Genomic DNA, 70,522 nt, shown 5'->3' with positions numbered 1-70,522 from the left:
GATCTAGACCTTTTCAAATTTTGTAACTGAAAAATATGACACATTTACTCCATTAAATGGTAGTATTCTAATACTCCTAAAATTTTAGCCTATAAATAGAGGCCACTATCAATCAAGTTTGATACACTTTTTGCTATCTCAAAAAACTATCTTCCTCTCACTTCTATTGGGCATTAGTTAGGTGTTGAGAAGAGCTTTTAACTTCTCTAAATTGTGTAGATTTAGTAGAAATAACAGCATAGGCTGGGCTGTTGTATCCCAGAGGCGACGTGCCATCAACCTTCTACACCGGGCATAATCCCGAGAGGGGCGCGAATCGTCTTAAGAGAGCGATCTAGTCCGCGCCTCACCTAGCCAAAATTACTTTACTTCTCTTTCTTTGACTTTTGTTTTACAGGTTGATCGGGCATATCAATTTCTAAAGGAACAACAATAGGATTACGAGCCCTACTAGAGATGGACTCCTTCTTGGATTATGTCTGCTGGCACCGAAAGGTTCGGGAGCCTCGGTCCATTAAACCCATCCAGCTGGAAGGCGACGGTCATGCGCGAACTGTCATCCCTTCTGCCCGAGCTGACCTATCCGAACTGTCAGGTCACCATATCCAAACTGACACGTGGCTCCGATGAATTGATCCGCTACAATAGATGTTACTGTCTATTTGGCTGGATATCAGGAAAGGTAAATGTAACTGACGAATCCACTCTGTGCTACCGACCACACGAGCTTTTCCCAGAACAAACTGGCCCCACGTCCCCGGATGGAAGAATGAAAAATTCATCGCTCTCCTCTTGTTCTTCTTTTGTGTTTTGAGGGGCTGGGCTACGAATTGTGATTTATAGTGTGATTAAGCATTTATGAGGTCCTAACGTAACTTTCAACAATATTTCTCAGTTTCTGCATGAGCACTTAATGGCGATAACAAAAAAAAAAAAAACAAAAGCCTAATGGTGATATAATGGTTGACATGGCATCAATTATGGCGTCCAACCACATGTCATCGTTCTTGGTATTGTCCAATCCCGTGCTGTCGATCTCACCTTATCCCAAGCAGTTAGGTTTCAGTAAAAGAATACATCACGATTTCACAAGGTTATCTTTATCCTCCCCTGTGCTTGTGGTCCTCGTTGGGGTTGGGCTCCATACGAGCAGTAATAGTCCTCTCGGTAGAATAGTAACGTACTCTGTACTCTGTAGACCTATTAAACCAAACCTGTCTTTTAAGAGGTAAAACCCTACAGTATTGTAAACTTTGCTGTATATATTAATACAGTATACATTTGTTAGCTTCATCTTAATTTTCAATACCCAGATTTGTTATAGATGAAACGTTAGGGACTGATTTAATGCACAGGCCAAACATTAGGGAACATAATTATAGTTCTCCCAATTTGTGACAAAAAGGGATTCTTTTTGATAGGGATTTAGGGATTGAACACTTCAAAATCTATTAAGAGCCTCTCCCTTGTTTTCCTTCACGTTATTCCGCCTGTGTCTTGAATACTAACACCAACCTGGCATCCATATGCTGATATTCCACCTTACATGGGGAAAAAGACCACAATTCTCTACCGGTGTTGAAATTATAATGGTCCTTTGTTTAATGCACAATCGAAAGCTTGAACTATAGTCACTTCTTGGGGGACGTGTTAAGGTGGGATTTTGTCTCTCTATTTGGTTCACTCAAAGCTCTCTCCTTCCTAAATTTATACTTCCTATATCCCACTTTGATAGACTAGTTTTTTTTTTTTTTCACAAAGATTAACAAAATTACTTAATTTTATTGGAAGAATAAATTTGGAATACTACTTTCTTAACATACCCTTATATTAATTGGAAGTTAGTCATAGCCTTACATTAATGATTCATAGAAAGTTGATTACATTAAATTCATGGAAAGTTAAAATGAAGGAAGAATCAATTGTCACTTTATGTAAAAAAAATTACTGTAACGATTTGATATATGTGAGGTAAAAAAGTGACAGGAAAATGTGTTCACGGAAAACTAGGGATGGCAACCGGGGGGTTGGGGCGGGGGACCCCTCCCCTATCCCCCGCCCCACTGCCTACAAATTCCCCCCGCCCCCACCCCATCCTCCGTCCCCCGCTTCCCCCGCCCCATCCCTGCCCCACCCCGCCCCGCTTCCTCCGCGGGTGCTCCCGCGGGGCTAATAAAAAATTGTTATATAATTTTATTATAGTTAAATTTTAGCAAATAATTAAATACTAAAATATCAACACATTATCAAATTATTATTCATTGTAATTTTACAATTGAAACATATAAAAACAATCAAACAAAAATTATTTGAATATAATCCAACATGATGAAATAAATATAACTAAAGTAGTCAAGTTTTCACTTTTGACACAAATACAATCACTAATTCATTATTGTGCTTGTGCTTTATTTTTTAAGAAAAAATTGTTATTATATTAAGTGTAATTAGGGATTTAGTATAAATGTATTAGTAAATTTAGTATAACCAATTAATAATTTGTATTAGTACACATATATAATTATTAGTATAATTAATAATATCAATTATATTATATATATACTAATAGATATTATATAATACATATAACTAATAATATCATTATTATAAGTTTGTAACTAATTATATTATATATTATATATATAATTATATGCATATATATTTTATATATTCATTTTTTTAAAGTGCCGCCCCATTTCTAAGCAGGGGGAAAAAAATTCCCCCCGCCCCCGCCCCCGCCCCAACCCCCTCCTCGTTAGCCCCTCGCGGGGCAGGTGGTTAATGGAAAACGTAGCAATTTTTCTACGAAAAATCGCTGTCCAAATACCGCATTTTCAGTTAAAACGTTTTCAGCGCCTAGTGCTCCATTTTATTCTCAAAAGAAGGCCAAGAAAGAGTCAGTCATCACTTTAAACTTTCATTCAAAATGTTTCAACCGCTTTGTGTTCCATTTCATTTTCAATCATCCACCGATAGTGCATTCAAGATTTTATCACTATAATAGTCTTCAAATTTTACATTGGACTCTATATATATGACAGATAATTAGGCTTAAACAAAGGCAATTAAAATGGATAGCCTCACCAATTTCAACTTAGGAGTATAATCATCTTCTTGTGGCGTAGCATTTAAGTCAATAGATGGCCTCACCGATTTCAACTTGGGCAAAAAAAAATTTTGCATTCCAAAAATGACTTGCTTACGTTCTTGATTCATAAAAACAAAATCATACTCTTTTGTTAGAGTTTCATCAGAAATTTTGGAAAAATATGAATGGTTTTTCAATTTTTCACTCATGGTTTGTAGAAATGATGACTTTTTATTCCCCTACTGATATAAAACAAGGTTGAAAGTATAACAAAGTATGCCTTTTCATATTACCAATATTTTTGAAAAAGTTAATTGCATTAAATGATGTAGGTTATCTATTCAATAAAAACCTATATTAAATAAGGGTATTTTAGAAAAATTAAAAATTAACCAATATCTTCAATGAGAAAGTGAACTGTAATTTGGGACAAAAGGAAAAAGGAAAATGAACTTATCAAAGTGGGATGGAAGGAGTACATTTCCATGACATTTGTATACTTTTTAAAGGCTTTATTAGGCCTTTAATGTAGAATAAAAGGTACCAATAAGAGAAATTATGTACCGATAACAGACAAAAATCTAAGCGGGAATGTTATAAAATAATTAAATATTATGGGTGTCTATCACATTTATCTGATCTCCTAAATGTTAACAAGTCTTTCACGTTTTTTCGAGATGATAAAGCTATCACGACTTTTGAGGTGATAAAGATGGTACAATTTTTAATAAAGCTATTACGACTTTCGATAAAATTGTATGATTTTCGATAAAGTTGCACGCCTATCAATAAAACTACACTAAAACTATCACATCTTACAAGAAAATTATATCACTATTTTAAAGAAGTAGAGTGCTGTACTTTCCCCTGTAAATAAGGGTTACCCTTTTGTATCAAAGTGATAAAAAAATGAAATTTGATTTGAGTGAATGAAAGAATAGTTCTTTTCTTACTTTTCTCTTCTTCTTAAAACTTTTCAATTTCTTGTTTTCTTAGTCTAATACCTACCACATAATAACTCAAATCCTATGTAGCATTAGTTTTATAACATACGGAGATTTTCTTTTAATTTTGAAACCCTTTCACAATTACTAGCACCGATCAGAAGTGTAGGACAATAAATGAGATTCGAAGTCATTTAAATCATTAAAAAAGGGTTCATTTTCATTTCACGTAACGTAATTAATTAGACGTGTCATATAACTAATATTTACGAGAGAAACTCATCCCAAAAAAAATTACAAAAGAGAAAAATATCAAAGTAGAAATTATGTACTAATAAGATCCTAAAAAGCCTAAAACGACAATGGCACCGGTAATACCGAAACTTTTTTCCCAAACCGAATTCTAATCCAGTTTTTGCATTTTTTGTTTGTTTTTGTTAATTTATTTTTTATTTTTGGCCGCTAAAATCGATAATAGTATTCGGTGGTCATCTCCCAATAAAATTCCTTTACATTGAATTGACTGACACTACTATCATGTCGCTCCAAATCCTAAAGGTCTCTCAACTCTCAAGGGAATCTATCTTATCTACTGAAGCAAACAGAAGCAATGACCTCACCAGTGCTAGTCTCTTTGGATTGGACAAGGGGCAGAATGACCGTCCCTGAATAATCAACGGTCAGATTTTGGCCAAAAAAAAAAATGGTTTAGATCACAAGTTGTACATTGATTTTCACAACGCGTGTAGGGCTTGCAAATTTTTGTATTAAAGTTACACATTATACAAACAAAATTACGCGCGATGTAAAATGACCAAAATCGCCTGGAAATCGTTCCTGCCCGCTGTCCCTTTGGATCTGTCCATGGTAGGCACAATTTGACCGTGCCTGACGTAAGAGCACAATGTGGGCGAGACACGTGTGAGAAACATTAATTATAACCACCTGCGGAAAATAGTGGTGGTGGTGGTTAGACGCGCATGAATAAATAAGGAGGAGGAAACGGTTTGGACCAAAGCATAAGCAGAATAAAAAGTTGAAAGTAGCACGTAGATTCTAATGGGACAAACACGAGGAAATCTATTATGATATTGTCAGCATTGAATGAATAATAATTATATAAAATTTAAATTTAAACTCCAACTTTTGCATATGTATCATGAATCTAATAGTAAAAGTATATACACTATTAATGTATATAAGAGTTACTCAATCTATTATACTAGAAATTTATTAGGCCATGTTTTCTAAAAGATTTCTAATAATCTATATCCATATGTATTGCAGAAGGGGTTTTTAGCAGAAACCCTCTCAATGGCTTCCAACCTTCTCATTCTTTTTTCTAGATTTTTGTATTTATTTTAATAAATAAAAAGTAGTGGGTTATAACCAACCCATCACTAATCAAATTTAAAATTTAAAACATTCCCACTATCTACTTCATAAACCGTTTATAGTTTGTTATTTATACTTTAAATCTTTTTTACTCCTTAATTAAAGACAAATGCTCATTCGTATGCTATTTTAATAGAATGTTACATTTTTATAATTAAGAAATATTTATCACCAAACTAATCCTATAACCACCCCTACAAATGAGCTTTGCAAATTACAATCACATTTCAAAAAAATCACAAATGTGCAACTAAATGTAAAGTTAAGGGGGTAAAGTGCAGCTAAATGTAAAGTTAAGGGGTTTACTATATTTAACCCTAAAAAAAATCCCAAGAACGGAACAAGTAGTGGGTTATAGATTTTTGTATTTATTTTAATACATAAAAAGTAAGGGATTTTTAGCAAAGACCGTTTCCAAACTTCTCATTCTTTTTTCTAAATTTTTGTATTTATTTTAATACATAAAAAGTTGTGGGTTATAACCAACCCTATCACTAATCAAATTTAAAATTTAAAACATTCCCACTATCTACTTCATAAACCGTTTATAGTGTGTTATTTATACTTTAAATCCTTTTTACTCCATAATTAAAGATAAATGCTCATTCACATGCTATTTTAATACAATTTTAATTCGAAAGTATACAACATTATCAAGAAACGGCAGAACCAATTAGGACTAGATTTTGACCCCAAAAAAAAATTAGGCCTAGATGCCACTGGCACGTTGCCGTAACTTGCAATGCCAATTAGGACTATTTAGCACCTTTTTTTTTTGCAAGGAATTAGGGCACTGTAAAATTTATTTAGGCAAACTTTATCTCATCGGTGATTTGAGTATCAAGTTATTGAATATACTACAAATCCTATAATCATGCTCACATTTCCCCCACGTTTCTTGATCATCTAATAAGGAAACTATAAAAACTAACGAGAAAGAAAAACATTGAAAAAGGAAAATGCATGGTTGATGTAACAGACGGCTTTTCTAACTTAAAATGGTTGACGTATGGTTGCAAACACAATGATTGGAAATATTAGCATCTTAAAATGCATATGAAGAAAAGAAAAAGAATATGTAACAAATTCAGCAATTTTTTAAGTGCATTTTTGTCCAAATTTAATTATGTTATTCATAGTTATAGTTCAACTTTAGGAGGAGTGTACATACATATTTCTTCCATATTACCTATCACTTCAGGAAGCAAGAAGACGCTTCAGCGCAAATTATGAAGACACCAATCCCTCCTTCAAAACACTACAACCAAGTAAAACTTTTTCATTTTAGTTAAAGATTAAATTGTTGCCTGGCGTTTATATCTTCTGCACCCAAGGCTGCAATATTTAGTTTTCAAAACTTTCAAACGTATATTCTTATGTAACATATATTTTCAACGATAGTTAAGAATATGTCCTTGAAGTCTGAGCATAAACATTAATGAATAGTTTCTGTCCGGATAAAAAATTAATGAAATATATCTTTACATCTATATGTATTGCACGAGAGGTAGGGAAGGGTAACATTTGATACTTGCTGTGCTTTTAGTATTTCTCTAGATATTCTTCATTGGAGCTTTGTTCAAATTTTTTAATATATGTTAAGGGTTTAGATAAGGTACATAAATACAATATAGATTAGATACTAAAATAGTACTTTTTAAATTTTTTACCTTTTCCATGTAACTAATATAACTAATTCATTTCCAACGCACGGGATAAAAGAAATATATTAGTTAACCTTCATAATTTAGTTTTTAACCTTTCAAATTTAATTTTTTCAAAAATATATACCCCGACAATAATATACGAAAATAAACTACTAGCCACTTGCATGTTAGTGGTTTTAGCCATGTATTTCAAATTACTACATGTACCAAAATATATTTAAATAGGGATTACTGTATTAATTGTGGGTGTTAACAACAATTCTATTGGTACTTAATTTTCATTTGATTAGAATACAATTGTATATTTGACCATTGATGCTATTTCTTCTTTAACTATTGTATTTCTTTGGTTAACAATTCTCATACAATGTATCACATCATTATATTTAAAACAAATACAAAACTATTGATTGTTAGTTTAATATATATTTTAATGCATTTCTAGATCAAAGAAATAAAAATTCTACCTCTCATCAAGTTCGACAGCCATCGATATCACCAGTGATCCATCGTGATCATGGTAAATATAAAAATTTCTTATGTCGTCAAACTCATCTTGCAATTACACTTTTTGCTGCATTATCTTGCTAAATCAACTGTTTACATGACATAATATTAGATGGAATACATAATGATTCAGCAATTATTGAAGTTCCCCGCACACCAACGTCGACATGTGAGGGGCACAACAATGGTAAGATCTAGGTTTCTCGCTTATTTTTAACATATAATTATCCATTACTATTGCATGCGAGGGTTTTTTATCAGAAAACTTTCACACATCTCCAAAATCCCAATCCCTTTTTCCTAGAATTTTACATTTATTTTAATTCACACACATTGGTTCCAAATTTTGGTACAATCAAACCATTTCAAATTCTTTTGTTTGTTACTGGTATGCAAATTAAATTTCCATGATTTCCAATTCCTCCCCATGTCTAGTTGACCCTTATTCACAGTTTCAAATTTATGTCAAACTTATCCAAATCACATTTGCAAAATTTTAGATTGATAACACAAAATTTATAATAATTAACTAATAACATAAATTATTTACAATTTTAGTGTAGACCTCTTTAGAGAGCTCCCAACTCCCTATCTTTTTTCTTATTTTTATTTGTTTTTAATTAAATAAATAAATTTCAATCTTTGAATTAGATACTTACCATGTATGCCATTATAAGTTAGTTACATTTTTGAAATATTAACAACATTCAAAATACTAGCACAATTTGAAATTACATACTTATCATATAGGCATTTATGAATGAGTAACATTTCTAAAAATATTAACAAAACTTAACATACTAACACAATATCACGCTTGTAAATGTTTATTACTAATAAGGAAATAATATTTGAAATCCTTCAAATTGGTAATACAAAATGAAAACAACTTATCAAACATAAAAGGTAAAACATACCATCAAATTCATAAAAGAACTAACATTTACTCCAGTCATTCTTTTAGGTAATTCCAACATAAATATGTATTGTTACCTTTGGTAATTCTAACTTAAATATGTAACTACTGTTTAAACATTAAATTAAAATGTCCAATTCATAAACATACAACATTTATATTGTCTAAAGTTAAAAAATCAAAAGAACAAATTTATGTATGAAAAGATAACACTCTAAGTTTTTGGTAGGGCACTACCCAAAAACATACTATTAATTTGGCAAGAACAAAATAAAAATAGCTTAGGAAATATCAAAATTAAAAAATAATATCAATTTTAAAAAGGAAATAAACAAATGACAGTAGTTTTTACATTTCATGTTCTTTATTTGGAACAGTTAAGGGTGGGAAAAACACCCGCTAATCTAAATATCCACCATATCCGATTGATCCAACCCGAAAATTAGGATACCCGATTCATATTATTTGATCGGGTCAAAAGAGGGTCGAGTACTAGCTTAGATATGGGGCGGGTTAGGGTCACATAATTACAAACTCACGAATGCCCGACTCACCCGCATATATATTTTTTTATTTTTTATTTATATATACTATAAAATAATATTTTTAGAGCTAAATGAGTAATTTTATTCAACAAATTGCATTACAAATATGAAAGACTATAGTTTGTTTATAAGATTTATTTGTAGACGTCATGATCTTATATTTTTTAGAAAATACTTTAATTAATATGGAATATATATTTAAAAAAAGGTGCTGCTTATTTCAAATTTTTATTGATTTTGAATTCTTTGAATTTTTTCCATTTTCTTGTATTCTCTTCACATATTTATTACTTGGTAGGAGACTTTATTTGAGAAAAAATCTATATTAAATCTTATCTGAATATGTAAAATATAAAATTAAATTACTATAAATTATTTTTTTAAAAAAATTAAATGATAAGTTGGGCAGGATGGGTACCCGTTGAGTTGATCCTATCTCAATGGGGTACCCATTGATATGCGAGGTGGGCAAGGGTCAAAAAATGGTTAACTTGTAAGGTATGGGTCGGGTCAGCAAAATGGTGCACAGGACAGGTACCCGACCAGTGCCTACCCCCTGAGACAGTGCCTATCAATAATGTTAAAAAAAAAAGAAAGTTAACATAGGCATTTAAAATCTTCCCTTGGATTTTGCTATGATCTATTTTGAAAAATGTACGTACTAGAATAAAGTCAAAAATACAACTACATAAGGCAAAATATATAATTTTTTATTGGCTTGGGCACCTATTAGGATATATTTCAGGTGTCATAAAAATGTATGATTAATTAGAAAAAGTAAATAAATGCAAAAGATGGTAGGTAAGATTAAATAAGGAAAGTATATAAATATAAGGATGATTAATAATTATTATTATGTGTATCTATATAGTAGATTAGATGAATATTAGATATAATAATGAGTGCCCATTGGGCGTCCATTAGAGAAACCCAATTTCTATTCTTTTCATGTACTATTTTAGATATTTCATAATTGATATTCAATGCTAATGATAAGGTTTTGTTTATAGTAAATAATTCAAATCGGTTTTAAGTAGCTACTTTCATTAGTGTTTATATTTTTTCCTTATTTATCTCATTATTACTATTATACAAGTACATAGTGTTGCTTTGTTATTTTTGTTGACTTGAGTCTTTCTTAAGGTTCATTTGGGGGTTATATTGACTTGTCAAAAAGTACTTAGTTGAGATTTTGTAAAGCATGTGTTGTGTGGTTGATACAGAAAAAGGTATTGGTGTGTGGGTATTTTGAGTATTTTGGTGTGCTTATTTTTATGGATAGTGGTTGGATTTTTTTTTAAATATTTTACAGAGGGTTTACTATATGTATTTTTAATCATTCAAAGACAACCTTAAGTTAATTAACCATCATATTGAATGAAACTTTCATTTGTATAAAATGTAAATTATAATAATGGAACACGAGCAGTACAACTATGCAAAATCAGTCACTATTTGTTGTAATTCAATTCAATTCGATTTATTTTCAATATTTTATATTTTATATTTGGGTTTGACTTAAATATTTTTCATTAGTTATTAATACACAGGCATAGGATTGCTTTTGTATGTATTTTTTATGGATCGAATTATTTTATGCACAATATTATCAAATATTGACATGTAATAGATAAATAAAATTTGACTTGAAATTATCCATATAAGTATACCTACATAAATTTTTTTTATAATCCATAGTACTTTTTCTATTTTGAGAAATAGGAACATGCAACTATAGTTAAAAATTAACTCGATGTTGAAAATAATTAACACGTTCTATTGAACCTTTTTTTATATCTTTTTTTTAATCTAATTCATTTTAATAAATTTGGAGACAAAAATAGTACTTCTAAAAAATTCTTTTGATTTTAACTTTCGTGTCAAAAAATAAAATTTTGATATTATTATGGGTTAAAATGTAAACTCGTGCATAGCACGAGCCAAAATACTAGTTATAAAGGGTTTGAGCAAGGATATAATGCTTTTAAATCATACAAAAATAGTCACTTTCATTATTTGCAAATATACTGTGTATATCTTATCTTTTCATGCAAAATTAGTATCTTTTCAAATTGATTACTTCCAACTTTACCAAAGTAATTAGTGTAAAAAAAATACTTACACATTTTAAGCATTAATATTTACATATCTATGCTACGTACCATTCATTGGTTCCAAACTTCTAAAAGCTTTTCTAAACAAACCCAATTTTGTATAGAGTTTACAATTATTTTTTGAGTAAATCTTATATACACTAACAGTGTATACACTATCACCGTTGGATCCATAACATGTGTGCAAAAGTTGAATTTCAAATTCAAATTTTATATAGTTGTCATTCATCTAAAGCTAACAAAAATTTATAGGTACAGACATGGGAAGACAAGAAGACTGAGTGAAGGCCCTCTGTCCAAGGAATTTTTCGTATTAAACAAGAACAACGCTTCTATCTTCTTTCGGGACTTCTGAAGAAGACCTAACTTTTGTGGATTTACATTTCTAAATCAGCATAAAACTGGAAAAAAATTGGACTTGAACAAAGATATGGGCATAAACCTGGCAAAGGCTAGCTTTGGATGGTTATACTAGGTATCCTAACATCTAGTGCTTCAAGAATCTACATCTAGTGCCTCAACAAGCTTTCAGGTACACTTAAATGTAGTGCAACTCTTAAATTCTTTTTTTTCAATGCTAAATTTAAGCACCTAATTACTATTGATAGTTAAATTTGTTTGTAATAGATTAAAAAATAAAACAGTAGACGTGACACTGTGATATTCTCATCCCAAACCTCTGTTGCCAGAGTTTATGTTCACAAAGATTAAATAGCTCTATGAAAATATGATGCTGTTGAGAAAGGGAAGCATATATACCTCTCAACCTTAAGCTTTCCCGGGAGAGAATCAGTCTCGATTTCAATTTTCCAATCCTTATAGTCTTCTTGTTGCTTCTCCCGTGCAAACTCAGCACCTTTTAAGATGGCTTCAGCTTCAGCCTCATCAATTTTCATCTCCGACAACTCATGCGTTAGAACATCCACCAAGTTCCCCATGTTGTCTCTTATCACCACTCCCAAATAGCTAGACAAACCAGCCTTCCCAGCATCAACGTTTACTTTAAGATGCCTAAAATTAAAACCAAATTAGAACCAAAGAAACAACAATAAAAGAATGTGATTTTTTAGCTCTATCAAAACACATAGTTACCCGATTAAAATTGGGCTTCTTCCAGCAGGCATCCTGTATAGGGTTAATCCCATAGGCATTTCCATCTACAATCTTCAAATTTCTTCTGGTAATCTCATTAAGAAGGCCCCATTGCCTTTCAACATTAGTCCTTGCTAATATGGGTGCCCACTCACCACATTTGACTTCTTTCTTAGGCAAAAGCTTTGGATTTTGCTTGTATTGATACTCTTCTACAAGAGTATGATACCTTAGCTTAGTATCCTCAACATCAACAAACACATCCTGCATTTAAACAAGCAGTTTCAATATAGATGGAAAAGTGAAAAATCCAAAAATGGATAGAAATTTTCAAGAGAAAATCCTGATCATATAAAGTCCTTTAACTCGGATGTTGAAGCAAAGATCTAAAGGATGTTAGTTACCTTGCTGAGAAAATGTATACATATAACAAGATCTCAAGGATTCCTTAAATGTAGTGCAACTCTTAAATTCTTTTTTTCGGTGCTAAATTTAAGCACCTAATTACTATTGATAGTTAAATTTGTTTGTAATAGATTAAAAAACAAAACAGTAGACGTGACACTGTGATATTCTCATCCCAAACCTCTGTTGCCGCAGTTTATGTTCACAAAGATTAAATAGCTCTATGAAAATATGATGCTGTTGAGATAGGGAAGCATAGATACCTCTCAACCTTAAGCTTTCCCGGGAGAGAATCAGTCTCGATTTCAATTTTCCAATCCTTATAGTCTTCTTGTTGCTTCTCCCGTGCAAACTCAGCACCTTTTAAGATGGCTTCAGCTTTAGCCTCATCAATTTTCATCTCCGACAACTCATGCATTAGAACATCCACCAAGTTCCCCATGTTGTCTCTTATCACCACTCCCAAATAGCTAGACAAGCAAGCCTTCCCAGCATCAACGTTTACTTTATGATGCCTAAAATTAAAACCAAATTAGAACCAAAGAAACAACAATAAAAGAATGTGATTTTTTAGCTCTATCAAAACACATAGTTACCCGATTAAAATTGGGATTCTTCCAGCAGGCATCCTCTATAGGGTTAATCCCATAGGCATTTCCATCTACAATCTTCAAATTTCTTCTGGTAATCTCATTAAGAAGGCCCCATCGCCTTTCAACATTAGTCCTTGCTAATATGAGTGCCCACTCACCACATTTGACTTCTTTCTTAGGCAAAAGCTTTGGATTTTGCTTGTATTGATACTCTTCTACAAGAGTATGATACCTTAGCTTAGTATCCTCAACATCAACAAACACATCCTGCATTTAAACAAGTAGTTTCAATATAGATGGAAAAGTGAAAAATTCAAAAATGGATAGAAATTTTCAAGAGAAAATCCTGATCATATAAAGTCCTTTAACTCGGATGTTGAAACAAAGATCTAAAGGATGTTAGTTACCTTGCTGAGAAAATGTATACATATAACATGATCTCAAGGATTCCTTAAATGTAGTGCAACTCTTAAATTCTTTTTTTCGGTGCTAAATTTAAGCACCTAATTACTATTGATAGTTAAATTTGTTTGTAATAGATTAAAAAACAAAATAGTAGACGTGACACTGTGATATTCTCATCCCAAACCTATGTTGCCGGAGTTTATGTTCACAAAGATTAAATAGCTCTATGAAAATATGATGCTGTTGAGAAAGGGAAGCATATATACCTCTCAACCTTAAGCTTTCCCGGGAGAGAATCAGTCTCGATTTCAATTTTTCAATCCTTATAGTCTTCTTGTTGCTTCTCCCGTGCAAACTCAGCACCTTTTAAGATGGCTTCAGCTTCAGCCTCATCAATTTTCATCTCCGACAACTCATGCGTTAGAACATCCACCAAGTTCCCCATGTTGTCTCTTATCACCACTCCCAAATAGCTAGACAAGCCAGCCTTCCCAGCATCAACGTTTACTTTAAGATGCCTAAAATTAAAACCAAATTAGAACCAAAGAAACAATAATAAAAAAATGTGATTTTTTAGCTCTATCAAAATACATAGTTACCCGATTAAAATTGGGCTTCTTCCAGCAGGCATCCTCTATAGGGTTAATCCCATAGGCATTTCCATCTACAATTTTCAAAATTCTTTTGGTAATCTCATTAAGAAGGCCCCATCACCTTTCAACATTAATTCTTGCTAATATGAGTGCCCACTCACCACATTTGACTTCTTTCTTAGGCAAAAGCTTTGGATTTTGCCTGTATTGATACTCTTCTACAAGAGTATGATACCTTAGCTTAGTATCCTCAACATCAACAAACACATCCTGCATTTAAACAAGTAGTTTCAATATAGATGGAAAAGTGAAAAATCCAAAAATGGATAGAAATTTTCAAGAGAAAATCCTGATCATATAAAGTCCTTTAACTCGGATGTTGAAGCAAAGATCTAAAGGATGTTAGTTACCTTGCTGAGAAAATGCATACATATAACAAGATCTCAAGGATTCCAAATGCAAAACACTATTGTCTACTATGTTAAGCTGTACAATCCATTCAAGAAAAAAAATAAAAAAGCAAATACACAAATCTAATTGCAAGCTTAGATGATCAAATAGGAGGACTGGCACTAGCATGCCTTACATTATATCATATAGCTACAGGTGGTGGAGTTATACATGGGTCAAGTGGCCAGCACCAAATTTACTGGTCCTCTTCTGGATAGTATACTCACTGAAGGATGACATCCGATAGTCAGTGTAGAGCATCTTAGTGGATGGAACTGAACTTGATGTTCAAGTTCCCTTGCTAAGATATACGGCAAGGGATTATATATATACAGTAAGAAAAAATATATATACAGTAAGATCTCAAGGATTCCAATGCAACATTATTTTCTACTTTGTTTAGATGTACAAACCATTCAAGGGAAGAAAAACAAATACACAAGTGTAATTGCAAACTTAGATGATCAAATAGGACTGGAACTAGACATATCATACCCTGAATGAACTACTACAAGTAACAATGTAATGCGAGATAAATAAATACACTCTTGTAAAACGCCACTTCATAATGAAAATTTCAACAATAGCAGAATTTTGAACACCATTTCATTAAGTGGCTGGAGCAAATAACAACAGAGCATTCGTAGAAATATCCCACATTAGTCTACATTATAAAACGACCTGCTGGTTCCTCTTTCATACAATAAATCCAAAATTCAGCATGTCAGCCTTCTCAGCACATTAAATCCTCTACTTCCGAATAAAGATATTTTTTTTAAAAAAAAATTCATGCTGAAAGTTCATGTTTACCTTGAACAGATTAAGCCCTCTTTATTTAGCTTTGACTGCTTCCACCGGTGCATAACTGATATTACAATGGGGTGGAAAGACTACAAAATCCACTAAAGCTACTACCTCTCGCGCTTGAGAGATATTAAACTTCATATTTTACAGACAGCAGCTTCATATGAATGCGAGGGTTTCTATGAGTGAATGTGAGTTTTCAGTCTTGTATGTGTATATAAGTCATGGAAAGAAAACTCCTCTCACGTGTAGAGTCTTTTTTTCTCTCTCTTGGGAAGAGAGCCCTTTTCCCTTTGGTGGGAACGCCTAGCTTTTTGAACTTTTTGAAATTCAAGAAACAACGAAGCAGACCACAAACTTTGAACCTGCACTAAATTCCAATGATGTCTGAAAATGAGAATCACTAAGCCTTGCATCCAGTGCTCATAAAGCGCTCATAAAGAAGGGGTCTTTAAGAGCCGTGCTACGCACGGTGTTGACATTATTGAAAAAAATGAAAATAAAATGGTGAATAAAAAAGGTTAAGAAATTGTACCAACACAATTAAAATGTAATATCTGTCTACCAATAATTTGAAATATGATAGAATGTGTATATCATTCAAGAACTACCTTTTTTAGAAAGATAAATCTTGAAAAAATAATAGAAATTCATATTAAAAACTGAATAATATATGAATAAAAATGAATGTAATTGAATGTTGTTAAAATGAAATACTTACAAATATTATGCATTTGATTTGATAATCATGCATGAAGGTGCGAACACTCAACTTTTAGTACAAAAGTCAAAATTAGTAATTTAATTAATTCTGTTGAATTTTGTGGAGTGCGAACTACAATTGAAAATGCACGATCTTTGCATGAATTGATTTGTTGGTTGAACAACCTATCACCATTTTCCTGAAAATTAAGTATGTACGAAATTCAAAATTAGTTTATTTTTTTACATAGTTTATAAATAGCATTATAAAAAACAAATATATGTCAAGAAATTCTACCTTCCTTTGTAATTCTCTGATATAAAAAGCATCACAACCAAATAAGAATCGTGCATGTCTATCTTGTAGATTAAGATGCATGTTACCACCGAAATCTCTGATTTGTATGTTAACATTATACCTATTTGACAAATAAAATGTAATATACAATACAGAAAAATATGTTGAAATTAAAAGTACATAAAATTAATTACCTAACAACAATGTCGACAATGTCATTACAATTCAGACCAAAGTGACAAAGAATCAGATAATGACAATCTTTTTGTGATAAGAAACATTAACTATTTTGGCCTAAAGGTACGGAAACTGTCATCATGACAATATCAAATACTATACATAGTTATCGAACTCCAAGAATCCAAACTAAGTGGCAAACAATCTGAAAATGTAAATTTTCTATCGTAAAAAATTTCTCATATCAAATTCCATCATTTTTGTATCTGGAGGAATTTGGTTCCATCAAAAGTCAAATACCAATACTTGTGTCATAGGGAAAAAGATGACATAAAAACAGTGATAGACATCTATTGCTTTGACTATAAAATAAATTATTATACTTACTGTTGCGTAATAAGTTGTTATTGAATCATGAGAAAATGAGTCTAAAACGATGACCTATTACCTAACATTTCACTTCTATTTAAAGGCGAAAGACAATAACAGCAATAAGCAATAAAAAAATATTACATTATTGGAAATAATATTTAAAAAAACAATGGAAATGCAAATGTTTAAAGAATAAACAATATAGAAATTTCTAATTTGATGCGAATGACGTTTTAATCGGTGTAGTTGGGATTTTGTCCATCGAATTTGATGTGAGATTTCTCTTTCGTCAACGCAAAGTTGCTTAAACTTTTTGAACTAGTGTATGAAATCGTTACGGTGTACGTTTTTTTTTCTAAACAAATGTTTCCTTCTTTGTAATCTTGCGAGTTTGAAATTTTGGCTATCGTTGAAATGCTTGTTGGCGGGCATGTTCCTTATTAAAATTAGGTTAAGGGCTAAGATGGATACCATAAAAAAGTTGAAGGAGATAATAAGTTCTTAGGGAAAACGCAAGAAAATTTTCTTAATTGGAGTGAGCACGCAAGAAAGTTGAATGAGGATGGTATGTTTTTGAGGACTTTTAATTGGAGTGAAATTCTTAAATTGGAGGACTTTTAATTGGAGTGGGAAAGTGGGAGAAATGTAGGGAAAACGTGAGCATGATTATAGGATTTTTAGGAGCGGTTATTGGATTAGTTAAGAGATAAACATTTCTTAAATTGGAGAACTCTTAATTGGAATGTAAAACGCGGGAAAAACGTGAGCATGATTATAGGATTTGTAGTATACTCAATAACTTGATAGTATACTCAAATCACTTATGAGGTAAAGTTTGCCTAAATAAGTTTGACCGTGTCCTAATTCGTTGCCCAAAAAAAAAAGCACTAAATAGTCCTAATTGACATTGCAAGTTACGGCAACGTGCCAATGGCATCTAATCCTAATTTTTTTTTGGGATCAAAATCTAGTCCTAATTGGTTCTGCTTTTTCTTGATCATGTTGTATGCTTCTGAATTCTACTTAACGTGTAATAATTGATAATAGCTTATTCTATTCTTTCATGGTATTAGACAGGCGAAAATCACACCAGAAGTGTGATAAATTTACTATAAATTTCTAATATTATCTTCCCTAATTTTTGTATACTTTTTAAAAAATTTAAACTTTTGTCAACAATAGGCTAGTCACGCAAATAAAAAAAAAAGTGTCTGGTCACACATCTCATTCTTTGCCCTAAAGAACTCAATTTAGTAAATTTCTTAGAATAATGGTGAAAAAAATCACAACAATGGAGGAACTTGGGTTTGTTTCTTTTTTCTTTTTTTTTTTTGGATCTGAAACAGCCCTATTCATTTTTAAAAAATAAATAAATTGGCCATCTTACGTTCATTAAGAAAGGGAAAATTTTTTGGCCACTGCACATGGATGTCCGGCCATCCTGAAGGATAAAAAAACAATTGTTCCGTTTTTGCGATTTTTTTTAAGGTTAAATTTAGTAAGCTCCTTAACTTTACATTTAGTTACACTTTACCCCCTCAACTTTATATTTAGCTGCATATTTGCGATTTTTTTGAAATGTGATTGTATTTTACAAAGCTCATTTGTAGGGGTGGTTATAGGATTAGTTTAGTGATAAATATTTCTTAATTACAAAAATGTAAAATTGTATTAAAATAGCATATGAATGAGCATTTGTCTTTAATTGAAGAGTAAAAAGGATTTAAAATATAAATATCAAACTATTGACGGTTTATGAAGTATATAGTGGAAAAGTTTTAAATTTTAAATTTGAGTTGTGATAGGGTTGGTTATAACCCATTACTTTTTATATATTAAAATAAATACAAAAATTTAGAAAAAAGAATGAGAAATTTAAAAGCCATTGAGATGCTCTTCCCTAAAAACCCACTCTGCAATACATATAGATATAGACTAGACATATCATACCTTGAATGGACCACTACAAGTAATAATGCCAGATAAATAAATACACTCTTGTAAAACGCCACTTCATAATGAAAATTTCAACAATAGCAGAATTTTGAACACCATTTCATTAAGTGATTGGAGCAAATAACAACAGAGCATTCGTAGAAATATCCTACATTAGTCTACATTATAAAATGACCTGCTGGTTCCTCTTTCAAACAATAAATCCAAAATTCAGCATGTCAGCCTTCTCAGCACATTAAATCCTCTACTTCCGAATAAAGATATTTTTTTTTTTAAAATTCATGCTGAAAAGTTCATGTTTACCTTGAGCAGATTAAGCCCTCTTTGTTTAGCTTTGACTGCTTCCACCGGTGAATAATCGATATTACAATGGGGTGGAAAGACAACAAAATCCACTAAAGCTACTGCCTCTCGCACTTGAGAGATATTAAACTTCATATTTTACAGACAGCAGCTTCATATGAATGCAAGGGTTTCTATGAGTGAATGTGAGTTTTCAGTCTTGTATGTGTATATAAGTCATGGAAAGAAAACTCCTCTCACGTGTAGAGTCTATTTTTCTCTCTCTTGGGAAGAGAGCCCTTTTCCCTTTGGTGGGAACTCCTAGCTTTTTGAACTTTTTGAAATTCAAGAAACAACGAAGCAAACCACAAACTTTGAACCTACACTAAATTCCAATGATGTCTGAAAATGAGAATCACTAAGCCTTGCATCCAGTGCTCATACAGATCAGCGCTTATAAAGGAGGGGTCTTTAAGAAAGAATAGCAAGTGATGTGATGGGTGAGAAGAAAAAAAAGGGGGAACGGAAGAAACAAAGAAAAGAGATGACAAGAACCACTGCATGCACAGCATTTAATGCTGCTGTCGGAACCACTAACACAGCATAAGGGGAAGACAGACTAGCTAAGGTAGTATTCTGTCCTTACTTGTGTCTCTTCGTTTTGTATGCTTAAAGTCCTATTGACCTATTTGTACTCACTCTTACCTGGAAAAATTTACCTTTTAATTCTTCCTCCATAGAGCTAGGACGATCAGTGTCTATCTGGTCTTAGGGGTGAGTAATACCACTAGTATAGCTCAAGTGACATATGGCAGAAGATTTGGTGGAAGTCCTGCAAAAGTTTGCGCTCTCTAAGAAGGAGGTGGGTAGTACTTTACTGGACCTGGGGGATTTAGATGAAGGTATAGTGGAATGCCAAGGGAGTTTTATAGGGAAAATAAGAGGGGAAAAGGTAGCTAATTTTACATGAGTAAAAAATTTTGCCACTGTGGCTTGGAGCTACCCTAAAGGGCTTAAGGTTGCTGAACTGGGACCAAATCAGTTCCAATTCCCTATGCCGGACCCTAAGGATAAGGAACAGATCCTTATGGGTGGCCCATGGATAATAGACAACCAGATCTTAGTTCTTAGAAACTGGGAGGTGGGTATTGAAGAGAATGATGAAGCGTTCAGTATAGCTCCAATCAGGGTGCAAGTTTGGAACCTTCCTATACACTGCTTGTCTAAGGCTGTAGGAAAGAAGGTTGGAACTATCTTTCATGAGGTTAGGGACGTGGTGATTCCACAAACAAGAGGTAAGGAAGGGAAGCACATGAAACTGTTAGTGATGATGGACATAAACCAGCCTCTTTTGAAAGGAACCACAGTGCAGATGAACGGAGTCAATAAATGGTTGTCGTTTAAATATGAGAGGTGTCCTGATTTTTGTTATAGCTGTGGCATCATTGGGCATAGTGAAAAGAATTGTAAGGCTCCAGTAGTTGTGCAGAAAGAGCAGTACCAGAACCAATATGGTCCGTGGCTTTAGTGGATTTTGTAGTCTTTCCACCTCATTGTAATATTGATTATTCACCGGTAGAAGCAGTCAAAGCTAAACAAAGAGGGCTTAATCTGTTCAAGGTAAACATGAACTTTTCAGCATGATTTTTTTTATAAATATCTTTATTCGGAAGTAGAGGATTTAATGTGCTGAGAAGGCTGAAATGCTGAATTTTGGATTTATTGTTTGAAAGAGGAACCAGCAGGTCGTTTTATAATGTAGACTAATGTAAGATATTTCTACAAATGTTCTGTTGTTATTTGCTCCAGTCACTTAATGAAATGGTGTTCAAAATTCTGCTATTGTTGAAATATTCATTATGAAGTGGCGTTTTACAAGAGTGTATTTATTTATCTGGCATTATTACTTGTAGTAGTCCATTCAGGGTATGATATGTCTAGTTCCAGTCCTATTTGATAATCTAAGCTTGCAATTACACTTGTGTATTTGTTTTTTTTCCCTTGAATGGTTTGTACATCTAAACAAAGTAGAAAATAATGTTGCATTGGAATCCTTGAGATCTTGTTGTACATATATTTTTTCTTGTTGTATATCTTAGCAAGAGAACTTGAACATCAAGTTCAGTTCCATCCACTAAGATGCTCTACACTGACTATCGGATATCATCCTTCAGTGAGTATATTATCTAGAAGAGGACCAGTAAATTTGGTGCTGGCCACTTGAATAATGTATAACTCCACCACCTGTAGCTATATGATATAATGTGAGGCATGCTAGTGCCAGTCCTCCTATTTGATCATCTAAGCTTGCAATTAGATTTGTGTATTTGTTTTTTATTTTTTTGCTTGAATGGATTGTACAGCTTAATATAGTAGACAATAGTGTTTTGCATTTGGAATTCTTGAGATCTTGTTATATGTATATATTTTCTCAGCAAGGTAACTAGCATCCTTCACATCTTTGCTTCAACATCCGAGCTAAAGGACTTTATATGATCAGGATTTTCTCTTGGAAATTTCTATCTATTTTTGGGTTTTTTACTTTTTCATCTATATTGAAACTACTTGTTTAAATGTAGGATGTGTTTGTTGATATTGAGGATACTAAGCTAAGGTATCATACTCTTGTAGAAGAGTATCAATACAAGCAAAATCCAAATTGGTTCTGCAATTACACTTTTTGCAGCATTATCTTGCTAAATCAACTGTTTACATGACATAATATTAGATGGAATACATAATAATTTAGCAATTATTGAAGTTCCCCTCCCACCAACGTCGCCATGTGATGGGCACAACGATGGTAAGATCTAGGTTTCTCGCTTATTTTTAACACATAATTATCCATTACTATTGCATTTTCAACTCTATTAATGTAACTTATACACCTTATTTCTATATTTAATGTTCATGATATAATGTTTATGAATTATTAAAATTATGCAGACTCATCTGAAGAATTTGTTCCTGCTACGCAAGACGTTGTGCCTGCTAACATAGTTACAGCAGAACAAATTGGTAATGTTCTCATACCTTTCTTATGTAATTATATTTAATATTTTTTTAAATATGATCTTAAGTACACAAATTAAGGGTGCTCATGGATCAAATAATCAATTCATTTCTAATTTAGCTAACCATACCCTTCCTCAATTTGAATGGTTACTTAGTGACCGGTTAATCTTTAACATAGGGTCAGATTTACAAGGTAATATATCCTTCTTTCAAGAAAAAGAAAAAGAAAAATATTTAGATTGACAAATCCAAAAAAACAATAGTTTTAAATTGAATAATTTTATTTAATTTTACAACTCTACAAAATTATTAATACGAAATAGACTTGCAAATCAAAAAATACAAAATTTATCAAATCAATAATATCATTTAATCTTACAAATCTAAAAAACCATTAATATAAAATAGACTTGCAAAACATAAATTAAAATATTTTTCTAATTAATAATATTGTTTAATTTTACAACTCTAAAATATCTTGAATACAAAATAGACTTGCAAATCAAACAATACAACATTTTCGAATCAATAATATTATTTAATCTTACAACTCTAAAAAATCACGACTACAAAAGAATAATAACACATCAAAATACCGAATATTTAAAAGATTTGTTCTTATTTTGTCCATTTGTTGCCACCTATCAATTTTTTTTAATAACGATGGTAGGTTGCTCCATTAATTTTGAATTTCACACATACTTAATTCTCAGGACAATGGTGATAGGTTATTCAACCAAGGAATCAATTTATACAAAGATCGTGCATTTTCATTTGTAGTACGCACTCCACAAAATTCAACATAATTAATTAAATCACCAATTTTGGTTTTCGTACTAAAAGTTGATTGGTATGAAGAGTGTTCGCACCTTCATGCAAGATTATCAAATTGAATGCATAATATTTGTAAGTATTTCATTTTAACAACATTTAATTACATTCATTTTTATTCATATATCATTCATTTTCTAATATAAATTTCTATTATTTTTTCAGGATCTATCTTTTGAAAAAAGACAATTTTTAAATGATATACACATTCCATCATATATCAAACTAATGTTAGACAGATATTACATTTTAATTGTGTTGGTACAATTTTTTAACCTTTTTTAATTCACCCTTTTATTTTCATTTTTTCAATAATGTCAGCACTGTGCGTAGCACGGGTATTCACACTAGTATGATATGTATTCTTGAATTATTTTACTCTTTAATCAATTCAATTAATGTTATCTAATAGTTATTAGTTTGTTTAGTTCAAATGTTTAAATCACTATATTTTAGTTAGAACAATATTTGTTAAACTAACTTATCAAAAAGCCTCTCTAAGTAAATATTTTATTTTAACATTTCCTTTAGACATAAAAATCCTTATTAAACTAACTTATCAATAAACTTTTCTAATTAAAATTTACCATATTTACTATTTTTAACATGTCCCTTAGTCGCAAATGACAAATAGCATATATATATTTACTTTAACATGTGTCATTTCTCAAGGATTTTGAATTATTTTATTTTTTATTAATTTCAATTAATGTCATCTAATGATTATAGTTTGTTTAATTTACATGTTTAAATCCCAATATTTTAAGCAGGAAATATTTTTGTTAAATTACATTATCAAAAAACTTGTCATTATTTTAACATTTCTTTTAGGCAAAAAAGGCTTGGTTTAACCAACTTATCAATAATTCTCTCTAAGTAAAATTTTTTACTTCAATGATTTCCTTAGCTTCAGATGACAATTAGCAGGTATTGTCATTTGTAAATTTTTTGTATATAGGATATTATAAATTTAAATAAATGGTTTGACAAATTGATAAATATCAATGCAGGACTATCGTAAAAACGTAAAAACGATACATTTTTCCCTCAATCCTGTTGTTCAAATTGCGAATTTTATTTAATGTCTTATCTTTACTATATGTAATAGATGGAGGGTTTTTTATCAGAAAACTTTCACACATCTCCAAAATCCCAATCCCTTTTTCCTAGAATTTTACATTTATTTTAATTCACACATATTGGCTCCAAATTTTGGTACAATCAAACCATTTCAAATTCTTTTGTTTGTTACTGGTATGCAAATTAAATTTCCATGATTTCCAATTCCTCCCCATGTCTAGTTGACCCTTATTCACAGTTTCAAATTTATGTCAAACTTATCCAAATCACATTTGCAAAATTTTAGATTGATAACACAAAATTTATAATAATTAACTAATAACATAAATTATTTACAATTTTAGTGTAGACCTCTTTAGAGAGCTCCCAACTCCCTATCTTTTTTCTTATTTTTATTTGTTTTTAATTAAATAAATAAATTTCAATCTTTGAATTAGATACTTACCATGTATGCCATTATAAGTTAGTTACATTTTTGAAATATTAACAACATTCAAAATACTAGCACAATTTGAAATTACATACTTATCATATAGGCATTTATGAATGAGTAACATTTCTAAAAATATTAACAAAACTTAACATACTAACACAATATCACGCTTGTAAATGTTTATTACTAATAAGGAAATAATATTTGAAATCCTTCAAATTGGTAATACAAAATGAAAACAACTTATCAAACATAAAAGGTAAAACATACCATCAAATTCATAAAAGAACTAACATTTACTCCAGTCATTCTTTTAGGTAATTCCAACATAAATATGTATTGTTACCTTTGGTAATTCTAACTTAAATATGTAACTACTGTTTAAACATTAAATTAAAATGTCCAATTCATAAACATACAACATTTATATTGTCTAAAGTTAAAAAATCAAAAGAACAAATTTATGTATGAAAAGATAACACTCTAAGTTTTTGGTAGGGCACTACCCAAAAACATACTATTAATTTGGCAAGAACAAAATAAAAAATAGCTTAGGAAATAGCAAAATTAAAAAATAATATCAATTTTAAAAAGGAAATAAACAAATGACAGTAGTTTTTACATTTCATGTTCTTTATTTGGAACAGTTAAGGGTGGGAAAAAACACCCGCTAATCTAAATATCCGCCGTATCCGATTGATCCGACCCGAAAATTAGGATACCCGATTCATATTATTTGATTGGGTCAAAAGAGGGTCGAGTACTAGTTTAGATACGGCGCGGATTAGGGTCACATAATTAAAAATTCACGAATGCCCGACCCACCCGCATATATATTTTTTTATTTTTTATTTATATATACTATAAAATAATATTTTTAGAGCTAAATGAGTAATTTTATTCAACAAATTGCATTACAAATATGAAAGAATATAGTTTGTTTATAAGATTTATTTGTAGAGGTCATGATCTTATATTTTTTAGAAAATACTTTAATTAATATGGAATATACATTTAAAAAAAGGTGCTGCTTATTTCAAATTTTTATTGATTTTGAATTCTTTGAATTTTTTCCATTTTCTTGTATTCTCTTCACATATTTATTACTTGGTAGGAGACTTTTTTTGAGAAAAAATCTATATTAAATCTTATCTGAATATGTAAAATATAAAATTAAATTACTATAAATTATTTTTTAAAAAATTAAATGATAAGTTGGGCAGGATGGGTACCCGTTGAGCTGATCCTATCTCAACGGGGTACCCACTGATATGCAAGGTGGGCAAGGGTCAAAAAATGGTTAACTCGTAAAGTATGGGTCGGGTCAGCCAAATGGTGCACAGGACAGGTACCCGACCAGTGCCTACCCCTAGAGACAGTGCCTATCAATAATGTTAATAAAAAAAGTTAACATAGGCATTTAAAATCTTCCCTTGGAATTATCCATATAAGTAAACCTACATAATTTTTTTTATATAATCCATAGTACTTTTTCTATTTTGAGAAATAGGAACATGCAACTAGGGGTGGGCAAAAAATCCGGTTCGATCGGAAACCCGACAAACCCGATCCGATCAGATCCGAAAAATAGGATATCCGATCCAAGTTTTTTTAGCGGGGCAGATGCAGATCGGGTACTCGTAAAAACGGATACGGATACGGGTACAAATCAATAAAATTAAAGCCCACGAATACCCGACCCGCAGGGTATATCATATAAATATTAAAAAAATAAGAGTTCATTATATAATTTTATAATTTTTAATCCTAAGTGCAAGTAAAGTGGTTTACAACCTCATATTTTAATCCCATATGATCCGTCTCTCCTCATTTTGTCTAAAAAAAGCAAATATTCTTGGTGAAACGTGAACCAAATGAATAAAACAAAGAAAAATTTGTGAAACTCTATCATAAAAATTGTTCATCCCTTTCATTCTTTTTCATTTTTATTATACTTTCATCGATCTTTCCTACAAATTTTTCATCAATTCAATCAAAAATTTGTGTTTGGAGCTCCAATTTTCTGTTAGTTAGATAATTAAAACATTTGTGTCTTTCATTTATTTATTTATTTTATTACAATTGTGTCTCTTAAATTTGTCTCCTTTTATTTTAGTGCAAGAAATTTATTTTTCTTTTTCATCACCTTTAATGCAACAAGGTCTATTCCAATGATGTAAGAAAGTTGGGGAAAATTTTTCAAGATTATTTTGGTTATACTTTCTTCAAAAACTATTAACTCTGTTCAATTCTTTTCCGGACTTGATTCCACAATCGACTCATTTTGGATGCAATCTTATACCATAACATTCTTAAGGAAGTTGGAAAGTTGTCATATGCTTATTATGCTTATGTTTGTTATGTTGTAGAAGGATGAAATGCGTGAGAATGGTGATGTATTCAAAATTATCATAAAACTTCGTTTATCTATTAGATATTATAATTCAAATATGTACTAAATTTATGAAATTGGTTTGATTATTAGATGAAATGTATGAGAATGGTGATGTATGAATTTTGATTATAATATCTCTACCAATATTAATTGGAAAGTATACTTTTTTTTTATTGGAAAACATGTTGATATTAAGTGAAAAATATATTTTTATTAAAAAATAAAATTTTTTTTTAGGGGCGGGTACCCTATGACCCGCACCCGCCCCTTTTTTTCGGGTACCCGAAAATATTAAGAGCGGGTTAAGGTCGCAAAATGGCTGATCCGAATTTTTAGGGTCGGGTCAACCAAATCTTGTTAGGGGTGGGTACCCGACCCGTGCCCACCCCTACATGCAACTATAGTTAAAAATTAACTCGATGTTGAAAATGATTAACACGTTCTATTGAACCTTTTTTATATCTTTTTTTTAATCTAATTCATTTTAATAAATTTGGAGACAAAAATAGTACTTCTAAAAAATTCTTTTGATTTTAACTTTCGTGTCAAAAAATAAAATTTTGATATTATTATTGGTTAAAATATAAACTCACGCGTAGCACGAGCCAAAATAATAGTTATAAAGGGTTTGAGCAAGGATATAATGCTTTTAAATCATACAAAAACAGTCACTTTCATTATTTGCAAATATACTGTGTATATCTTATCTTTTCATGGAAAATTAGTATCTTTTCAAATTGATTACTTCCAACTTTACCAAAGCAATTAGTGTAAAAAAAATACTTACACATTTTAAGCATTAATATTTACATATCTATGCTACGTACCATTCACTAGTTCTAAACTTCTAGAAGCTTTTCTAAACAAACCCAATTTTGTATAGAGTTTACAATTATTTTTTGTGTAAATCTTATATACACTAACAGTGTATACACTATCACCGTTAGATCCATGACATGTGTGCAAAAGTTGAATTTCAAATTCAAATTTTGTATAGTTGTCATTCATCCAATGCTGACAAAAATTTATAGGTATAGACATGGGAAGACAAGAAGACTGAGTGAAGGGCCACTGCCCAAGGAATTTTTCGTATTAAACAACAACAATGCTTCCATCTTCTTTCGGGACTTCTGAAGAAGACCTAACTTTTGTGCATTTACATTTCTAAAGCTGCATAAAACTGGAAAAAAATTGGACTTGAACAAAGATATGGGCATAAACCTGGCAAAGGCTAGCTTTGGATGGTCATACTAGGTATCCTAACATCTAGTGCCTCAACAAGCTTTCAGGTACACTTAAATGTAGTGCAACTTTTAAATTCTTTTTTTTGGTGCTAAATTTAACCATCTAATTACTATTGATAGTTAAATTTGTTTGTAACAGATTCAAAAACAAATCAGTAGACGTGACACTGTGATATTCTCATCCCAAACCTCTGTTGCTGGAGTTTATGTCCACAAAGATTAAATAGCTCTATGAAAAGATTATGCTGCTGAGAAAGCGAAGCATATATACCTCTCAACCTTAAGCTTTCCCGGGAGAGAATCAGTCTCAATTTCAATTTTCCAATCCTTATAGTCTTCTTGTTGCTGAGAAGGCTGACATGCTGAATTTTGGATTTATTGTTTGAAAGAGGAACCAGCAGGTCGTTTTATAATGTAGACCAATGTAAGATATTTCTACGAATGTTCTGTTGTTATTTGCTCCAGTCACTTAATGAAATGGTGTTCAAAATTCTGCTATTGTTGAAATTTTCATTATGAAGTGGCGTTTTACAAGAGTGTATTTATTTATCTGGCACTATTACTTGTAGTAGTCCATTCAAGGTATGATATGTCTAGTTCCAGTCCTATTTGATCATCTAAGCTTGCAATTACACTTGTGTATTTGTTTTTTTTTTCCCTTGAATGGATTGTACATCTAAACAAAGTAGAAAATAATGTTGCATTGGAATCCTTGAGATCTTGCTGTATATATATTTTTTCTTGCTGTATATATATAATCCCTTGCTGTATATCTTAGCAAGGGAACTTGAACATCAAGTTCAGTTCCATCCACTAAGATGCTCTACACTGACTATTGGATATCATCCTTCAGTGAGTATATTATCTAGAAGAGGACCAGTAAATTTGGTGCTGGCCACTTGAATCATGTATAACTCCATGACCTGTAGCTATATGATATAATGTGAGGCATGCTAGTGCCAGTCCTCCTATTTGATCATCTAAGCTTGCAATTAGATTTGTGTATTTGTTTTTTATTTTTTTTGCTTGAATGGATTGTACAGCTTAACATAGTAGACAATAGTGTTTTGCATTTGGAATCCTTGAGATCTTGTTATATGTATATATTTTCTCAGCAAGGTAACTAGCATCCTTCAGATCTTTGCTTCAACATTCGAGCTAAAGGACTTTATATGATCAGGATTTTCTCTTGAAAATTTCTATCCATTTTTGGATTTTTCACTTTTCCATCTATATTGAAACTACTTGTTTAAATGTAGGATGTGTTTGTTGATGTTGAGGATACTAAGCTAAGGTATCATACTCTTGTAGAAGAGTATCAATACAAGCAAAATCCAAAGCTTTTGCCTAAGAAAGAAGTCAAATGTGGTGAGTGGACACTCATATTAATAAGGACTAATGTTGAAAGGCGATGGGACCTTCTTAATGAGATTACCAGAAGAAATTTGAAGATTGTAGATGAAAATGCCTATGGGATTAACCCTATAGAGGATGCCTGCCGGAAGAAACCCTATTTTAAGCGAGTAACTATGTGTTTTGATAGAGCTAAAAAATCACATTCTTTTATTGTTGTTTCTTTGGTTCTAATTTGGTTTTAATTTTAGGCATCTTAAAGTAAACGTTGATGCTGGGAAGGCTGGCTTGTCTAGCTATTTGGGAGTGGTGATAAGAGACAACATGGGGAACTTGGTGGATGTTCGAACGCATGAGTTGTCGGAGATGAAAATTGATGAGGCTGAAACTGAAGCCATCTTAAAAGGTGTTGAGTTTGCACGGGAGAAGCAACAAGAAGACTATAAGGATTGGAAAATTGAAATCGAGACTGATTCTCTCCCGGGAAAGCTTAAGGCTGAGAGGTATATATGCTTCCCTTTCTCAGCAGCATCATCTTTTTATAGAGCTATTTAATCTTTGTGGATATAAACTCCAGCAACAGAGGTTTGGGATGAGAATATCACAGTGTCACGTCTACTATTTTGTTTTTGAATCTGTTACAAACAAATTTAACTATCAATAGTAATTAGATGCTTAAATTTAGCACCAAAAAAAAGAATTTAAGAGTTGCACTACATTTAAGTGTACCTGAAAGCTTGTTGAGGCACTAGATGTAGATTCTTGATGCACTAGATGTTAGGATACCTAGTATAACCATCCAAAGCTAGCTTTTGCCAGGTTTATGCCCATATCTTTGTTCCAGTCCAACTTTTTTCCAGTTTTATGCTGCTTTAGAAATGTAAATCCACAAAAGTTAGGTCTTCTTCAGAAGTTGCGAAAGAAGATGGAAGCGTTGTTGTTGTTTAATAGGAAAAATTCCTTGGGCGGTGGCCCTTCACTCAGCCTTCTTCTCTTCCCATGTCTGTACCTATAAATTTTTTTTTTCCAAAACAAAACGAAAATGAAAAAGGACCACACCCCCATAATTGTAGCGTCAGAAAACAACGACCTCCAGCAAACATCAGAACTTCTGCGTCACCTTAAAGCAGAATAGCCAATAAAAACCAGATAACTGGAAACTCCTAGTTTGGGAGTTCAGATTTCAAAGGAATAGAAAAGAAAAGGAGGGAAAGGTAGATTTTCCTACATTTGGAACTTTTAAGTGAGACGGAAAAGAAAATAAACGAATGGATCTTGAAGGGAAGCCAAGCGCTGCTACACTGCAAAATTTTTTCTAACCAAAACGGGCGGAAAACGACGGAAAACTGATGAAAGCTTACAAAATTTTTTCGAATTGTCCATTTTATCCTCACAAAGGTATTGAATAAAATTTTATTGATATATATATATATATATATATATATATATATATATATATATATCCAAAATCATTCCATTTCTAAAATCTCTTTTCTTATCCTTTCCGAAACTCACAAAATCTCTTTTCCAAAATCTCTTCTCTTCATTTTTTATCCTTTCTTTTCTCTCATAACTTAACCTTTCTCTTCTTTTCTTTTCTATCCTCAACTCACAAATTCCAAAAACAAAAACAAAAACAAAATTTATGGTAAAGTTGGTAATATTATTGATTCCATGGGCAATGGAGGAGGCCCGACCTTGTATTTCTTCGTCGCTGCTGCACTGCTGCTTTTGGTGGGCCCATTACAACTCAAAGAACACTGTATTATGCGACTGAGTTGGGCCGTTGAGCGTGTTGTGTGCTTTCCCCAAATGGTGGGTAATTTTTGGGGTCAAAAACCTCTCTGAAATTTCCGATAATTTTACTTTAACACTCTCAAATTTTGAAAAATCTCATTAACCTTTTTCACTTTAAATTTTTTTATAACATTTAAAGCCCATTTCAAAATATAATATTAAAAATATAAAAAACTCTTTAATAGTTTTTGTGTCATTGCTTCGAAGAAAAAAAATCTTAAATTACCTAAAATTATGAATGATTTATAATACTCTTAAAAATAACTTACAATAATTTACAACCATGAGAACACTAGCTGACAATTTGTAAACATTTTTGTGGAAAAGAAAAGTGTAATAGGGTAAACCGCCAAAACTATCCTTCGTTTGAACTTTACAGTTTTCAAGCCCCCACTTTTAAAAGTATGCCTTTTAGCCCCTCATATTTAAGATTTTGTACTTTTTTAATCCTTACACTTCTAAAATGACGGATTTGATCCTCATATACCCAAAGTGCATTATTTTTCATTGGAAATAGCTAGATTGAACATGTCAACTTCTTGTGATTATATATATAAAATCCTAAAATACTCATACAAATTACCATTAGCTTATTTTCAAGACAATTTTGAAGCAAGAAAGTGCCTAAGTTTGCATAATGTCCACCTAAAGCAAAAATGTCATCACTGTTGGATTCTAAATCAATTGTTATTATTCCATGTCCATAAACTTATCAATATGCTCTTTTCAAAGTTTTTTATTTTTTAATTAATTATTATTTATTTTTATTTAAGAATTATATGAATTAGATGTTTTTAGAAGTGTTTTTTGGAGTGGGTAATTGTAACATTAGTATTTGAAATTTTCTTTTGTGAAAAAATCACTAATCCAAACAGAGGTTAAGTTATCAAGGTCATAGTGATGAACAAAATTGCTAATCGCAGCCAATCATCAACGAGGTAGTTAACTATTGTTTAAGATTTGAAATAATTTCAAAAACTTCTCTAAATTTTATGACAATATAAATGTAGCAAACTTACTCTAAATTGAGTTTGCTTGGATAGGAGTTTATATGGATGATTTATTTGAAATAATTACTGTAACACTTTTTGTGATGTGATGTATGTGAGATGAAAAGATGATTGAAATTTGTGAAATAAATTATTTTATTTGAAATTATCTCGATCCAATCAAACCTGTACTGAGTTTCCTTGAACTTTTGAAAATGTCACTCATCCCCATGACAGCTAGTAGGGGCCCAATAATGGACATACTAGTGACTAATTGACTATTCTACCCTCATTCTGTATGATTATTGTCAAAATATTTTGACAAAAAAGTATTGACCCTTATTTTTACAACCTTATTTGTACAATCTAAAAATTAAAAAAAAAATCTAACATCATTATTGACAAACATGGGGCCATCACATATTTAATTCCAAATCGTGCAATAATTATTGTCAAAATACTTCGAAAGAAGGTTAAATTTGACCCTATTTTTACACAGCATCATTGTTAGCAAAATTGCCATGCAAAATTGACACCAATTTAGCCATAATATTCCAATTGTCCCATTTGTAATACAAAGGTTATATTTATTTTACTTTGCATCAATTGTTTTAGTGACTATATTTATTTTTGCTACCATCTGCATTGCAGAATGCAATTACTACTGACAAATATAGAGACTATTGATCCAAAAAAGAAAGGGTTTAAGGATATTCCAAAACTCATGGGTCCATGTAGAATTGTTCCACATTGTCAACTTGGATGGGACAGAGGTAGGGATGGACAAAAATACCCGCTGATTAAAAAACTTGTAAGATCTAATCCAATTCGCTCTGAAAAAAGGATACTTGATTTGCATTATTTGACAAAATCAGAAGAGGGTCGGGTACCCACTTATATGTGGGACGGGTTAGGATCAAAGGATTAAAACCATCCAATATTCAACAAAGCAACAAAAGGAAGTGACGCCATAGGAGCACCACAAGTTGACCATAGGAGACAAATCTCCCGCAAATACCCGACTTGCTTTGCATATATTTTTTCAATTTTATGTATATCTACAGAATATTATTTTTAGAACTAAGTAATTTTGTTGAGCAAATTACACTCCAAATATGAGCAACTATAATTTGTTTATAATCATTTGTAGAGGCAATGATCTTATTTTCTAAAAAAAAAAAGAGTTTAATTGATGTCAAATATACATAAAAAAGGGCAATGCTTATAACAATTTTCATTAGTTTTGGATTCTTTATTTTTTCTTGTATTCTCTTTGCATGTTTGTTTCTTGGCATGAAACTTTTTTTTGGGTAAAATCTATATTAAATCTTTGATGAATATGTAAAATATAAAAATAAATTAGTATAAATTAATTTTTAAAAAATTAAATAATACTATCATCTCTAGGAAGCAAATCCAAGATACGTGATGTCTTTCACGTCAAGCAACACGCATCAGAAGCATGCAAAACGGCAAAATGGCAAAATGCCAGAATCCAACCACAGCCGGTTCTAACATGGCAAAGTCAACCAGAAAATGGCTTGCACTAAGGCAACCAACAGAAACTTGCAGATGCTATATTACTTTTAACACGTTACCAGAGAGGCAAAAACATACGCCCAAAGATAAAAGAGATAATGCGATCCTGTTGGCATAAAAGTTACGCATCCAGCGGAAGTAATTCTGACACATATAAAAATATATGGAAAGATGAGGAGAACAAACACTCAATAATTTATTTAACTCAAAACAAATATTAAGTCGTAGCCTTTCGCTCACAACCACTAACAAATTTCAACTATGAGATTTTCTCTCAAGTCTAATCTCTAAACTCAACTCAACTCTACACATCACTTTTCTACACTTCTCTTCCACTAATAACCTACTAGACTAGTAGTATTTATAGACTCTAAAACTTCCTAAAACAAATATAATTGTAAACAAAAACTTATTTGGAAACTGATTTGAGATTTCATAATCTAATATGGAAACTAAACAAATAAGATACCAAATAGGATTAGGAAACTAAATACTAAAATAGCTTGGTTTAATTTCCTTCATTGCTTCCCTTAAACCAAGCTCTTAATATTATCATCTCCAATGCCATCACGAGCTTGAATCTTAATGAAAAATTCAATCACAGTATAAATGACATGGAGTTCTAACTTGCAATTAACCTTCAATTTCATCTTTGCACGTGGTAGTGGACGAAACTTGTACTTCTCAAACAGCTTCTTGGCTTGATCACTCTTGTCAAAAAATTCAAATATATTCACCCATACTCTATTAGATATTCCATAATTTAATTCATTCATGTCACCAAGAAAATCTCCCAAAACCAGAAAATCATAGTTGACGCTACCAATGTTTTTAACATCGCCATGTTTTTCCTTTACTTTTTCAACACTAACGACTGCATCAACTTTAATAGTGTCACAACCTTCATTTAATTTGTCCACCTTACAATTGATTTCAATAACATCTATCACTTGATTTTTTGTTTCGAAAAATTCATCAATCTCGATAAAGTCAACAATTTCTCTATCATCATGATCTTCAATCACATCTTTAATTTGATCAATGCTTTCACTTTCTTTCTCAACTTCTTGAGAAATTTCTTCTTCAATCACAATTTCTTCATCTTTATGTGTATCCACAATTGCTTCAATTTCTTCTTTCTTTGCCTCATCAAAAACTTCTTTTTCTTCTTCCTCATCACAAATTTCTTCTCCACCATGACCATAGGAATTTGTTAAAAATTTCCAAGCCTCCTTTGCTGTATTTACATGTATGAATTTTTTGGCTATATGTAACTGGACTTGGGTATGGAGATAGTATAATGCCTTATAGTTCAATTGTCTATTCCTCTCCAATTGTTTAATTGCATCCCTTGATAATTATGTGCCTGTTATAGGTTCCTTGAACCCCTTTTGGATAATATTCAAAACTCCAATATTTTTGAAAAAAATTCTTCATCAGCAACCTCCAAATCTCAAAATCATTTTTACCATCAAAGATAAAAACACCACAACGTGGTAAATAATACGTATCCATATTTTAATTTCACAAATAAGCTCCAAGCCCCAATTTTGCGAACAAGCCCTAGGATTAAAGCCTAGAGCTCTGATACTACTTGTTGGCATAAAAGTTACGTATCCGGCGGAAGTAATTTTGACACATATAAAAATATATGAGAAGAGGAGGAGAACAAACACTCAATAATTTATTTAATTCAAAACAAATATTAAGTCGTAGCCTTTCATTCACGACCACTAACAAATCTCAACTATGAGATTTTCTTTCAAGTCTAATCTCTAGACTCAACTCAACTCTACACATCACTTCTCTACATTTCTCTTCCACTAATAACCTACTAGACTAGTAGTATTTATAGACTCTAAAACTTCCTAAAACAAATATAATTGTAAACCAAAACTTATTTGGAAACTGACTTGAGATTTCCTAATCTAATATGGAAACTAAACAAATAAGATACCAAATAGGATTAGGAAACTAAATACTAAAATAGCTTGGTTTAATTTCCTTCAGATCCTTGTCAAGGGAAATGAGATACACAATCATCTTCCCAAAACAAGCAAAAGATAAGATGCCATTACAAACTATTTCATAAGGCCCAACAGACATCATAAACATTGAAATAATTCAGGGTAAGAAATGGCTCCACATATAGGGAAAGTACTACCAAAATGCTGGAAAGGGAAGGTATGCTCCAACTGTTAAGCTAGCTGCAAACCAGACATATACATCTGAGTCCCCTTTTTAGAGCTGCCACATAGCAAGCACAGTTTTTCCTATACTGCACATTTGATACCCTACCACAAGCTTCAATCAATCCAGTAGTAGATGGGAGGTCCAGCATAGTTCCAACAAGAGATTGTAGCTTGGATTGTAGATGCGGCACACCATTGCACGTTTTTTTAACTTGAGATGCAGAATGAAAATCCTGGCAGGCTCGCGCAACGTATAGTTTCTTGAGATGGAAATTCAGCACAGCGCTGCACACTTTGTTCACTTGAGTAACTGACCCGAAATGCTGGTTGGGTCTCACAGAATGCGAAGTATGAAAGAATTTTCTGGAAGACCCTTGAAAACAGTTACTCAAAGGTACCATAGCATGCTGATTACAGATCTCACCAGTTGAGGATTGCTTATGCAAGACAAGAAGCAAAAGTTTAGCTAGAGAAGTCTTCAAATGTCAAGAGGAAAATTCAATCAGAACTCATGGTGCAAATACAGACTTACAGTAGCATCTGTCCTGTAGGAAATTTGATTGGTAGAATTATTGACAAATGATTATGTGTTCAGCTTTAAAGTTGTCGTTTTCATTAATTTTCTAGCTTGTATCTTCCATTTTATGACTGCAGTATACATTCTGATATGGGAAAAGGATAATAGTTTAAAATCACGTCATTATCCATTATTCACACCCTATCTCTGTGAGATGAAACCTAAATCTTGCATAACATTGCAAACCCAAAGTTGCATTGCTAAAACCATTTCAAAACTTTTACTATTCCCAACCAAAACATATGAAACGAGAGAAAGAGAGGAGGAGGAGCAGGAGGACTGCTTACACCATTTCAAAAGGTTCGCTTCTTGTTATACCACTTTTACCCTTCCCAACCAAAATGTACAAAACGAGAGAGAAAGACAGACAGAGAGAGAGACAGAAATTTACCATTCCCAACCAAAACGTACAAAACAAGAGAGAGAGGAGGAGGAGGAGAAAGAAAAACACCAAATTTTAAACAAATAATGGCAATGAAGCTAATTGAGGCATGAGATAACTGATACAGTCATGCAGAGAGTTTCAAGCTGCATTCAAACATTCAACATTAACTATGGTCCAGGAGAGTTCTCAATGTTAAAGTAGTGCAAGCCACTACATGAAAACTAGAAATATGTTTCACATACTCTGTGATAACCCATTGTGTTGCCAGCTGAGAACCTCCTCCTCGTGGATTGATGAATGTTATAAATCCTTTGTATACTTTTCTGGTCTGCATTATAATATGATTAAAGAGATTTAGCCGAAGCCTTTAAGCCATTCATTTCTGAAAAGAATGAAGAAAAGAATTGTTGCATAAGAAAGTTAAAAAAAAAAATTCACCTATGAATGTCGAGTAATGATCAAACTGACATGGCATCCTGCAAAATTTTTTATACTCAGTTCATTAAGTAGAAAAAAATAAACGCATAAGAGACACCAATCTGAACACACACAGCAAAATCCATGTCTTGGCCAAGCCTCCATAGCTTGACACTTAGTTGGAGGAATGAGATGTTGATCTACTATCAGTTCTAATTTTTCTACCAGAACACTATATACAAAGCAACATGAATGACCGGCTGGGCATGGTCGTGTGCGGTCACATGCGCGGACAGGCACGATCCCACCCAAACAGTGTGCGACCGATGTCATCATCCCCACTTGAACAAGGCATCATTCCTTATGCCTTCAGTGCTCCCAACAATCATCGAAACTTATCCCGTATCATGTACATGTTAACGTCCTCTTCTTGCTTCGGCTAGAAGAAGCGACATTGTATTGCGTTTAGTGTATACTTGGGTCCCATTTCCTCAACGCGATACTCTCGTATGATATCATCGTGCACGTTGCCCTAATCTGGCACGTACACGATGTGCTCTTTGTGAAGGACCCATTTCTTTTTTTTTTTCAAATGTCAACTTGTATATATGAGTAATAATTATGGTTATGTCTGCACAGCAGAATTACAAAAGACTGGCAACTGCCAGGAAGTCATTGTGGTCTTCTCTATTAAGCCATATAGGAAAGGATTGCTTCCACCTAGTTTCTTGAATCAAGTTAATAGCTAACTTAGCTAAACCATGGCTACACATATTCATTTCTCTCCTAATGTGAAAGAAAGTACATTTCCAAAAGGAGCGACTCAGCTGTCTGATGTCTTCAATTAGCATGTCCATTGAGGTTAGGCCTTGGCATCCTGTATTGATTCTATCCACAACAGCTTTGCAATCAGAAAGAATCAGTAAAGATGCCATGTTTTTCTCTATGGCTTTGCCCAAGGCTGTTCGAATGGCTATAGCCTCCATTTCTGCAGCATCTTTGGCTCCTAGGTGTGGGATGGACCAAGTTACAAGTATCCTGCCATTGTTAACTTTAGCAATAATCCCTACTCCTGCTTTAGCTTTGCCTTGGCTCATTCCAGCATCTGTGTACATGATATTGTTATGTTGTTCCATCAATCTAGCTAGCATGCGATGTCTATCTCCTGGTTGAGAGATCTCTTCATTGGCCCTCTTAAACATCTCTTCCAGCCTCATCATATTCCATCCATTCCTCCATAGTTTTTTTGGATACTTGGTGCCCCTCCTTCATTGCCTGGTTAAAATTCCACTCGTTCCTTGTCTTCCAGATTTGCCAGAGGAAGTTGGCTGTGATTTCAATGTGTTTATTCCCATCATTCCTTGATCTAGCTTCCTGCATCTGTTCTCACCATTTCCAAAAGTTCCAACTATGATCTCTGATGCCGTCCCATGAAATGCGAAAGGTTGCCCAAGCTTGCTCTCTTGCCTTGCACTTCAGCAAGGCATGTTCAATTGTTTCTTGCTCTTCCCCACAGCACTTACATAAAGGATCCCCCTTGCCAGTCTTTCTAAAAATTTCCTCGTTAGTAGGAAGGATGCAATGGAGACATTTCCACAGGAAGTGTTTGATTTATGCTTGATGTTCAGTCCCCACAATTGATTCCATACCTTGGACCTTTCTTTGTTTGTGCTGAAGTTTACTTGAGATCTATTCATCTCATTCATCTCCTTGATTCTGTCTTTGGCCCTTGCATACCCGGATTTAGTGGAATAGGACCCATTTGCGGTGTATCTCCACTTGTATCTATCTTTTTTTTTTAAATAAGCTTAGAGGTATTTATGATGTGCTCTTTGTGAAGGACCTATTTCTCATCAAGCCAATATTTGGTGGTCTTGCCTTCGGCCACCAACTTCTTCAACGTTTGGGCATGCAGATCGATTTCCTGCCCCCTTTTGTATGCCATCATAGATGCTTATGAATGTCGTTACCAATGGAGTCATTGTGCCCCCTGCACCCGTTTCACACTCCGTTGCCTTGTTGCTTGGTTTATGCGTTGAAGTCCCTACCCCACCTTGTCGTCACGCATTCCTCGGCCCTTCACAACTTCACCCTTGAGTTGTAGGCTCACCTCATTTTTGAGGGAAACGTTCATGACTCAAGGCACCCCTCCTTGCATAATCAGCATGATGTTTTCGTGCGGCACCATGATCGGGCTAAGGTAGTCTATGAATTTCATTTCAATGACTACTGTATAATCATCCATTGGAGCGATGGTGAAGGCTGTCATCCCCTCCCACTGCCCCAACTTGATAGGTATACTAGTTGCTATCCCGTCCAATGAAACCATTTGCTGTTGATGCCTTTGAACTGGCTCTTGCATGATTCCCATGTTAGACCCAACGACCATGCGGTGTCGGTACTATGATCGACCTTAGGGAGTCTATGAACTTCATTTCAAAGACTACCATATAATCATCCATTGGAGCGATGGTAAAGGTTGCCGCCCCCTCCCATTGCTCCAACTTGACGAGTACGCTAGTTGTTATCCCATCTAATGAAACCCATTTGCCATTGACGCCTTTGAACTGGCCCTTGCACGGTTCCCACGTTAGACCCAACGATCATGCGGTATCGTCACTCATTTAGTTGACATCTATACTCGTATTGACCAAGGCCTTAACCTTGCATCGGTTGATTCTTATGTCGACGTACATTCAGCCTCGCCCTTGATTGTCCATCTTGGTTTTGACTATGCTAAACCTCGTGCATGCGAGCTTATGTCGTTCCTTCTTGTGCTTGCATTCTTGAATGATAGCATGTAGCACCTTTCTATTTGGGCAATCCCTTGCAAAGTGTGACAAATCTTGGCATATGTAGCACTTAAAATCCTCGTTCTTACCCTTCTTGCCTTGAGCCCATTTAGTTTGATCTATTACGAAAGGAATCTTGACCCCTTAATGCCATTTTGCAGGGCTCGAGTGCCGGCCTCCCCCACTTGAGTCTTGGTCAGATTTGTTTCCTTTGTCTCTTCCATTATCTGTCCATGGGATCTCGTATAATTGCTCTGCTACAGCCGTTGCTTCAGCTACGTCCTTTACGTGCTGGCTTTGGAGTTGAAACTTGGCCCATGGTCACAAACCATCCATAAACGTAAAGAAGGCATTCTTTGGCGACATATCCGATATCTCTAACAAAGTTCAGAGAACTCCACGTACTCGTGGATATGCCCGTCTATGTTGTAAACGACAAAACTTGACCCAAGTTTCATCTTCCACATCCACTGGCTGGAATTATTTCTTCAGTTCGCTCTTGAACGCATCCCAGGTAGTGACGATGTCAGACCCTCTCCTTATGTTGTCGCGCCTTCTCCTCCACCATACTAAAGCCGAATCCTCTAAGTATAGTGTGGCTGTTCGCAACTTGGTTGCATCCCCCGTGATGCCAAGTGCGTCAAAGTAGCGTTCCAACCCGTATAGAAAGTTTTCAATGTCACGTGCCTTTCTTGCTCCACTATAAGTATTTGGTCGTGGCATCTCAACCCTTGGCACGGACCCAACGGCTCAGATTGTCCCTCATGTTCTCAATTCATCCGGCTCCAGATGAAACCTTTGCAGCTCTTCCCGTACGTACAAAGGCTCCCCGGCCATTATATTTGCGAACTTGGCCAACTGTGCTCTAGATGCATCAAGCTTTACCTTGAACTTGGAAATTTCCTCTTACAGAGACTCCACCATGAGTCTAATTGCCTCCTCCCCTTTGAGAATTCTGACCACGGCCTCATTTAGCGTGACTTGCATGTCCCCACGCAACTCTTGCACCTCCGGTTGTGCCATGCGTTCGTCGAGCTCACCCCAATGATTGTGGTGATCGGCAATAGTTAACTCCACCATAGCTAGCCTCTTCTCAAATGCGACCAACGACTCTTGAGCAGCAGACTTGTCCCGACGGCCCTTGCCTCGAATAACCCTCTTTGGTTTTTGTGGGACATGTTCCTCCTCAACCTCTCGTTACAAGCTAGCATCTGATGCAGTGGCTATTCACTTATCCTCTAAACCCACGGTATTAAGCATAGCTCTAATACTAACTATCACGGGCTGCCTATCATCTTATAAGCAAACACACCGTGCGGCTCTAGCAGTCGTTCAAGATTTAAGCTTCGAACAGTTGCTAGTTCAACCTAACCCCTAAACGCACGAAAATTGTGCGGAAGTGTAAACGTAAAGAGAAGAGAAGGAGAACGTTGGAGGTTTGAAGGAGAGCTTTGTATTACTACGGCTTTCAAAAGTTCCAAAAGATGGTTTGCAAATGAGGGGCTTGACCTATTTTATTTATAGGCAAGCCAATAATCCTTTACATGGCTCTGGAAAATTCTACCAACTTGCTATGCAACTTGCTTGCCTAGAATGTTCCCTTACTTTGTGTTGCAAGTGGGAACCTCTAGAAGGTTCCGCACCATTCTAATTATAACACTCTTATGTACAAAGCTCTTGACCAACCTAGAGTGTTTCAAAAGCCTCTAGGTCTTGCCACACATTTCTAGCACCGTTTGGAGAAGCCTCCATGCCTTGGCCAAACCTCCATGACTTGCCACTTAGTTGGGAGAATGAGACATGGGTAAGCTACCAGTCCTAGGTTTTCTGCCATGATACTATGTACAGAGTAGCACGACTGACCGGCTGGGCATGGTCATGCGTGGTCGCGTGCGCAGACAATGTGCGACCCATGTCACAAGGATGCCCTAAATACCAGAGGCCAATTGATAGGGAAAAAGAGATCCCTGACTTTCCTGTCAGCTTCGAAGACTACTGAGCAGTGGAATATGGATGAATTTGAGCCTGCTGGAATTTCTTTGGAGGGGATAGTGAATAATGATCATGTGATTTGTAGGATAAAGAGGGATGATTCAACAAGCTCCAAGGGAGGAAGACTTGTTGCACCCACAGAAAATTGGTACCTTTAAGAACTGGCAATGACAATATTGATGATGGAACTTCAGTCCAGGTCCAAGATGATGATCGTGACGATCAGAATGTGGCTTTTTTTGCCTCGACTTTGAGTTATGGTAACGCTAACTTCGAGGGTTTTTCCAAGAGAAAATCACTATTTGAGGAGGAGGAGTTAGTGATCATCAGCCTGGAAAGAAGATGTGTAGAAGCAAGATTGAAGGACAAGTATCAAATATCAAAAATTGGGATGGCATCAGAAGTTGATGCAGGAGCAACATCTTCAGAGATGCAAAGTCTGTTTGATGGAGCAATTGTGAAGGGAAATAATGAATGTAATAATCAGGTTGGTTATGGTGCTCCTCTCTCTGATGATTCAGAAGGTATAGCTGAGGGGGTATTGAAGGATGACGACTTCTTGGTATGGCTAAATGATATGATTAACTTTAATAATTGATAATGTATGGCTTGTTCTCTTCTATCTGTAGTTTTGATTTTTGCAGATTAAGTACTTTTAAGGTTGTGAATGTATGGTTAATTGTTTTATTTTTTTGAACGCCTTTTAATTACTCCATGAAAGTACTACCCCTCTTTAATTACCTTGTATTGATTATTTATTCATGATCAATAAACATTTAAGTTTTTATCAGTAATTTTCATTGATATTGGAAGTTTGGTACTTGATCCATGCCTTGCTAATTTGGTCTAGCATTTTTGGGTAATAAATGATTTGGGGAAATATGTAACGATATCAAGCAAGGGTTGTTTGAACTCAATTCCTTTTCTTTTCGGAATGAATTTGACTTATAATCAAATGAAATTTCAATTTGAGGTTGTGGACGTGATTGAACACAGGATAGCACATTAAGTGATAGATCCGAGAATACAAGATTCTTTTTATGCAATTCAAATTTTTGTTTGAGGGCATAGTTATTTGGACAAACGAATACTTGTGATTTAGATTACAGAAGAATGATTAAGCAATACACAGTTGCGTGACAGTTTCTTGTGAGAGGATTTTTGAAAGACAACCACATAAATTATCACCAGAGAAAATTAACAGTGTAGGTAATTATTGAGCTGAAATTGAAAGCGGGGAATCAATTTTAGAGCACAACTTACAATGAGTAGCACAATTTATTGCAATTTTAAATATTACTAATTATTAGATTCAACGTCTAGAGAATACACTATCTTGTACAAATTGACAACTGCAAAATTTTTGGAAATAAGATTGAGAAGGAATGTGATAAAAAAAATTTAATTTAGAAAATATGGTTTTGCCAAAAAAGAACGGAATACATTTTGATATTATACCAAGAGGCATGTAACATTTTGATGCTTAGAGGGGAGAGGAGGGAGGGAGGGGGGGGGGGGGACAATAACTTATCAGTGAGGGTGTAAATGAGTCTAATCAAATTGAACACTCTAGTATTTAAACTTGTATGATTATTTTAATAATTTTAAAATTTTGTTCAAAATTGACTTGTTTATCTATCGAATCAAATTTGAACGAATTCTTTTATCAAACTTGAATGTTATCAAACATAAAACGTTGTTTAAACTTGATTTAACTAGTTGGCGAACCAAGGTTGAACGACCTCTTATCAAATCAAGTAGTATCAAGTGACTTGATTCACTTTCAACTCTACTTATCAGCCTTAAGGTAGAAGTCATGATATTTACTTTTTGAACATTTATTTACCTTTCTTGGGGTCCCACAGAATATGTGTATGAAAATTGGGGGATGAAATTAAGACAATGGCGAACATTCTGTCGAAGCAGAAGTATACACAGGGAGTGAAGGAAATCAAACAAGCCTAACTAGAGCAACAGTTACAGTTTCAATTAATATACTGTTTTAAATCTCCTAGATTGGCTGATAAAATTTGCTAATTCAAGTCATCAAACTTTTCTTGCTTCATCTCAGCCTAAGATTACTTGGGTAGAGCAGACCATGCAAAAGACAGTTGATTACTTTAATTTACTACCAAAGCTGGAATGAGGAAGAGGGCTGCTATGGATGATGTGTAGCTTGTGTCAAGCAGCAGAAGTGACTATATAGGTACTTCTAGTACTTATTGGAAGAGGGACAGGAACAATTATCAGTGCAATAACTCCTTCTCTAATTATTCAGTGATTGTGAGGTTAGGAGGGAAATTTCAGGGGCTTTATCTGGTATGTCAATTTAGTTTGTGATTCAAATTTAAAAAAAAAATTGACATTTAGAAAAAAAAAAAAAGTGTAGTTATAGTCCAATTAGATGGGAATTTATTTGAACAATAATATGAATTTTTTTTCCATTAAAGTTTTAGAATAAATATATCGGTTTTATTATAAATATTATAATTGTATAACCATATTATATTTTTTAAATAGAGCTATAGATAATTAAATACAAAGGAAAAGCAAATGGGGACAATTTCACTATTCCCTATCATTTCGGTATAGTAAGGTCTTATTAAAAATTTAAACTATACACTTTGCTTCCAAGGGTACTTTAGTCACATTAAAAGATGGCATCCTACCTTATCATTACAATTACTAACTCTATTAACTTGAGGTGGCAAAAATATATATTTTTTAAGTATGAACAAAGTCGATCGAGGAGATCTTAATTTAGTGATTGAGGTTGAGACTTTAAATTTGAAAAGTTTTGATTCTTATTCCTCTTCCCTCTCTCCACTTCTTAAATCAACCCCTTTCCTACTAAAAAAAATTTTTAAAAAAAAGTGTGGGCAAAGTCTTATTAACACAAAAAGGAAAATGCATGGCAAATAAGGAATGCTCGTAAAGATACTTGTAGGACAGATTTGAAAGTTTGCTATTGCTGTTTTTAATTTATCAAGACACTGGTTTAATAAAGACTAGTATAGATTTTTTTTTTTTTTGGGCTACGATCTAGTTTAGACTTTACTTAGTTATATATTGTGTTTGTATGACATAGGCCTGTTAATAAAAATTACAGGTTAGCCTTAAAAAAGGGTCAGCTAAATCTTTGAATAAACATAGCTATTATACATTCATTTTGAAATTTGATTTGACTGTTTTAGCAGGCCTCTTGTACAAAGGAAGAGGGGTAGGAACGGTTGCATCCTGCAATCGTTCCTGACAGTTCACGGCCAAGATTTGACCAAAAAAATTGTATGGTTCAGATTTCATCTTGTACCTCATTTTTAACAATATGTGTGGGACTCACAAAATTTTGTTCTAAAATTACATGTTGTTAAAAGTAAGTTACATCATGTACAAACAGAGTTACACCGTGTGCAAAATGCACATAACCTTCAGGAGCGGTTGCACCTACAACCGTTTCTGCCCCTAGTCCACAAAGAGGGTACAAAGGATGTTCCCTGTCAACGTAAAAATCCTTGTTTGGAATCTTTAAATTGGCTGTTTTTGAAGATGTTTTTTAAATATTTTATTGTAGTAGTATATATGAAAAAATTTTACTATAGATGTTTTTTATGATATTTAGAAAGGAGTTTTTTGATTATATATATAGATATTTTTTTTTAAATTAACCCTACTACTCAACCACCACCACCTCCCTCCTCACCTCTCTTCCCCTTCCTCCTCACCTCTCTTCCCCTTCCTTCTTCCTCCTCCCCGCTTCCCCGCCACTCCTACCGCTCCCTTCTCCCCCGATATGGCCTCGATCAAGTCGCGGCCTTCTTGTCATGATCAGACCGTGACCAAATCAGGAGGGAAAGAAGGGGGGATGGCAAGAAAGGGAGGGGTAAGGAGAGGAAGGAGAAAGAGGGAAGGAGAGGGAGAATGAAGAGGGGGGAGGAGGAGGAAAGGAAGAAGAGGGTAGTGATAGTGGTGAGTAGTAATAGGGGGAAGATGATGTAGAATTTGTTTTTAAAATCTTTTTCGTATATTTGTGAGTTGTTTTGATATATTATATGGATGAAATATTTTTATTTGTATATTACTATCATATTACATTTTAAAAATTAGTTTTTGAAAAATATACCAATTCAAACGGTATTTTAACAACATAATTCACGTGAGGTAAAAGGTAGTTAACAAGCGTGTCAAAAAAATATTCTAAAAATCTTTTTGAAAAAACTCATAAGCTAAATGGAACCTAAATTAGATTCCGCACTTCTTTAACCATACCCCAAAAACTGATATTTTCTTTTTAAGTAGTTGAACGAGAAAGAAAAGCCAAAACACAAATTTTTCTTAATGCAATATCGAGGGAGGCATAAATGAAATACTTGGAATGAACCATTTACACGACAATCCTGCTTTCACTTTGCACTTTACAAAGTGTAATGGAGGCAAGAAATCGTGAAGAGGGACGAATCCCAGTCATCAGATTTATCTCATGATTACTCAAACAAACAAAAGTAAAATTTCTAAATTCACTTTTTTTTTCAAGTATCCTGACGAGCCAGAGCTTAAAAAACAACAAAGAAAGAGACTTGTCTCAGAGCCTTGTCTTCCTTTCGACTTATAATACCAAGAACTGGACAGGCGTATGCCAAAAACAGAGCCTACACTAAGTGAATACTCACTCATGCAGGACTCCGCTTTCAGATTTTCTCCTTACAGGAGCAGCAAAACTTGCGCAATAATTCTCAGACGTAGATGATGCATCAAGTGACTGATCAAACGGATACACCATTTATTACCCATAAATGAATGCGAAAAGAATTCGAGATAATAACAATAAATTGCAACAAAAAAAAAAACAACAAAATCTTTATCACGAACATGTTGGTTTTATACAGAAGTGTAAGGCCCCAAGGCATTAAAGGGATAGGTGATGCATGGCTCAGGTGGCTTGCACCAGTTTAAATCCAAAATATCAACAGACAACAAAGATAAACAATAAAATCTTGGAATAATAGTACGCTACTTCTAAGGTCAAATTTCCGGTATTAGTAAGATAGAAGCTTTATAAAACCCAGCCTTCCTTTAAGGGTACAGCATTTTGCTTCACAAATCAAACATCGACCGTATGAGAAGGGAATCAGTGGCCACTAGGTAAAGCAAAAACAAAGATGGCAACAAACGAAACTAAAGAAAGAATTGAAGTGAGAGTGAATAGAGTTCAGAGACTTGACTCATTACCCAACAAGTTTATATCTAAAAATAAAAGAAAAGCAACACCTGCCTTCGTAGACATCTTGAAATTAAGCTCATCAAACTATGAGAGAACAAAACCAGCAGATTAGGTAGAAAATGACGAGTCTCCTTCAGCTATGTCTAAATGATAAAACCATTAATATCATGATTCAAGACCAGAGCCCATCCATTTTCACCTGACCAACAACAAAATGGCTTCATTCCAGTACATTCGTCCTACATCATTGTATTACCACCAAAATCATTAAACGACGAATTGATTCATGAAACCTTCTACGCTGCAACTTCACCCCCCAGGGACTAATTTCCTTGGAACTGATGCTCGATCAAGCTGCCAACACCCAGCTAAAGAGCCTCCTTTCTCTGAGGTGAGCTGAAAGGCAGGAATCTGATGCGAAAATCTGGCTAACTCGTGCTTCTCAATGTGCATTGTTTCAATACCTGACCTCTGCCTTCTAGGAGATCTAAAAAGTGATTTGCTGTAAGGCTTCAGAGGTACCAAAGGTAAAACCTTGGTGCGACCATCAGTGCAGTCTAGGATTTCCACCACATGACATTCACAATTTTCCAGCTCAGACAGTGAAGATTCAGCATCCCATTTTCCGTACAAAGCCCAAACCTCTCCCACCTTGGGGAAAATTTCAACCCTGTTCTTGACAATGGAATCTGCCTTCAATAAATGTGAAAAGGAACAAGTTTCCAAGGGTTGAACTTTTCCACTTCTCACTACAAATGTTCCACAAGCAGGCTGTGTGGCACTTTTTGGGACCAAGGAAGATTCAAGTGGTGCAACGTACAGCGTGAAAGGGGAACGTCCGATTTTCTTAATCTGACCATACATTTTAGGCAATTTATGCTCTGGTGTGTAGAGTGCCCATATCTGATCCAGTTTGAACTTACCCTCAGACCTGTCCTCCTTGAAGTCATGAAAATCTTCTGAAACTTTGCCACTCGGAGACAAAGATTGGTGGATGCTATTGCTTTTGCAAGGACTTAATTCCTGCATTTGTACTTCTAATTCCTTGTCAGATTTAGAAACTGAAACAGCAGCCTTCAACGGAGAAAATTCACTCTGGATTTGGCCTCCTTTACCATGATTATGTATTGCAGTTGCTGTTTGAACGGACACATTACTAGCACTGGCATGGATTTTCTCTTTCTCCGCAATCTTCAAACCTCTAGGCGACCGGCGAACTTTACATGTCTCTCCAACAAAACCACCTTTCCTGTCCGCAAGGTTTTTGGGTGTGATCTCACTCTCAGACAATTTTGACTTGTTTTTTTGGGATGCCTCCGAACATGAACCGTCGGCTTTGGCACTGAAAATTTTTTCATCAACCTCAACCCCGTGAGGGTAACATATATCATCAGGATTTGCAGGCAGACATGCAGGATCAAGTTCAAAACACCCTTCTGGAACCCCTTCCTTTTCAGTACCACTCATTTTAAAAGAAGGAACACGATGGGAGAATCTGAATAGGTCACTGGACGGTATTAACACAGATCGAGCTGGATTTCGGCTTCTTTGCTGAAACAGGCTTACAAAACCTCTTACTTTCTCTAAAAATGCAACTTTGGTGCCAGCACCCTCCACGAAATCAGAAATAATCTGCACCATTTCATATTTGTATTTCTTATGATTGCCTGGGTCGGTACTCCACTTAATATCCCAGCCATTAAAGAGTGCCCAAGTCTCATCTTTTCTAGGATATATCATGAAGGGGCCTTTACCCATGTATTTGTCACAAAGCACTTGATGGGAGAATGTAAGGCGACTCAGAATAAGCTCTGGATTTCCAAGTCTAAACTTGCCACATCCAACAGGGAACTGCTCTGCCCAATCAATCTGTTCTGGATAATCTGGATCAGGCTCTAGCCAATTGATGTGTATTTTAAATCCAGGAGAGTGTACCTTCTTGATCTTTGCATAAAATCTTGGCATGCCATCTACATCATCATAACAAGCCCAGAATTGATTAGCTGCAAAACAGCTTTCTTCCCTACCCTTGTCAAAGTCATTGAACTCCGGATCGGGCAACTGAAAGAACTCTGGACATGAATCATCATCAGATTCAGAATCATCAATTATTTCAACCTTTTCAGCACCTCCATGTGATGCACTAGCAGCCTGCCCTGCAGCCTGATTTTGACAAACCTTTGCATCTCCAGCAGGTAAACCTCCATCAACAGGAACATCTTCCTTCTGGTCTGCAGGATTAGCAAAATTAGGAGTATCATTTGCAGTACCTTGTTGCAGCCCTTCACCATTAGAAGAAGATTTACCTTTCCTAGGCTTTTTTGGAGGGCTCTCAAAGTCATCATTGTCGCTGCCACTTTCATTGTAGGAAACCTGATGCTTATGACGAGAGGACCTCCTAGGAGCATGAAAAGCATTAAATCCAGAACTCTGCTCACCAGCAGGATTAGAAGCAATTTCCTCAAAGGTCATGTCCACTACATCACTGCTACTTGATGTGTCACAACTCTCACTGGATTCCAGCTCTTGCTTCCTCCCTCTTCTCCTATTTTCATTACTAACTTCTGCTGCTTCACCTGACTTCATGACTTCTTCATTTGGAATTGCAGAACTTTCATTTACACCCCTCGAGGGATTTGCATTATCTACATTTCTATTACCCAAACCAGCATTCATAGAACTCATAGTTTCTGTACCAGAAACAGAACCGACTGTTCTACCATTGGTATTGCCCTGGGGTCCTAATCTGGAAGTTGCTGATCCTGCAGTTCTGTCTACACCAGTTCTGTAGGTTTCATGAGCCAGAAAGTCTTTTGGTTTAGAAACTGCAGGTTGACTCCAGTTGTATTGTCGGGGAACACTTTGAGCAGTAGTGTGACTCTGATTGGATCCTGGAAACACGCCTTGAGTAGCAGCATGACTTTGATTCAATCCTGGGAATGTACCTTGAGCAGCAGCCTGACTCTGATTGAATCCAGTGAATACACCTTGAGCAGCAGGCTGACTCTGATTAGATCCCAGGAACACATGAGAAGCAGCAATGTCATAAGCAACAAATGGCTTTAAACATTTCTGGCAGCGCAAAACTTTGTTTACATATTCTGTATAGTGTAGGTATTTCACATCGCAATAAGGACAACACGTCCAGAATGATTTCACAGGTGTAGAATTAGCTTGCTTTGTTTGATGGTGATTCAGACCACTAACCTGAGCAGCAAAACCATTTGGAGTATTTTTTTGTACACCAAATTGCTTCTTTGCTGCAGGATTTACATTAGCCTGGCGAGTAGGTGGCTTTGCTTGAGCAGATGTAATTGAGCTTGCGAATTTACGGTCAAATATAGACCTTTTTCCACGATCAGAAAGCACTACATGGGCTTCGCCAATCAGTTTAAAAGCAGCTTCAGCACCAGGATATTTGTTTTTATCAGGATGGAGTACAAGTGCGAGCTTCCGGTACTGTTTCTTAATGGTCACTTCATCAGCCAATCTTTCAACTTGAAGGATGCTGTACCAGTCTTTCTCTGACCCCAATATCCTGGTTTCAGCTGAACAGTGGACGTTACAGACAGCCAGTAGCTGTGTAATGTTTTCAAGCTCAGGAAAAAGTTGTTGTGCCTTTAATGCAATCCTCTGAGCACCAACAAAGTCATTATTGCGCATCTTCTTCTCAGCTATCTCCTTGGCCCTTTTGGCCTCATCTTTGTTACACTCCATTGTCAATAATATGCAGAAATGTCAACTTCTTGCATATAGATGTAAATAAGAACGCAAGCTTCTCTTTACACTCCACCCATTAAACAGACCACATAAAGCAAACAAATCACTTTCTTTCCATTTCCTTCTAGAGCACCAAAAATTAAGAAAGAACTACACCTTGCATCTGCACAACCAAGAAGATCCCAGTTAAGAACATTCTCCAACTTAACTATAAACAGAAAAAATAAACCAAATAATGAAAAGAAAGTTAAAAATATTTTTCTTACAACCAAAATATGATGCAACTAAATCAAACAAATGAGAATCAACCAAAAGCAGATCAATGTTTATCTGACTACCTGAAAATGAATCAACTAAATGCCAGTTCCACACAGCAATCTAGGCATATCCATCTGAAAAGCGCCGCCTTCTGTTAGATTGAGAGGAAAGAAGCAGAGGAAACACATTTGCAAGACAATTTTTCATGTGCCCTTGCAGAACCAATGATCTAACAACAGCTGCTACAAGTGCAACACAATTTAAAACCTGCACTAACAAGTGAAGACAGGTAACTAACCAGTTGTTACAGCAATTCAAAATTAGAATGAAACTCCAATTATTCATCAACTACTGATAATGGGGTTGAATCCGCAAAGATTGCATTTCAGTCTAAAGAAGCATCAACCTACATGTTTTCATTCCTTTCAGTGACCACACAAGCAACTACTCAGGAAAACAAGCACCCCGTTCCCCCAATTAAACTATTTTGTCGCCATCAGGATGAACTCAAATTGGATAGATAATACATCTCTTACAATGCATTAATAAAACTGACATACCACTTGCCTGAGGGATTATGAGAATGTGTATTAAATTGAACATTTAAGAAAGCAAGAGAGCAAGGAAGAAGAAATTTTCTGCAGCAAAATGGCTGATATTTCATTTGTTTAGAGCATATCTTGTCAACTTGTATGTGTTCAAGGGAAATAAAGAAATGTCTTCTTACAAGCAGTAATCATCATAATTACTTAGGAAGGCTCACTTGACAGGTAAAAAGTAAAAAAATCCTCTTCAACAACATAAAATGCAAGTTAACTTTTAAAAGTCATTCAACCCAGCCCCATGTGACAGCACTATCAAATGTATGTCGGAGGGTATCATACTTCTTAGACATTTATGCAGCTAAAATATCTCCAAACTTATCTATAATTGGACTTGACCCACTAGACCATGCCATTTAGCCGTGTCAAGGCACTTACTTCAACACAATGACAGCACGGAATCCTTAGTACCATGATTAGTTTTTGCTAAGTATGCCCCAGATTAATTCAATGACTTGTAAACTGCTACACAAAGCAAATTAAAAATTGGAAGATAAGAGGGGGTCCAACAAATTCTTCAAGATTGGTAAAATTACACAGTCCATCCAAGGCCATTTTTTCAGGCGGGATTTACATTTGTGTCAATTAAGAGTAATATAAGCGATACTATTGCATAAAACACTAGTTTCAAATTTACGCTCTCTTCCTAGTGCTGACTGCCAGGCTTTCCTTCTCTTTCTTTTTCCTCCATACTAAAATGATAAATCTCGCTTAAGCAATAATATACCACTCTTATCAGTCCTTAACGTAGCCAGCACCTATGTTTATGAACTTGTAGCATTTACAGCCTACCTAACAGACACATAAGTTATCACCATTTTGCAAAACAAATAAAATTCAGTCAATGCCACGCATCACTTCTCATCATCTAATCCACATCACATAGCATCTCAAATGACTGTCCATCACGTAACAGATTTGAATTTGCCTCCTTCAGCAACCCAGAAAAAAAAAACAGCCATATTGAAGCAAAACGCAAACATTGGGAACCACCCACACCACCCCCCCCTCTACAATCCACCTACCAAAAAACCACAAATCTTCAAAATTCAAAAAGGAATGTATAATACCTAATATTTGGAATTGCAACTATTTACATCCTGGACTTTATTCGAATCAAGCATTTCACATTGCAATAAGTTTCAATTTTCTACTCTTTTCAGCATCAACAACTGCAAATATTTCGTTTCTCAGAAACCAGCCTTTTCATCAAGCCACTAACTAAGATGACCAAATCTTCAAAAACAACAAGCCTAATTGACAAAGTGCAAAATAACACCTTCAAAACCCAAATAAATTCTCAAAAGTCTCGAAGCAGCAAACCTGATGGCAAAGAACCATGTCTGTAATAAATAAAGCAGAGGATAAAAAAAATTGAAAGTTGCAACAGATAAAACCCTAGATTGTAGAAAAAACTGAAACCCATTTCTCACACTGCCAGAATATGAAGACCCACATACACTTTAATCCCTAAATCCCACAAAAAAAAGTAAAAACAAAATGTTCTAAGCAAACAGAAGGCATAAGAACCCACAAACACACACGATGCTTGTGCGTGTGTTTGGAAGAGTGAGAATAGGACAGAAAACTTACAATCCAAAACTAGGGTTTGGAAGATGGAAATGAGATTGGTGGGAAAGCTGTAGCCAGGTCTTACTAGTAGAAGAACATTTTGAGATTTTCAGATGGAGAAAGAGGGAAAGTATAGCGGGAAAGGCAAAAGAGTGGAAAAATAGAGAAGGCGAAATTTTTTAGAAGAGAGCTCTGAGAAGAGGACAGCAGAAGACCCTCAATTCTCCATGAAATTGGATTTGCCCCAAAAATATCTTTTGTTTTAGTTTGTGTTTGGGGGGTGGGAGGAGGAGAGGTAAGGGAAATGTGGATGGGGAAGAATCTGGACACCTTATGGAAATATTTTTATTCAGGTGGTATTTATGATGTGAAGTATTGGATTTTATAGGACTCTCAATTGGACCGGGCTAATTTATAAGAATGATGACTTGGCCCAATTAAGTTTTCTAGCGAGGCCTAATTGCAAATTTTATCTAAGCCCATTAAATGATTATTATCGAAGCACGACTTTGAACGAGCTCTTATCATAAATCGATGTTGGTATAAGTGGAAGAAACTTACATTTTTTTAATCATGAGATTTCGGATTTGAAATCCGTGAGAATGAAAAGAACAATGTAGAAAAAACTATCACCTTCAAGAAACCGACCTAGCTCGAGCAAAATTATTCGCAAATTATAAAATGGATGCAAATATTTATAATTTATAAAAACAAAATAAAAAAGAACTCTTATCAAGTCAGACATAAAGTAACTTATTACAAGGTCTAAATGCATATCATATGTCTAAAAAAAATTGACAAAATTTATGTTTGTTAATCAAACAGGACCAAAATGATCGTCTTCCTAGGTGGAATGATGGGGGATTTTTCCGAATGAACTCTTATTTTGGTTAATCAGACATGATAGCTCATGTTGGTAGCGGTGTATGTAAATTACCACCTGCAGAACTTAACAGTTTGGATAGATCAACAAGGTCAGGAATATTAGGAGTTTAATGAATGCAATATAAAAAAGCACAACAAAAAGGTGTTTGATTGTAACACCATTTTAAAAAAAAAAAGTGAAAATAAGTACGTTTAGCAACATTTGCTGTGCGGAAAAGATGCTAAATAGGACATAGCATGGTGCATTGTGTTTGGTGCGGGATTGAAGTAGGTTGCATAGAATTGTCAATGGAGCCGGTTATGGCACAAGTTCACCCTTTTGACTTCTCCAAAATAGGAGTCAATGTACGATCCTACAATTCAGATCGTGATTTTGACAACACTGGAATTAAGGTTGGATTGTAAGTGAGCTCAAAGTTAAGCCCAATTAACAATAGGCTATATTTGGGCCAAATTTAAATAGGGATATAAATAAGTCTAAAAAAACCGAATACATTAGTGTTCAAGTTTGTTTCATTATTTAGATGAGTTTGAAATTTTATTTAAACTTAGCTTGTTTGTTTCTTGATTGAGGTCGATTGAACTTTTTATTGAATTGAACTCAAGTCGAGCTTTAATTTGAACTTTTTAAATGTAAATTTCACTTATTTGCTAATCGAACCAAGTTCGAATCGAATTTGAAAATTTATCAAACACAAATTGTTATTTAGGCTTAGTTTGATTGGTCGGCAGAACAAACTCTAACAGACTCTTTATCAAATTAGGTTCAATTTAAATATCGAGCAGTTTGGTTTGTCTTTCAACCCTAGACTTAACTTACATAAGGTCCGACAAAGTTATCAACTTCAAACATGAATAATTTTTGTGCGGTTGTACTTGTCAATATTAACAGTAATGGAATTTTTATGAAATAGTTAAGTATTTGTTAAAAATAAATGAACTTTAGTGCATTACATCTTTTAATCATGATAACTATAAATATTTATATTTTTCTTCAATTTACATAACTATGAAAAACATTTAAAAACCTAAAAATATGTTTATAAAAGAATTTAAACTAAGGGTGCAAATGAGTCAAATTCAATTGAGTAGCTCATAAGCATGCTCGGTCAAAACTCGAACTCAAACTCGCGTTGATCAAGTTTGAGCTCGAGTTCAAGCACCTTATGTTGTTTGATTCTAATATATGAAATTCGAAAGTTCATCGATTTTAATCAACCCAATTGAGCTTCAACCTATATATATATATATATATATATATATATATATATATATGCCTATTATATAAATATAAATTTATATTTCTTAAACTCAATTAGGCTCGACTAAGCCCGATTCAACTTGATTTGTACGAGGTAGAACTCAAGTAAGGCAAGACAAAATTGAACTCAAGTTTGAGTCCAAGTTTTTTAACTCGAATCAACTTTGAGTACTGTACTACTCAAGTTCAACTCATTGGGTTCGGCTTGAACCTGTCAAAACCCAACTAATTGAGCGCAAACAATATGCTTGAGGTAGGGTTCAAGCCCCCCTAGTCTAGACTGGGAGTGGCTGAGTCGCATAGGTGCGATATGATAATGTGGGATACAAAATAGTGGAAGAGTGTAAATAAGAATAAATAACATACACCCTTCATTTATTATTATTTTTTTATACTTGATTTGTAAACAGTTGAAAACAATACTTTTGGTGTTTCAGAAACGGTTCAGAAACAAGTCCATTCACATAAATGTTCCTCTCTCTCTCTCTCTCTCTCTAGTAAATCACAAACAATTTTACTAAGCATTGTTATTGTTTTTTGTTTGTTAAATTTTTGAAGCAAAAATTAAGAACACAAAACATAAACATTACTAAATGGCCCTACATGTTTATGGGTAAGAAACAATTTCCACGAGAAATTACTTAGCACAATGTACAAAATGCAGCACAAGTTATACAAAGCAAATGTACTTGCTGTACAAAAAAATGCAAGTTTTTTAAATTTCCTCTTTTATAGGCTTGTACATCACGTAATAAGCCGTGTATGTCACATTCCAATATTTCAAGAGAAAAAAGTACAGAAAGAACCCACTTTAGACAAATTTTTAGTACCTGATCTATCATTTTATCTTTGTATCTATTGCATTTAGGAAGAAGTTGAGAAACTTAGGCTTTGATTATGGGGTTATTTTCTATAGGTGTTTTTAGTAAAATATTGTTATATTACTCCTTAAGTCTAATAAAGATAAGCCTACTTCCATGCTTCCACGCTTACATAGATGAAGAAGTGCAAAGATAGATCTACTTCGATCGTTACATGGTAAGTCTACTTTCCTAAGTCTTATAACGATAAACCTATTTCCGTTAGTGTAAGTTAATGTAGTTAAAGCATTTATTTTTACTTAGTACTTTCGTCGTATACTCCTCCATTAATGCAACATGACTCATATTATTCCATTTAAACAATTGGCTGATGTTATTAAATTATACTTGAATTTATCGCTGCTTAATGTTCTCCCCGTCCGATAAAAATAGCTCATTTTTCTTTTCTATTTGTCTTACGTTATAGACTTATTTCCTTGTCAGTTTACAAACATATCCATGTTTGAGGTACATTGTTGTCAGTACTTTTACTTTTTTATTTATCTTAGTCAACTTTGTAACTTTGATTAGGTTGCGTCTACCATTGAAAAACTAAAACAATAAGTTTTGAGAATGATTGAGTAATATGAGTCATTTAATTTAGGAAAATTTGTCAAATTGGTCCCTAACATTTTTACAAAAAAATTTTTTAGTCTCTAACATTTAAAATCAGCCAGAATAGTTCCTAACATATAAATTATGAGCCAATTTAGTCCTAATGCTCGTATTTGCTCTTTTTTCCGACTAAAAATAGCACACCGACATTATTTCAAGGGCAAAATTGGAAGAAGCCGTTAATCCACAATTTCCACCATTCTCTTTCTTTCTGATGGTTTTTGCCATTTAGCAGCCTAATCAATGTCTTCGCAAACGGAAACCGTGGCCGCCTGCTTTGGCTCGGGAAACACATTAGCAGTGTCGAAAAAGCTTCTACGGTGTGGCGGTGCTTTCCACAGTGATGGAACCATCCCTCCTCTGTTCAATGCCTTGGGTTGTTGGGACATGGCATTGGCGTTATTACTTGGGAATGTTGAATACCAGTTTATGTTGTGATCCACTGGCCTTGCAGCCTTAGAATATGGACATTTATTTCCAATTGCCGCCGCATTCGCATTTTGTGAAACAGAATGCTGCTGTTGATTAGGCTGCTTTACTTGGAAGAAGTTGTTATTGCTGTTACCATCAGTGCACTGATACTCAAATAGATCCCGGGAAACTCTCGACTCCGATGCCAATCTCCTTAGCTTGACCTTTTTGCCAGGCTCCGGGTCCGGGTTGGAATCCGGCAATCGTTCCAGTCCCATGAGCCTCACAATGACGCTGGGGGATCGTCGTTGTTTGTCATCGCCATCGTACGTAGCATTGGCACTTAAGATGGCAGAGCTGGTTCGGATCTCTCTTGGATGAAGGCTTCCCTTGGCGTCTGATTACTATATGGCGAAAACCATCAGAAAGAAAGAGAATGGTGGAAAATTATGGATTAACGACTTCTTTCAATTTTGCCCTTGAAATTATGCCAATGTGCTATTTTTAGCCAGAAAAAGAGCAAATACGAGCATTAAGACCAAACTGACTCATAATTCATATGTTAGGAACTATTCTGGCTGATTTTAAATGTTAGGAACTAAAAAAGTTTTTTGTGAAAATGTTAGGGACCAATTTGGCAAATTTTCCTTTAATTTAAATGAGTTATCTAGTATTAAAGGAGGGGCATGTGAGGAAAGTCAAAAGTAGGACTGAAAAATGAATCAAACTATTTGATATTCAAATCGAGTTTGGCTTGGTTCAAGTTACAAACTATTAAGAGATTGTTCAAGTTTGGTTCGCCAACTAATCAAGCCAAATTTGAACAACATTTTATATTTAATAACATTCAAACTCAATAAAAACTCGTTCAAACTCAGTTCAATAAATAAACAAGCCAAGTTTGAATAAAATTTTAAACTCGATAAAATAATCAAACAAATTTAAACACTAGGATGTTCGGTTTGATTAGTCTCATTTACACCCCTAGTCAGAAGAAAATATAATTGCCTTAACTATATTAACTAGAACTTCTTAATCTATGTAAAAATGGAAGGAAACCTATTTTTATAGGACAGAGACAGCACTAGATGACTCGTGTTTTATGCAATCAATATATTAACTATCCTTTTGAAAAAGAAATATGTCTATAATTTAAGACAAATACAAACGGAAAATAAGTTTATCTTCACGCGATGGAGGGAATAATTTTTAAAGTGTACACCCAAAATGAAGTGAAGTTGCAACATATTTAAAGGGTTTGTTTGAATATGAGATTATTTGGAATAATTACTATAGCACTTTTTACGATGTAATATTGTTACACTATATAAGCATGAGTTGTGGTCAAAGGGGGGTTTAAATTTCAACCGTGTGGATACGGGTTTTTTGAAAATATGAAATATTGTGTAATTCTTTTAAAGCTTTTGGTACAACTGAGGGTAGCATGTGTTTAGATATATTTACCAAAATGCCCTCATTTTGGTACATTTAAAATTTTAATTTATGGAGACATCTAGGTATTTCTAGAACATGGAATTCTTTTGCAATCATTTTTGCAATGAGTACAACTCATATAAACTTATGTGCTGGTGTAATTACTGAAATGGTGTTATAGATACATTTAATTGAAGTGTGACTTTTGTTGTGCAATTAACATAGACATATTAACACATTGTACAATTAACACGTTGCTATAACTAGCTGTTGGAGGGTATTCCTTTGTTTGAAACAACTTCTGTCTCCTCTTGGGCGATTTTCAACTGACATCTGTAGGGGCCTTTTGGGAATGGCAAAATTGTAAAAATATTGATAAAGCAAAGTATACAAGTGTGTGCTGTAATTAGAATGTATTATTATTAGTTTTGTCATATTTGATGACTATTTCTTTTCAAAATGTACTATTATTTATCGAATGAAAATTTCTCTTTAATCACAGGCACCCCTCTAGTATATAAGATAAGAAAAATAATTTGGAGGATAAAAAGGTGTGTTGAAAATTATATTTGTAATGCAAGCAAATAAATTTTTTTTTTTGCAAATAATTCTCAATAAAAATGGCTCTGTTAGATTGCTTGTTTTGGTAGGGATATGTCTTTTTATGCATAAAGCATGAGTAGGGGTTGGGTTTTAAAATTATGTGTCATTTTTTTATTTTATCCCTATAAAAAGTAAAGATTTACTAAGGATAACTATTTGATTTAGTAACTTTTAATAACTTCCACACTCAATAACTTTTATTTGTTTTTCATTTGTTTGTCAAGAAAAGTCATAACTTCTTTTTTTCTTTTTACAAAAAAAATAACTTTTATTGATTTTATTACGAATAACTTACTTTTTTATTAATTTGGGTGTGCTTTTCCCACTAGTTTTTTCATTATACATCTACAGTCCCATTTTAAAGGCACTAAGAAAACACTCCAAAAAATAGGCACAGCTTGACTTCCCCTTTCCTTACATGTCCTCCTTCAATCCCTTTCCCTTTCTTCTTCTGCTACCAACCACTATCACCATTTCCTTCATTCGACAAACCTCCTTCCCTTTCCCACACCTCCCTCTCTTCTCACCAGGGATGGCAATTGGGGTGGGTGCACACGGAGGCTAATGGGGCGTGTGGCGAGGCAAGGGAGGATTTTCACCCTACCCATATATATATATATATATATATACAATACTTAATTTAATTAGTTATAAGTATTATTAAGTAGTTATAACTTGATGACTAATGGCATATTTTAGTTGAATGATTCTTAAAATTCAAAAGTGAAAATTTGATTGTTTTAGTTGTACTTATTTTAGTATGTTAGATTGTATTCAAATAACTTTTATTTTATTATTTTGATGGGATTTAATTGTGAAATTACAATGAATAATGTTTTGGTTTTGTGTTAATATTTTTAGTACTTAATTTTTGATTAAAATTTGATTACAATACAATTATAGGAAAATTTTTACTTGCCTCCGCGGGAAAGAGGGCGGAGTGGGGAGAGCGAGGGACGGGGGGTGGGGTTACTTGTGCATAGTGGGGCGAGGGGGGAATCCCCTCCCCGCTGTCATTCCTATTTCTCATCCCCCACTTCCCGCTCTCTCATCCTTTCCTTCTCACCACCGCAACCCTTTCTCTCCCTTCTTTCCTACCACCACCCTAGGAGTCCTTTCCCTTTTCCCTACTCTTACCAGCCTTACCCACTCTTGCGGCCCTCCAAGTTCCCCTTAAACAACTGGATCTGGTCTTGCTAAAGTGAATGAATATAACAAACTGGGATACTACTTAAAATTGAAATGAGTTGATAAATTATTTGAACAACTTTGAGGAATTAAGAAAATAGGTAGGGTTTTAGTCTATATAATCTCATATACTTGTCTAAAGTACAAAGAATTAATATGTTTCTTCAATGCAGCAGGCATAAGGAATTAGTATATTTATTGAAGTGAGAATTAATGAGTTAAGTGCACGTATCAAGTCAATCTAGAGGATCTAGTGGAGCATAATTGGAAATTTATACATACTAGTATTCAACATTAACATGTTAAAAAGTGGAATCCACATTGATTTAATAGTTCACTGATTAATCGTTAATTTTTCGATTGTTGCGAGACTGAAGTTTGTTTCGCAAAGTAAGAAATTGTTGATTTCTAGAACTTTATATAATTTGTGGTAAATTGGAAGGAAATTTTAGCACAACTTAAGAAATATCGCTATGATTTTAGACGAAACATTTAAATATGAGTAAAATAGAATGAGAATGATAGAGTAGCAACTTGAATGTCATGACCAGATTGTGGGAACAATTGTTTTTAGCAGTTGATGAAGAAGACGGTTAATATACTCTATTTTCTTTAAAAAAAAAAAATCAATTGTGATGGTTTGCAATACTAAATGGGGATGCCAACATTTTTTTCATTTTTTCCATTTTGTGCTAGTGTTGGTGATTTGCTTCTTCAAGTTATCAAGTATCCAATTATATTGTTGGCAAAATAAACCAAGTTTAGAAGTATTTATTTATTCATTTACTAATTTTATTGGAGTCAGATCTTTAGTAGTTCAGTTATTTAGAAGTACGTGTTGATGTAAATGATTCTCATCCAACAAGACTGATAGGTTATAAATAAAGGATTAGTAGTGATATTTTCTTAAAAGAGTCCAATAAGTGTACGTATAAGGTTATGTTGTGTGACTTTCTTCCATTATTTTGAAATATTAATAATATTATGAGTTATTTATTTCTTCCCTTCCATATAAATATTTTGAATGATTTTTTTTATTCCTTCAATTCTATAAACCTGCACGTATCAATTATTATTAGACTAAATTTGGGTTCTATAAGTGGTATCAAAGCTAGTCTACAAGGAGGTTAGCCCTGCATTTCCACTATCATAGAGTTAGGCCATAAAGTTGTCAGGGAGTATATAGTTGATCAAGTTAAACCATGAAGTTCGTCCTAAAATTTGCAATAGGTGAAGAATTTGACTATACGATTGGTATGAAAATTATCAGATTGTTACGGGTATTATGACAAAGATTAGAGAAGAATCTTATCAAATTTGTTGATTGTAGCGGATTGTCCAATTGAAAGATTTGATTAATTAATCGGAGAGACTAGGAAAACTTGATAGAAGGGAGAGGCAAATTTATTCAGGCATATGAGTTGTTAAATAATGATAGAATTTTATAGAAATTTGATTGATGGTGAAAATTTTGCTATATTAACTTCTATAAGTGCAAATAGTTATGTATATTTTAATTAAGTTTTAAAAGTGGAAAAATATCTAGAACAATAATTTGAATGATTTTCTTTGTTGAATTTTTGCAAGTGAGTTCCCAAACACATGTTTTCAAGATGAATGCACGATTATTCTTTTTAGTGATGCGTAAAATAATGGCAGAAAGTATTTACAAAACTTTTTTTCATTGTACTAAAATCCCTTGGAGATTTTGGATTTATTAAGTTTTATAGACTATTGAGAAGAAATATACTTTCAAATTGAAATTTGATTGTTAGTATTAGGTTGTAGATTTTGAGAATAATAGATTTGTTGATGATATGAGTAATTTTAAAATTTTGAATTTGTTGAGATTTTTTATTTGCATACTTTGTTTAGAGAAATTGGGAGCACTGAATTTGTTGAAGAAAGAGAGTTTATTGATTTAGTAAAAGAAGAAGAAAATTTTGATTTGGTAAGTAAAGAAAAAGAAATTATTCTTGGAAAATTTGTTGGCTCGGACTTTCTTCAAGGTGAAGGGAAGAAGTTTTATTTAATAGATATGGATTTTGTTGAAGTTGAAAATATTTTGCTATTAAAGAATTGATTGATAGTATGAATTTTTTTACTGATTATGATAGTAAGGTTTCTGAATTATTTGGTATTAGTGATCATTTTAGCAAGAAAGAAATTTATGATTTTGTATTCTTAGGCACTTATATTTGGTGATAAATATGGTGACTCTGGTGATAAATGGGTTTGCATGAATGACTGTTTTGATTGAGAAGAAATTGCTGAGAAATTATTTGTAAAATATAAAGTCGTACATTACCATGAGTAAACATGAAAATTAATTTTAAGGTATTGCACACCGTCTCTACGGCTACAGAATTTTCAATAATGTTGGTTGTTCAAGATGGGGTTGGACCTGTCTTAATGAAGAATTTATTTTAAAACATGCACTGTTGGCAAAATAAATTAAACTTAGAAGTATTTATTTATTTATTTACTAGTTTTATCAGAGTTAGGTTTTTAGTAGTTGTGTTATTTAGGTTGATGTAAGTAGTTTCTTATCTAACAAATCTAGATGGTTATAAATAAAGGATTAGTTGTGTTTTTTTTAAGAGTGTCTAAGAGCATCTATAAGGTTATATTATGATATGGCTTTCTTCCATTGTTTTGAAATATCAATAATATTGTGAGTTATTTATTTCTTCTCTCCCTCATACATAATTTGAGTGATTATTTTATTCCTTCAATTATGTAACCCTACACGCTTCAATTATTATTGGAATCCTAAATTTGGATTCAACATATATATTTAGGTAGGAACTTAATAATTTCAGTTACATTTCAATTTTATTACCTTGCATACATTATTTTTTTTTATCTCGCATATATTGCATTAAAAAAAATCTAACGTTAAGTAATATTGGAATAAAATTTTCAAAATATCTTCAATCCAAAAAAAGCAGCAGAAACAAAGCATAGTGTAAGAACATAACAAAGTTAGTGCAAATTAAATATAGTGTAAGAACATAACATAGAATCGTTTTGTTTTTTCCTTGGCCAACATACAATCTTACATGAATGTAGATGAATCTATGTGATGCACATTACTCCTACTATACAAAACTGAAGAGAAGAATTCATGAATTGTGTGAGAGTCCAAAAATTTTCATGTCTTATTTAAAACTTAGCTCATGTTACATTTTCCTTTCTGTTATTGGTTGACTTATATTGTCCCTTAAAACATTCATCACATTATATTACTAATCATGAGTTGTCGGGAGAATCTAATATTCTTACTTTGTCAAACATTTTGACTGATTAGTGATTGATTTCATAACTGAAACATACACACAATCGCTAGATTTTCTTATATTCTAGATCATCATCGATTATGACAGGGGCAAATTAAACGTTTGACGAACCCTACATTTGCAAGGCCCTTGAAGCCATCGATCTTATCCGACATTGTGGTGTTGAGGAATACTCTTACTTTTTGCCTACATGAACTCAATTACGAACATCGGATCGTAATTGCTCATGACATGTGAGAAAATTTCAGAGTTTTCATTCTGAATTTAATACCTTTCACTTAAAAAACAAAAAACTCACAACTTATCGCATTTTATACGATCACTTCCTTCTGATTCATGAATTTTAGTGCGAGCCTCAAGAGTTGATAATTTTAGAGCCTCAAGGGCTGATAGTTTTTCCCCCTCTTTATCAAACGAAAATGTGACAGTTTCTTGGATGCTGGCATAATAAATGTATTTGTTACTTGCTATCACTTATTTCCTTCTGATAATTCCTTCTTTGTTTTTTTTTTTTGATAGACAATTTAGTTTAAAGGAATTAAGGAAGTCACTACTGAACTGAACCTATAGAGAATCAAAGATACCTCATCCACGCAAATGGGCCAAATTCTCAAGTTAACTGTGATTATCTCTCATTATCAATTAGCAATGGAGGTGATCACTGTAAATGGATAAATGATTGTATCTCTTTTCCTATACAGAAATGGTTGTTAATCTTCCGCAGTTTTTTCTGTCACACTAACAGAAGTCGTACTTATTTGCCAAAGCAAATAACAGGAGTTTCACTTATCATCCTTCCTCCATGTCTTAATTGTACATCGATGTGCCTTGGATTATGAAAAAGACTAAATAATGACTAGATGGATCAAAATTCATACCATAGTCTCCTTTCTTTTCTTGAATTTGTTTCCCCTCAAATTCCAAAATGCTTCAATCTGGTAACAGCATCAAAGTTATTTACATGACACGTTAAGGAACAAGGCCGGTTATGGCACAAAACGTGGCTACATCCTAGTCGCTTGTTTTCGAATGATACTTGGAACGGAAAGAAAACTAGACGAGGTAGATTGCTGATCTATATAAGCCTAGAGTACACTAATGCAGCTTCTATTAACAACTCATTTTGAAGTACAAGGACACCAGAAACATGCTTTAAAATTGATGTTGTCCTCCCCCCACTTTGATTCTTAGGTGAACAATCAAGGCCACTCAAATATGGAGATAAAAATCAGATTGTGCTTTTTGCAGGTGGAATATATTCTTGGTGAATAAGGCAGTAATAGAACAGTATTAGACTCGTTCTTGCTAAGGTTGGTAATTGAAAGATAGTGAATTGAGAGTCATGATTTCACCAGAGGGGGACTAACTTTTTTAATGAATTTTACTTAAGAATAGCCACTGCATGCAGGGGCAATTTGTTTAGCCCATCTTAACATCTTTAAACTTAAAACAGTCTTGACTACTACCTCATGGAATGCAAAACAACTCGTCAAGATACAATGGAAATATGTGGTGGAGGAATAGCTGGAAATGGTGCGATTGTTAGGCCATCTTCGCTACCCTCCAAGCAAGCTTCAGAGAAGATGGAATTCATGAAGGGAGGGTGTCGTTTTACTCCGCCCCCCTTCTTGACAAAGACCTTTCAAATGGTGGAGGATACAAAGACGAACAATATGATTTCCTGGAATTCTGACGATACCAGCCTAATAGTCTGGGACCATCTCAAATTAGCTGCAGAGGTTCTACCAAAATATTTCAGCCACAACAATTTCTCAAGCTTCGTCTACCAACTCAACAACTATGTGAGTTTATGCATTTCAGATTATTGCATACCTTTTAGAGTAAATCCTTTTTCATAGCATGCATATTGTATTCTTTAGATAATTTTTTTTATCATCATTAGAAAGTCTCTGCAAAAATTTTTTATGTCTATCATAACTCATAAACCTAGGTAAATGCCTTTTTCTTGTACTTATACTTGCTACTTTTGCTCATGCTTTGTGTTAGCAGTTTGAATGTCAAATAAATTCTTCGTTGTGACTCGAATTCAATAGCAATTGGGATCCTCCCCCCCTAATTTCTGATTGTTTGCTTTCTAAACTTAATAGGGATTCAGGAAGATTGGACCGAGGCAATATGAATACGAGAATAAATGGTTTCAGAGAGGGCAAGAACATTTGCTAATGAACATTAGAAGGCGATATGATGCAGATCCAACAATCAGGAAAAGACGAGGACCGAGGAAACAACACGTAATGGCTGCGAGGCCTTCAATGGAGGCAGAGCTGGAAATTTTCGAGGATCACATGAATGCACTGAAGGAAGAAATCACGGCTGCGAGGCCTTCAATGGAGGTAGAGCTGGAAATTTTCGAGGATCACATGAATGCATTGAAGGAAGAAATCACAAGCTCAAACTATCGAATGGGGAAACTTGAGAGTAGCATAGCCACCTTCAATAAAAATGTGAAAAGAATGGAGGCTAAGTCAAAAGCATTGATCAAGGTCTTAGCCGGAAAATTCGGCCCCGCCGTAGTTGAGAAGATAATTCAGCGTGTGGAGGAAGAACTAGAACTTGAAACCTTTCAGACCATGAAGAGAAGAAGAGTGATTCTACCACAAAGCTCGAAAACCACAACAAAGTCCATGAATGATGGAGCTTGTGGCATGGACCAAGATGATCAGGAGGCAAACACTTCATTGGCAGAATCAAAACAACGTGCTGATCAGAAACTATGGAAGAAGTTCGTGGGAGATGATTCAGTTAGCGAGGATGAGTCGGAGCAACAACTGTTGAGGCAACACTCAAGGATTGATATGGCTATTTAGAAGAGTTATGGACATTTTCTTTAAATATTAGTCACTTCTAATATTTACTTAATCTACTATATATATATATATATACATACTAACAATTATTATCTTTCCTTGCATTTAAATACTTTCTCTATTTAATATTGCCTACTTGCTCTTGTATTTATTTACCTTTTTAATTAATCTTATATTTTCAAAAATATAATACTTGAAATATATTTTAATGAATGCCCCATGGAGACCCGTTAGACAGACCAATTGTAATTTAAGAAAAAAAAATTAGTATATTCCAGCATGGGAGAGGCTCTTGTGCAACAGAAGAGCAAACAGTGGCATCTATGCTACCATACTTCATCAGTATTAAGGAAAGTTTTGGTAACCTCTTACTATAAGTTTATTGCTTAAAAAAATTGTAATTTAAGAAGTTATGCACTTAATATGGGTTCATTTGCCGCTATGCGATAATGTGATGTCATCGTCTCATTGAATACAAACGTGAAACCATTTTTCTTGAAAATGAAAAGGTAAAGGGATCAGGGACGGATTTACAGAGAGTAACAATTTAATGAATAGGCATGATATTTGTTTAGTTGAATCTAGGATGTTAATGTACTTTAAAAAATAATTTAACTGAAATAATAGCTATATTGAATTTTAATATTTTGATTAAATAGAGGAATTTTTTTAGAAAATTAACTAAAAAAATAATTGAAGTGAATATTAATTAGAACACGTGCCATAGAATTTTGCTTAACTATTATATTGCAATTCCTTTCCTTTTTTTTTTCCTTGTTAATTGTAATTATGTGTATGATAAAGTCCCGATTTTAGTATTTTTGTCATTTTAGTATTTTTGTGGTATTTTTTATTAGAACACGTGCACATAAATTCTGGACAAAAAAGATGATCAAAGTTGAATTTGAAATAAAATAATTCCATGTCAAAAGCGAAAAGAAGTGAAGAAAAATCTCTTGCATTTGAAAACCATAATTACTAGAATAAGAATTTAGCCGCAATAATATCAAGAATAACATAATGTAGGGAGTAGGGTTGGGTTGGGTAGTAAGGTCGGAAAAACCCAAGACATGCTAACAAAAAAGAAGAACATAATATACGAGTCAAGACTTGTTAACCATTGAATTTTTTGAAAGAATAGCCATTGCATTTTAAGAAAAGACCAACTGTCTATCTTGTTCATTTATTAAAAATAAAAAGAATGAGAGTAGAAGCAAAATGATTAATGTAATAGGGAGCGATCCTCGTGAAAAATAGAAATATAAGATTTGGGATTAGTTTTCCATTCTGCGCGCGTATATATATTGCAATATATAAACTATAAAGGGAATAAAGTTGTAAATTGCATCATCAAGTTTGGGAGTATTATATGAAGGGAAGATTATTTTGGCAGAAAAAATCAGAATGATTTCCTGCACCCAGGACATTTTTACGTTGGACAAAAAACTTCAGCATCCACTAAACTATTGGTCGAATCATGTTTTGGCCATCAAATTATTTTTCGTCATTGACTGCTAAATAGCTTAATCAGTAAACCTATAACCATTTGATTGATAATTGCTCGTAATATGCGAAATTAGCAATATACCCGGCAAAGCGCAGGGCAATTTTGCCATTTCATACATATGAAATTAAATATTTTTGGTTGACTCTCTCCCCATCGTCTCCTCTCTTCCTGTCTCTCCAACGGCACCAATCAGCGTGCCAGCACCAGATGGTTATGGACAGTTGTTACGAGGTGTTTACTTTCCCCGAATTTGGCCACGGCCGCGCGCGTTTAAGGGGCTAACAACAGTCCACTAGACTCTCAATCAGCAGAATTCCTCACAAAGTGCCTCAACTTTCCTGCTCCTACACCTCTTCCACTATCCAGTGGCGGCGTCGACAAAGATGGATTCACAACCACAGTTGTCTGATTACTGTTTTCTCACATACTCCCTCCTAATTTTAAACCCCAAATTCCTCATTAGAAAATTCTCCAAGGACATTAAAATCATTCAATAGATCCTTATAGTCATAGTCTTGTTTCCTATGAAAACCATCGTCGGCGACTACCAAATCACTTGTTCCTTTGTGATAGTGGTCATTTCCATCTCCTTTGAACTAGCGGCCGCCACTTCACTCCCCATCTCCTCCGTGTCTTCTTCGTCTCTCACACAAGACCTAGGTTTCAAAAATTTTTGTTAAAGCTACATCGAGAAACCCAAATGCATACTCCAAAATTACAAGAAAAATTCAACCAGAAATTAAACTAGGTATTAAAGAAAAATATTTGGGCTTTGGTACTTTGACGGATGTTGTGTGGGGATGAAAGCAAAAAGAAACCATAACCTAGGCGAGTTGTTTTGTTGCCACTCAATTCGGATGTGTACTAGTACTAGTATTTGGGAAAGAACAAATAGAAAGAGAAAAAACAAAAATAAAAACAAAAAACGAAAGGGAGGAAAATTGAGAGATCCGATTCTGGTAAAGCCACCGACCACTGTTAAGCTGAAGAGGAAGAGAACTGAAGCTGAGCAATGAACGTTAGCAGCACATATAGCAGGATCGAACAATTGAAAATCCTAGGCACTTGGCAGCCAACCTGTGCCTCATCCTGGGAAAGATGGCCATTGCAAGAGCAATCTGCTGCAACTTAATAAGTATATTACAACTATTTCTTGAAAACAATTCTTTTTTTCAGTGATAATTAAATATTTCGAACTTAAATTTTTAGATTTTTTTCCCATGCCCTTTTTTTTCTTGTCTAATACCAATAGTATATGCATCACTGAAAAGTTGGCTTACATGCATTTTTGTGCCATAATAATTTCATGTGGTGATAAATATTGATATTATTAATTAATGCATGCAAGGTGGCAATAACTAGATGGTGATGGTGGAGGGGTTGGATTGGGTGGTACGGGAGCTGAGAGTGTGAGTGAGAGGTCTCGGATTCGAGTCCTCCTGCTTACATTTAAAAAAAAAAAAAGAAGGTGATGGGTCAAGGATCAACCCCAATCATCCCGCCTAAAAGATGCACAGATGGTGTAGGTGTATGCAACGCAACATGCGATGCTCTGTGTTGTCTCTCATTGTGCAATACGTTTTAAAGTGAGTGGGTAAATATTGTAATTTGTAACAATATAACAAAATGACATATGCTTTGAATGATGTAGGTGAGTGAGATCCTTGTCTATTGGAACCGAATCCATTAATGATACTATTAGTCTGCCTGTTTATTCAAATGTGTTGAAAGATGATGATTGGGGATTATTCTCATTACCTGTTTCTCGATTGACACTGATGAAGAATTCACACTTCTTTTTTTTTTTCTTTTTTTTTTTCTTGTATGTCCAAATATGTCGATTGACAGTGATGATGATTGGGGAAAATTAAAATGTAAAGATGATTAGTTATTTGGGTAGTTATCAACTTAATTTAAAATTCTAA

At 33.9% G+C, this 70,522-nt stretch overlaps 1 protein-coding gene across 3 annotated transcripts; it reads right to left on the bottom strand.

The window, feature by feature from the left end:
* Nucleotides 1–47,369: 47,369 nt before the first annotated feature.
* Nucleotides 47,370–54,061, bottom strand: LOC113727543 (uncharacterized). 3 transcript variants are annotated; one of them, XM_027251770.2, is made up of 4 exons: nucleotides 53,728–54,046; nucleotides 51,613–51,799; nucleotides 49,861–51,437; nucleotides 47,370–49,785 (listed from the first exon to the last, which is right to left on the bottom strand). In XM_027251770.2, exons 3-4 carry the CDS (start codon nucleotides 51,269–51,271, stop codon nucleotides 47,864–47,866), a joined length of 3,333 nt encoding a protein of 1,110 aa, XP_027107571.2. In that variant the 5' UTR covers nucleotides 51,272–51,437; nucleotides 51,613–51,799; nucleotides 53,728–54,046; the 3' UTR covers nucleotides 47,370–47,863. The 3 variants fall into 3 exon arrangements, with proteins under 3 accessions (XP_027107571.2, XP_027107569.2, XP_027107570.2); XM_027251768.2 differs by having other exon boundaries at nucleotides 47,370–51,437; nucleotides 53,728–54,061; XM_027251769.2 differs by having other exon boundaries at nucleotides 47,370–51,437; nucleotides 51,613–51,804.
* Between the last annotated feature and the right edge of the window lie 16,461 nt (nucleotides 54,062–70,522).

Source organism: Coffea arabica, chromosome 2c, assembly GCF_036785885.1.
Source record: "Coffea arabica cultivar ET-39 chromosome 2c, Coffea Arabica ET-39 HiFi, whole genome shotgun sequence".
In the NCBI taxonomy this organism is placed as follows: Eukaryota; Viridiplantae; Streptophyta; class Magnoliopsida; order Gentianales; family Rubiaceae; genus Coffea; species Coffea arabica.
Note: the sequence above shows the minus strand (reverse complement) of the source record. Positions and strands in the feature narration are given on the sequence as shown.

Coding starts and splice junctions, on each gene's coding strand:
- LOC113727543 (XM_027251768.2), bottom strand. CDS start 51,271: ATGGAGTGTAACAAAGATGAGGCCAAAAGGGCCAAGGAGATAGCTGAG.